Source organism: Ptychodera flava, unplaced genomic scaffold (assembly GCF_041260155.1).
Source record: "Ptychodera flava strain L36383 unplaced genomic scaffold, AS_Pfla_20210202 Scaffold_98__1_contigs__length_335564_pilon, whole genome shotgun sequence".
In the NCBI taxonomy this organism is placed as follows: domain Eukaryota; kingdom Metazoa; phylum Hemichordata; class Enteropneusta; family Ptychoderidae; genus Ptychodera; species Ptychodera flava.
The window spans coordinates 236569-308657 of NW_027248420.1; the positions used below are offsets into that span (position 1 = coordinate 236569).

At 37.9% G+C, this 72089-nt stretch overlaps 3 protein-coding genes and 1 long non-coding RNA gene across 4 annotated transcripts in view; 3 read left to right on the top strand and 1 right to left on the bottom strand.

Moving 5' to 3' along the window:
* LOC139129186 (uncharacterized) overlaps positions 1-2402 on the top strand; it is an 18756-nt gene extending 16354 nt beyond the window's left edge. The window contains exon 3 of the mRNA XM_070694826.1: positions 2277-2402. Coding sequence (XP_070550927.1) covers positions 2277-2339 — 63 coding nt within the window. The 3' untranslated portion in view covers positions 2340-2402. The remainder of the gene's footprint in view (positions 1-2276) is intronic.
* A 22730-nt stretch (positions 2403-25132) lies between these two features.
* LOC139129189 (uncharacterized) lies at positions 25133-32496 on the bottom strand. Its single transcript, XR_011551542.1, has 8 exons — positions 32156-32496; positions 31421-31510; positions 29634-29799; positions 29118-29282; positions 28115-28169; positions 27635-27724; positions 27146-27234; positions 25133-25411 (listed from the first exon to the last, which is right to left on the bottom strand). It is a non-coding gene; the product is annotated as an uncharacterized lncRNA (long non-coding RNA).
* Positions 29664-30845, top strand: LOC139129188 (uncharacterized). Its single transcript, XM_070694827.1, has 2 exons — positions 29664-29868; positions 30618-30845. The coding sequence occupies exons 1-2, from the start codon at positions 29664-29666 to the stop codon at positions 30782-30784; spliced, it is 372 nt and encodes a 123-aa protein (XP_070550928.1). The 3' UTR covers positions 30785-30845.
* A 21779-nt stretch (positions 32497-54275) lies between the features above and the next one.
* On the top strand, positions 54276-54755 carry LOC139129193 (uncharacterized). Its single transcript, XM_070694830.1, has one exon. The coding sequence runs from the start codon at positions 54276-54278 to the stop codon at positions 54753-54755; it is 480 nt and encodes a 159-aa protein (XP_070550931.1).
* The last annotated feature ends 17334 nt before the right edge of the window (positions 54756-72089 follow it).

Sequence of the window (72089 nt, forward strand, 5' to 3'; positions counted from 1 at the left end):
GCGTGAAAACCCAATAATTCAGATAAATTCACATTAATGAGTTGCCTGTATTATAGTATAATACACGTGAATTCACATGAATCCACATGAATACAGGCTTGCTGAATACAAAAAATGGATTCTTGACTGTATTCATCTGTATATGCACTCTTCAGCTAAAATACAGGCAATAATCCATGTTAATACAGTAAGTATTATTGGGTTTTCATGCAGTGAGGGTTGCACATCAGTCCTGCTTGTTTTGAAAGTTTTTCACCATGATGGAAGCTAGCTGTGCAGTACTGGATATCAAGATCATCACGACTCAAGAGAGATGATGACATTGATGAACCCGTGCTGAAGCCTGCTGGATTTGACACATATGTGGCCATGTTGAAACAAGTCGAGACATTACAGTGTGAAGCGAAAGAACTCCAAGAAGAAGCTAAGACCTTGGCTGATAGTGTTGAAAAGGCTCTCCTTGCTGATGATGACTGTGACGATGATGATGATGATGATGACGACAACAGTGAAGATGATGGCAGACCGCCACTAATGACCTTGGGCAAAGTTAAAAAAGCCCAGGAGAAAGTGCAGGAACTCAGTGAAGAAGCTGACAGGAAGGTTAGTATTTATGAATAGAAGACCATACTACATTAACAAAATAAAAATACATGATTTTGTGATAATTTTGAAATCTTGTGAGACACAATTAATTTCAGTGGCAGTGAGTTGCTAGCCAAGTCAAACTTTTTATCAAACTGGAATAGTTGCCATGTTAAATAAACATGTAATGTTTGTTTAGCATGGTGTTAAATTTCCTGTATCATGTGAGAACATCCACAGATAACCTGTCTAGCAACCTGAGATCTCAGAGGGTCTCCTTCATCTTTGAAAATGGCATATTGATACCAGAAGCAAAATCATTTTTGTGATGATAAGCAAAGACATTGTAAATCTCAAGTGCACAGTCATGTCTATGCTGCATTTTCAGAATTTGGCTTGTGCACATTTGAAGTGCAGTCAATACTTTCCAGACAACATAGTGTTTATCTTTGTTTTCTTAGATATCTGAAGCTACAGACGTAAAAGCGAAACTGCCAAAACATTGTGGTTTTGTAGTCTGCGGTATTGACCAAGCTCTGCAGTCATTTGGTGTTGGACGTCATTCTTACCACGGGCAGGCATTCATCGGCAATCATGTGAACAAGTGCTGTGAAGTATGTGTTTTAAAACTGTAAACTGTTTTGTTGCTAAAGTCATTAAAAGGTTCAGTATTCTGCTTGTCATGATTTTCAAGCTTTCAGTGTCAGATTTATTGTGTGTTATATATATACTACAGAAAATGTATTTCGTCTACATAATTTTGACCTACTTTCAGTGAAACAACTCTGTTTGCTTCTTTGAAAGAAAGTTATCATATCCTTTTCTTAGCTCATATTTGGTTTTATATATAAATACAAAAAAGAGCTTATATGATGACTCTGAGTGGCGTCGATGTCTGTATATATGTGGGTATGTGCAGATGTATGTCAGTCACACACAAAGGCTCCCATACTGCCAAGCTACCATCTCAGTATTTGGTGTACAGGTAGATGTAGGGGTTGAGATACGTGAATTTGTTCAAATGAATGTATCAGTGTCAAAAATGTGCAAATGAGGTAAGAAAAAGGGAATTTCTGCATTTGTGCAGGAGTGACAGGCAAACTCCACTTATCTTGAGTCATTTCCTGTTATTTTTTATGAACTGTTACATATTAACAGAACTGCCCAAACCATAGACAGTAGCGGGGAGGAAGACCTTCAGTAGAGGGGAGTTGTTTATGAACTGTTACATATTAACAGAACTGCCCAAACCATAGACAGTAGAGGGGAGGAAGACCGTCAGTAGAGGGGAGTTGTTTATGAACTGTTAGTTAACAGAACTCTCCAAACCATAGACAGTAGAGGGGAGGAAGACCGTCAGTAGAGGGGAGGAAGAGCGTCTATGGTCAAACTAAGAGGGCTAGCTGCCTTTCAGCTATGCGTTTTGCTAAAGTTGACCTCCAGTACCTAAAATTTCAGACCTTAATTACTTTTGTCATTCTTGTTTTTCTGGTTTAAATATTTCTTGTTGTTTTTCTGGTTGTACTGTGCAGAAATCATTGTCATAACATCAACGTAGAATTTTCCTGCGCTGAACAGATAGAAACAACATTTATTGTTGATCTTTGTTAACCCACATGGGTATGTACCAATTCTGATCAAAATGAGCGACACCGTATAATGCGGTATTTTTTTATTTTTTTGTGTTTCAGGAAGAAAACATTCAAACGTTATGCAAGAGCGTCATCAGGACCACAGCAAGAATATGCCCATAGCTGAATGAACAGGCTGCACACATTTGTGGTCTGTATAAGCCAATATTTTCAAAATTTGCAGCCTGCCATAATCTGTAGAGTACAAGCAAAAGAATGTCAGATGAATATATCAGCATTCTCAGTTCAAACACATCTGCTTGTCATGATTTTCAAGCTTTCAGTGTCAGATTTATTGTGTGTTATATATATACTACAGAAAATGTATTTCCTGAACAGATAGAAACAACATTTATTGTTGATCTTTGTTAACCCACATGGGTATGTACCAATTCTGATCAAAATTGAGCGACACCGTATAATTGCGGTATTTTTTTATTTTTTTGTGTTTCAGGAAGAAAACATTCAAACGTTATGCAAGAGCGTCATCAGGACCACAGCAAGAATATGCCCATAGCTGAAGAACAGGCTGCACACATTTGTGGTCTGTATAAGCCAATATTTTCAAAATTTGCAGCCTGCCATAATCTGTAGAGTACAAGCAAAAGAATGTCAGATGAATATATCAGCATTCTCAGTTCAAACACATCTGCTTGTCATGATTTTCAAGCTTTCAGTGTCAGATTTATTGTGTGTTATATATATACTACAGAAAATGTATTTCCTGAACAGATAGAAACAACATTTATTGTTGATCTTTGTTAACCCACATGGGTATGTACCAATTCTGATCAAAATTGAGCGACACCGTATAATTGCGGTATTTTTTTATTTTTTTGTGTTTCAGGAAGAAAACATTCAAACGTTATGCAAGAGCGTCATCAGGACCACAGCAAGAATATGCCCATAGCTGAATGAACAGGCTGCACACATTTGTGGTCTGTATAAGCCAATATTTTCAAAATTTGCAGCCTGCCATAATCTGTAGAGTACAAGCAAAAGAATGTCAGATGAATATATCAGCATTCTCAGTTCAAACACATCACATTTAATGGCATATTACAGAGAACACTTTCCTAATGAAAGTGTACCCCCCAAATGCATATGTTAGAAGATCATGTCATCCCTCAGATTGAAAACACAGGGTTTGGCTTTGGTTTCCTCACAGAACGGTGTAGAGAGTATCCATCATGAGATTAGGAATGGAATGGACCGGTAGGGAGCATCATGTGATGACCAATCCCAGTCATGTGAAAGTGCCAAAAACACAAAGGGGTTCATACAGAACCAAATAAGCAATGTGAGATAATGATGGCCACGGTGATAAAAGTAAAGATAAATCATGATAAAATAAACATGTAAAGAACAAATTAATTAAGTAAATAACAAACCAATATGTAAATAAAAACATTGAAATCTGGTTCTTTCTATGAATCATATTTTTACTAAATTGATGCTTGTATTTTTAGTCCCCACAGATACCGTCCGGGGGGACTTGTAGGTTTGGTCATGTCCGTGCTTGTGTCAGTGTGTGCGTTTGTCCGTCCATGCATCCGTCCGTTCACGCAGATATCTCAGAGATACATGGAGCGATTTCATTCAAACTTGGTACAAGGATTATTTGATATGTCATACATATGCACGTCGATTTGTTTTGTGATATGATCCAATATGGCCGCCGTGCGGCCATTTTATTACAATTTTTAGTCCCCACGGACACCGTCCGGGGGACTTATAGGTTTGGTCATGTCCGTGCGTGTGTCAGTGCGTGCTTGCGTCTGTCCGTGCGTCCATCCGTTCACGCAGATATCTCAGAGATGCCTGGAGCGATATCATTCAAACTTGATTCAAGGATTACTTCATATGTCATACAGATGCACGTCAATTTGTTTTGTAATACGATCCAATATGGCTGCCAGGCGGCCATTTTAATACAATTTTTTCTGTACAGAGTCATAACTAAGTCATGTTTCAACCGATTTTATTCAAAGTTGGTACAAGAACATTGACCAATGTCATAGATATGCACTTCAATTGTTTTGCAATAGAGTCCTATATGGCTGCCAGGCGGCCATTTTATTACGATTTTTTCATGTACAGAGCCATAACTCAGGCATATCTCAACCGATTTGATTCAAACTTGGTACAAGGACATTGGCCTATGTCATAAATATGCACGTCCATTTGTTTTGTGATACAATCCAATATGGCTGCCAGGCGGCCATTTTATTACGATTTTTTCATGTACAGAGCCATTACTCAGGCATCTTTCAACCGATTTTATTCAAAGTTGGTGCAAGGACATTGACCAATGTCATAGCTATGCACATCAATTTGTTTATGATACAATCCAATATGGCCGCCATGCGGCCATTTTGTTATGATTTTTTCATGTACAGAGCCATGACTCTGGCATATCTCAACGGATTTCATTCAAAGTTGGTACAAGGACATTGACCTATGTCATACACATGCACATTGATTTGTTTTGTGATACGATCCAATATGGCTGCCGTGTGCCCATTTTGTTACGTTTTTTTCATGTCCGGAACCATAACTCAGACATGTATCAAGCGAATTTATTCAAAGTTGGTACAAGGAGATTTACCAATGTCATACATATGCACGGTAATTTGTTTTGTGATACAATCCAATATGGCCGCCGTGTGGCCATTTTATTACGAGTTTTTCATGTCCTGAACCATAACTCAGACATGTATCAAGCGAATTTATTCAAAAGTATTTTTATCACAGACCTAATGAAGAGGACTCTATCCTCTCTGAGGACCTGTGATCAAAGTACCCATTAACAAGTGGGGACTGTGTCATCAACGATGACTTGTTTCACATATGTATTGAGCCATAACTCCGAAATGTTTCAACCGATTTTATTTAAAGTTGGTACAAGGACATTGACCTTCATCATCGATATGCACATCAATTTGTTTCACAACATTATCCAATATGGCTGCCATGCAGCAATCTTATTACAATTTTGTCATGTACGGAGCCATAACTCAGGCATATCTCAACCGATTTTATTCGAAGTCGGCACAAAGACATTGACCTATGTCATACATATGCACATCGATTTGTTGAACGGCATGTAGCAGTATCATGTCAATTACCTAAGTTTCATAATTAGACTGATATGTCGAGAAATACTGCATCAGATTTCTTGAAACTTGGTACAGATGTTAAGCTTACAGTGCTTTAACAATGAAAAGGCATTTATCAGTGTCATTTTAATTAATTTGTAATTGCTTATTTAATGAACTTTCCTAATTAGAGTTATATATCCACAAATACTGCGTCAAATTTGATGAAACTCGGTACAGATGTTGATCTCATAGTTTGTAAATACTGCATCAAACTTTTGAAATATGGTACCGGTGATAATCTATTAGTGTCAGGATAGTATGCAAAAATGTTCGGCAACATCCTGTTGATTCATTACTAATTGACTCATTTAATGACCTTTTGTAATTAGGATGGCAGCCTACATTGGTTTTATGTTTTCACCACCGTGGAACTAATTCTTGGCCATTTAGCGCTATATGTATCACAGTATTTTTATCATAGACCTAATTAATGAAGAGGACTCTATCCTCTCTGAGGACTTGTAATTAAAATACCAATGAACAAGTGGGGACTGTGTCATCAACGACTTGTTCAATTTAAAATTGATGCTTGAAAAGTCATCTTTATGGTGCGTCCAGTATATGTAATGATGAATTAAATGTAAACTTACCATTTTAGGACGTTTTCACATGTTCAAATGAAACTTCCTTAAGTTTTATCTTACATGAAATATCATTGGAAAAGTTAAATTTTTAGCATGAAAATAAGAATGAAATTCTTCTAAATGCTTTCATTATGATATATACTAACAAGTACAGATGTAAATAACATTGTTTTGCTTATCTATTTACAGAATACAACGACCCTGGAAGTTGCAAGGTGTCCATTTGATTTCAAGTATTTCTCATTTTTTAATTTTGTTTGTATTTTTCAGATTGTATTTGAAATAAAGGTATTTGATCATTTCAATTTGTATTTTTTCAGTTTCTGTGTACCTTTCCTTTTCGTTTCCTATATTTTTTGTTTGCTCTTTATTTGTCCCTTTTTTAAAATGCAACTTTGTGGGATAAGTTACTTTTGATATTCAGAGAGTTTGTAAAAGATGTTTGTCCGAAACTTTGTTACTGGTACATGTAATTTATTTGAGTCTTGTCACTTCAAGAAATAAAAAAAAATGTTTTATTCGATATGCACGTGCCTGTTTTGATCATTTATGTTATGGTTTGAAGTAATTTTTAATACCATTACAGTTAATTTGCCATTGTGCTGTTAAAACAATCATCGTACAATACAAATAAGGCAATAATACATTGATATCGGCCTATATGATGAAAAAGGTGCCTCTCTAATTTTTGCCGTTTGTGGCACTGTTCTGTGGCTTCCGATTGAATGTGTATCCATAAAGTTCGCACACAAGTTAAAAGTCTGGGCCTCCTAGGTATCGCTTTAAACTGCTTAGTGTCACTTTTCCGACAAGCATTTAATTACTCCTTGGCCTAATGGTATCCCTCTCTCCGTACAGTATTATGTATAATTCTGCGCTGCACGTACAACAATTAGAAGAAGTCACCCCTTTTGACAAAATTAAAATAAACACACACCTCTTTTTCAGAATTTCCAGAGCTTCAATGAACTAGTGTTATAACATTTCTAGATAATACTTATAGCCCCTAAACTTGTAATAATAATAATAATTAATAATTAATAAAGTATTATATAGAAATAATAACACGAATAATAATAGGTTCAATTTCCGTGAAAATTTCACCATAAGGGTATTTTGGGTCGAAAAGACCAAATATGATATCGATTTCACTGCCCCATGTTTCCATGGTAACCATTTTAGGTGTTGAAAATTTCAGTTTTTCTAATATCCCTTGAAAAGTTACTTTGATTGATATGAAAATTATCTAGTGGGGAAGTTCGGGTCAGAGAACACAAATGTCAGACTTATTTTAATGTTTCGAGTTGCCATGGTAACTATTTCGGGATTGAAAATGTTACTTTTCCCTAATTCCTATTAAAGAAATATTAATTGATGTAAAAATTGATAATAAGGGGTTTTCTGGTTAGCACACAAAAAATCACACTTATTTTAATGTGAGATGTTTCCATGGCAACCATTCAGGAGTAACAACATTTTTTTCAGAAGTCCTACAGCTTCAATGAATTGTTTTTTAGATGTCTATATAATACGTATAGCCCCAAAACTAGTAATAATAATAATAATAATAATAATAATAATAATAATAATAATAATAATAATAATTTATTTCTGATATTTTTTTTGAAAAAAGATACAATAATTTGGTACTCATTGAAGCATTACAATGAGAAAAGGACTGACAAATAGTTGCCCTAGGCACTAATCGAGTTCAGCCCTAAACTCAAGAAAGATTGATGTACAGTTTTTAAAAATGGCGACTGTTCCGATATACCACAGTTACAGATATTACAGAAAGTTAATGTATTAGGCTGGTAATTTTTAGCGTGTGCCAGTCACCGAGTCTGCACCATACATGTCCTTTAACTTTATCAGGTGATGGAAAGTTTTCCCATCACCAAGCACAACAAGGTACTTTATTCTCAAGCCAACTCGGAATGCAGCATACATCTTGTTTATAATGTCATGGACCGTTTCAACGTTGTCAGCATGTTCACTTATATGCCAAAATAAATGATATTGAACATACACTTTCATAAACTGTTATCAGCTGTTGCTAACTTTGATTTAAAATCCCCAAATACTGTTTCAATACCAGCTCTGTGCATTGCTTTTTTCTGTAAAGCAAATATGTGTGCTTAAGAATACATGTTTGACCAAGCAATTACTTCGTCTTCTTTAATATCAAAATCTGACAGTGACATTGATGACTGTTGTTGGTGTTGTCTCAGTAGAGGTGGTTTAAATACTATACCATCATAAACATAATCATTTGATTTATTCTCTGTGAATGTGCGGGCCTTTCTTGCAGGTTCACTCAAACCTGTACCAGTCCTTTTTGAGATAGGTTCATCAACTATACTTTCAGTATTATTTCCACAAGGAAATTGCCAAATATTTCATTCATGTCAGAGTCTACCATATTTTGTGAACAAAGGAATTGTTTAATTCCTGCCATCGTTCAAACGAGTTATCTGCATTTCACTCAGAAGCCTATCTTTACTTTTAATAAACTGTCTCTTCAGAAGCAAATCATAATGGCCTGGTTGACTTGGCCTGTCTGTTGTATACAAAAGACAGACAGGCTCAGTCTTGGAAAACACATCACCAAAAGATTCTCCTCTCACAAATGTATTGTTATGCTTTGTATATATATATATATATATATATATATATATATATATATATATATATATATATATATATATATATATATATATATATATATATATATATATATATATATATATATATATATATATTTATATATATATATATATATATATATATATATATATATATATATATATATATATATATATATAATAGACGTTTTGCAACGTACACTACAGATAATATTCTCGCATACCAGCATATTCATCTGCTTTTTTCATACATTGGGCTCTGTGCAAAATGTCCATATACCTAGTGCCATCTAATAGGACATCAAGTTGCGCATCATCAAGTTTTTCAAAGTATATATGATTGGCACGCATTATGTCTACTGTATCGACCCTTAACTTGCCTGCCAGTATTTTTTCTCGGTCTGCTAAAACTGGGTTAGAAGGGAGTCCATTAGGTAGACGCTCGCAATTACGCAATTCAAAATCATTTCTCACAGAGATGCTCCTGAAAAAGCACCTTCCATTAGCATCTATGTTGATAAGCTTAAAATCTTAGACAGTTGCATGTTTGTCATGACTACCAAACACATATCATCAGCACTGTTGAGTATTGACTTTGGTTTTGGTCGGACCATTTGATAGGAGGTACCGTGGAAACCTCTGTCCTTTGGATCAGCTCTAACATCTGCATATTTAGCCGATTTATCAATATTATCAATGGATGTTATACAAAGATTTATCAATATTATCAATGAATGTTATACAGAATGCATTATTTGCAATATTTTCCTTTGTTAAATCAGCTGATGTTCTTCCATTGATAACTCCCAACATGTATCTATGTAATGTATCACAAGAACAAATAGCACCAAATCGATTTAGAATTTTCACTAGAGTAGATGACCTACCATAACCTTCAGCAATGTCAGCCAGGTAGGTATGCAATGGGTAAGTACAATGGTCAGAACAAGTGAACAATAGCATGCACACACAATCGTGCACTTCTCTTCATATTGTGTCTGTTATAAAATTCATAGTAGTGTCTAAGCCATTCAAAGTTGGAGCTTTTTAATTTACTACGTTCACTGTTGTCTAAAGTTAAATACACAACAGTGTTCATCACCACATAATATTCGCACGAGAGTGGAAAAAACACTATATGTAATCAGTTGACGCCCGCGATCATGCTGCCTTCTCCCACCATTTAGCAGTGGAAAATCCGCTCACGAGTTGAAAAGTAAACAAAATCGAACTGGCCGTAATGTCACTATGAAAGCTTGGAAGTAAATGAAAACTCACAGAAGGGAGGGTTGATACCTATATTTTAATTGGAGTTTGATATTTTTGGGACGGGTAAAATCAATGTGTAACAGTCCGCGCAAAAATAATGGAGAGGATGTCAACGCTGTGTTTTTTTTCAAAGTCGTGAAAAATTTCGCGATTTCAAAGAAACTACACCACAGAAGTTGCCAAAAAATCATTCAGTAACAATCCAATACACCTACCTTCACATGAATCCACAGGTTTGCCTTAAAATAGTCGAAATCACTCGAAAACAGCTCTGTAATTTTGTGTGAAAAAACGGCCCCGTTCGACAGCCGTCAGCGGGACCCACTGGAACTGACACTGGGTTGAATTATTTCCCCTCATTAACATATTATAATGAGCATCGTGCGATCATACTGGGTCACAGTGTCTGGTCACAGTTTGAGGTTTGCATGAGCTGACAATGTAACTTAACAAGGGTACCACTGTTCGTGTGTATAGCAAATGTCAAAACTCGAGGTGCATAAGGGCCTTGTCAGAATTAACAGGGTGTAAGGCCGGTGCGATTGGGGAGGGTCACTATTTTTCATGCAGCGGTTTGGGGAGGGCCGCTTTATTTTGCGCATGAGTCAGGGGGAGGGTCACTAATTTTTTGTGCAAGGAAGACACGGGAATTTTTTCATAATTTCAAATGTTATAGAGAAATCCTGAAAAGAGACACGCAAAATATAGGGCACTCATGTATTGATAGCACTTGTCCTACAAAATGCATTACTCACAACTATAAGACATACACATGTACCAGTAAGACATGTTTATAAATACTCTTAAACAAAAAAAAACCACAATCATAAAATAACATGCAAACAATGTAGTTTTTGTTAAACTGCAACATAAGTATAATATATTTATAATAAATACTAGTATGCTGCTACTGCTACTACTGTGAGAGCAATTATAAAGGGGGAAAAACTCCACACATCAACTGTTCTAAATGTTGTGTTATTTTCTGTGTTTTGTCCTGTTGTGCATCTTTTGTGTTCTCTTTAGCCTTAGAGAGACATAGCCAGGTCGCTGTCTTCAACAGCGAAGACCCTCCGTCACACTGTGTTTCAAGATACATAATGATCTCATCATCAGTCACCTAAATGCGATAATTGACATAAGTACATTAGAATTGGGTAGCTATGAGTGCATATATGTGCAAGAAATTTGATTTTTGAATTTCCGCGCAGAAAATGTTCATTTACTATGCATGGTAGTCCATGGGGAAATGCTTATTTAATATAAAACCTGCTATACGTGGGCATTATAGACGTGGGATGATAGACATAATTGTTCTTTATTAGAATAGGGTAGCTATGAGTGCATAATATGTTGTTGAAGGAAGTTATTCGAAATGGTGTCCAGTTTTATGCTGTGTGCCTCAGGGGTCCATAATTGGCTCCCTATTATTTTTCTTGTACATTAACGATTTGTCACAATGTGCTCAGTCTTCGAATGTAATTTTATATGCTGATGATTTAAGGCTCTATAAAACAATCAAGTCAATTTCCGACTGTGCACTGTTGCAGGATGATTTTGACAGGGTTAATTGTTGGTGCTCAACATGGAAGCTGAAACTAAATGTTGAGAAATGTTGTTGCATTACATTTTCGAATAAAACTAAGAATTTTTCTTTTAATTATTCTATTGATGCATTACCGATTGCACGATTTACATCTGTAAAGGACTTGGGCGTTATCCTTAGTAGCTCCATTGACTTCTCTGAGCATATGAATAATGCAGTTAAGAAAACAATGCGTAACCTTGGCTTTTTAAAGCGTTATTGTAAAGATTTCAGTGATGTTCAATCTTTAAAGACTCTGTATATCGCCCTGGTACACAACTGCCTCGAATACTGTTCTGTTATCTGGAATCCGTGACAGCAGAATCCTTATGATAAGGTTAAAGGTGTTCAAAAGAAATTTATTAAGTACTTGTGTTTTGAACTGAATATACGTTGCTGTTCATCAGGATACACAGAATTATGCAAATTTTAAAATTTCCCTCCTCAATACAATCGTAGGAAGGTTTCTGATCTTAGCTTCCTGTACAAATGTGTTCATTCTGTGGTAAGTTGTTCTCATTTAACTCAAATCCCACTGAACGTTCAACGTAGTCTACGGGTAAACCTACCATTTCGGGTACCCTTTTCCAGAATCAATGTTCGTAAACACTCCTTTTTGCCACGTGTTTTAAGCACTTATAACGATATTGCAAAATTGCGCTCGAGTATTGACATTTTTAACAGATTTAGTCTTTTGAAAACAAGTGTGAGGAATTATTTTTATTCATGATTTGTATGTTCTTTGTTATTATCCTTTGTGTTAAATTTGTGTCTGTCTGTATTTTATGTATTTTTATGTTTTGCGGATCCTGTAATTGGAATTTACTCCTGTTGGTTATCCGAATAAATAAATAAAATAAATAAATAAATAAATAAAAATAAAATAAATAGCTATGTGCAAGAAATTTGATTTCGGAATTTCCACACCGAAAATGTTCATTCACAATGCATGGTAGTCTATGGGAAAACTATGATTAATTCTTCTTTAATGTAAAACTTGCTATACTTGGGCATATATAGACATGGGATAATTAACACAATTGGACCTGATTAGAATAGGGTGGTTCCAAGTGCTTATATGTACAAGAAACTTGATTTGGAATTTCACTGAAAGTGTTCATTAACTAAATATGGGTGTCTATGGGAAAACTGTGAATATTTTTTCCCGTGTAAAACTTTCTATACTTGGGCATATATGGGCATGGAATAATTAACACAATTGTACTGAATTAGAATAGGGTGGTTCCAAGTGCATATATGTACATGAAATTTGATTTGGAATTTCATCAAAAAAATGTTCATTCACTAAACATGGGTGTCTATGGGAAAACTATGAATATTTGTTTTCCCATGTAAAACTTTCTATACTCGGGCATACATGGGCATGGGATAATTAACACAATTGTACTTTATTAGAATTGGTATTCCATGGGAAAACTATACGGGAGCGTATTCGTGCCCTATTTGTAAGGAAAAAAAGTTAAACAATCTCGTAATTACGATTTTTTGATTCTTGTAATAACGAGTTTTTGATTCTCGTTAATACGAATTTTAAAATCTAGTAATTACGAGTTTTTGATTCTCGTAATTACGAATTTTTGATTCTCGTAATTACGAGTTTTTGATTCTCGTAATTACAAGATTCCAATTCTTGCGATTATTAGTTTCTGACTCTCTTAATTATGAGCCTTGATTCTTCTACATATTATAAGACTTTAACTATAATGACTCGTAGTCTTTCTATGGTGTTTCCGCTCGTTAGTGTGAATCTATAAATTGCTTACATATTGCTATTGATCATAATTCAACGTATACAACGGTTAACGCGAATCTTGACTTGATCAGGTGTAGTGAGCAAGTATAGTACACTCGTTAATGAATAAATGAATGAATAAACTCTGGGGATGTTACATGGCTTACAATTGTAGATTCAGTAACTTATCCATCAGATCAAAATCCACGCCAAGCACATGCCAAGCATCATGGCCTATAGATTTTGTCTGTCCGGATATGCAATACATTCAGTTAAATATGCATAAGTATGCTATTATGCCAATACTTCACTCCTATGAACACCTATATTTGGGTCTTCTTCGACAAGCTGAAAAGCTTCGCTCTCAGGAGGTAACACCGATACTACATGTGCCTGCCAAATTGATGTTAACTTTTTACATTTAGCACAGACCGTGTTTTTTTCATGTTGTGTCTGCACTAGAAATCATGATGAGAAACCAACATCTTCTGACATATTTGAACTATCCTCCTGTATGATTTCTATGTGTCTGTCCGACACCCCCTTCATATATGAAAAGCATATATCGAAAACAGCAGAAGGCCTCAACAAGGAAGTTGGAAAGATTTCAAAGCTTCATTGCTCGCATAAATAATCAAAGTATGTACATAGACAGATAAAGAGAAGTATGTGTATGATCAGTGTCCTTGCATCGTTTCCTCTCAATATAAAATAACGAAAAATGTGTATTATCTATTTGATGACCTAATTGAAATTTATGTAAAATCCCTCTCAAACACATAAATGACAAATAAAATGGGAAATAAAAGCATGATCATTATGCTCACATGCTGGCCTTTTTGATAATTACACAGTTTTAAAATTTTAGGAATATCCGATTAGCCTACTCGACAAAAAACTTTTGATCACAAATATTCAACCATAACGGCAATTACAGATTTTACATTTTCATGAAAGGATAATTATAAAATATGTTTCAATATTCATATATATGAGTTTCCGATTCTCATGATTAAAAGTATTAAATTCTCGTAATTACGAGGTTTTGATTCTCTTAATTACGAGTTTTTAATTCTCATAATTACGAGTTTTTAATTCTCGTAATTACGAGTTTTTAAATCTCGTAATTACGAGATTTCAAATCTCGTATTACGACATTTCAAATCTCGTAATTACGAGATTTCCAATTTATATCAACTCAAGCGTTCGTATCCGCAGCCATTGTTCATCTCATTCAACCTATGAACACTCGAGCGAAAACCAGCCCTGCCATGCATGCAGAGACATGCGGATCAAAGGTCAACCCCGCCACCGCATAGCTACGCACGCTACCCGCCAACAAATAGCAGCGTTTCGACAGCTAGTGTTTGAAGATTAAAAACCTCAATTCCAAAATGTTATGGCTTTATTTTGAGAGATATTTGTGAAGCTTCACAACTCCCCCGACTAAACTGGTACTGTAGTGACTGTGGGAGTATGTGTTCATACTTATATTTCCATGGTGGCCCATGATTTCGCAATGTATCACTTTGTAGTTCGACCGTGATTGAAGTCACTTCAAAATATTCCATTACGTACCTTATCCGTTCATTTAACCCAGTAAACCAACTGCTGTGGTCACGGACATTATTTACAATATTAGATTCTATTGAAAAAAAATTGGGTTTTGTGGATATGTTGTCATTTCATGATTTCGCGATTTCGCAAAGTATCTATTTCGTTGTTCATCATAAGCCCCCATAGCCCTGATATTGCCAAATAATAAGCAATCACAGCACCGCGCACGCAGTAGGCCGAATGCATTTGGTTCAAGTCATTTGACTAAACATGAATTTACCGTCGTTTTCAAGATTTTATGATTTTGACTGGGGATTTAAAATCCTATCAACTCAAGATAAAACGGGGTAATATCATAACATCGAGGTGCAAGCGTCAGTGCCCAGAGTCTGTTCTTGGAATGTCTACCTTGCTTACAGAATTACTGTTTGGTGTTTTGCACAGCATCTCAAAATTAGTCACAAAATGTGTAACAAAAAATTGACGAGGCTTTGCAAGGCTTATCAAAATTATTCATTTTTGTTGTCTTTTGTAAAATGTAAGTAAATTGTAAGTGTATGCTTTCGTCTTATCCGTCATCCCCTGTAGACACTCACAAAACTACAATAACACGTGGTCGCAGCTCCATGCTCTTAATCAGAACTCATGAAGGTGGTTGCAAAAGAGAAATATCTCTCAGTTATCAATTAATCACAGACACTGAAGCAACACCGTTATATTGTGGAATAAATAAAAGCACAGGAAGTCAAAAATTACACAAATATTGGCGGCCTAACACTTTTAAAAATGCAAGCATGCAAAAGGCATATCAGGACGGCATTTCCACACAACAGTACTGATATGTAGTTTCCATGCCTTTCTTTATGCAGTATTTTATAGCATAAAGAAAACCCTGCAAAACTGTTGTATTGAAATGACTTCCTGGTATGACTTTTGCATGATTGCATTTATGAAAGTAATTTTTATGCCGCCAATATTTGTATAATTTTTCCTTCCTATACTCCTTGAATGTGTTGTTATGTAAAAAACAGTGATTAAAGTACAACATATGTAGCTTTTCCCAGATTTTACTATCTTGTAAACTCATTGCTGTCATGAAATGTTGATGTTTTAAAATGTTCTTATACTATTTTATCATTTCCAGATTGATAGCAGTGTAATCCAGTATATGTCAGATGACCAGTTGGCAAAGAATATTGAGACATATGGTGACATAGTTTCAACATTATAAAAGGACACTTCTGGATCAAAGCGAAAACATACCCTACTCAGTAAACTTTGGAAGAAATTAAAATTGAGATCTACAAATATGTCAGCCGATACTGTTAAATCATCAGGTGATAGTGATGTTGAATACACATCCAGTCCGTCAGAGTTCAGCTGATAAACTAATAGGGGACAAGAATGCAAAAAAAAGAAACAAGAATGATTGAAATTGGATGGATTGTGAAAGACACCACACGCAGTGTACAAGTTCGCACAAAGCAAGGTGGCGGCACAAGAAGAGTCAGCCTAAACTAGAGAGCAAAGAAGTGATAAATACTTGAAATAGGACAGAGCTTGTTTTCCCCCATGGTCAATCTAGAAAAGGCTCTCTCACCAGTTTTGACTTTGACGTGTGGGATTTCACTGAAAATGTTCATGATGACAAGATAACTATAGGTGAGATGTATGATGAGACCAAGCTACCCATGCTACGTTTCTACATTCGATACTACTCGTAAAAGAAGCAAAACATCAGTTACTGAGAGTGACATTACAGAGCTAGGTCAAGACAAATCTGCAGGTGTGTCTTCCTGAAAGCTAACACCTGTTGAGCAAGCTACATGTGAAAACATGGTTGATGATGGTAATACCAATGGTGACAGGCTTCACCAAGAATCAACACAGAGGCCTGATGGTAATGTGACACAGTCAGTTGTTGGTGACCTGCCCGGTAGTGAGGCTGCTTCTATCAACCCAGAAATCAATGACAGTTTTGTGTTTCAGGATCATGAAATACCAATTTCTGAAGATACTGAAGAAGTAGAAGTAAACAATTCATATCATATTGAGAATGATGAAAGAGATGAAAGTGACACACAAAGACTTGACTTTGATGCAATGCTAGCTATGCAGTCTATGATAGGCGATAGTGACAGTGATATTCTGTTTAATGCAATAACTCACAATATAGAACTGAATGACTCCATTCCATTGGCTGAACCTACATCTACAGTCATGGCAAGGAAAATACGAGTACATCGTGGAAATAGACTGAAGGAACGTAACTGATTGATGCTTTGGAACTTCAAAATCAATCCTTGAAACCAGGTATTGATATCATCACAATTGAAATGGTGCTGCCAAATTGGCCAACTGAAGCAGGGGAAGACAATGGTGCAGTCACAAGAGATTGCCTGCTAGAATTTTGGAGCACATTCTATGAAGAATGCACAGTTGGTGCTACATATAAAGTGCCCTTCCTGAGTATGACTATGGAAACGATCAGTGGGTAGCTGTTGGAAGATCATGGAATTTGGATGGAAACAAGAGAAGTACTTTCCTGTATACCTGGCACTGCCTTTTATGGAATACTGCTTGTATCGGGACATTAAAAGTGACTTAACTAAGGTGTATACTTCATACTTACCTGAATCAGAGACAGAGATTGTTAATCAAGCCTTAAATAATTTGATTCTGTTGATGAAGATGAGCTACTAGATATCCTAGATATTCATTAATGCAAAACCAAGCCAACAAGTAAAAACATATGATCTATCATATCTGAGATCGCTCACAAAGAAATTATCCAGGAGGCTATGTTTGTAATTGATTGTTGGTAGCAAGTATTTACTCTTTGAAATTAACACATGAGGAGTTTTTGAAATCTACAACAACCTCAAACCCACGGCTAGAAAAGTATTAAAAATATTAAAATATCCTGACAACCTGTCACCGGCAGAAAATTAAATTATGAATCATCTAAACAGATTCATACGGGGACTTGATAAAAATACTCTTGGGAAATTTCTGAGATTCTGTACTGGTGCAAATTTAATGGTTAAGTAGGAGATACGGGTATAGTTTGTTGATTTGGCAGGTTTGGCACGGCGACCAGTCGCTCACACCTGTGGATGTGTGCTAGAGCTGCCGAGATCATATGAGAACTTCCCACAATTCCGTTCTGAATTCAAATCCGTCATAGATGCAGGTATTTGGGTAATGGATATTGTGTAAATGTTCTTGATGCACAGAAAGTTTTTTTATTGAGACTTAGAGTGAATACAGATATTTATATGTGATTGTTGTTTGTTGCTAGTATTATTATCTCATAACCAAATGTTTAAATTATCTTATGCAAAACAGGTCATCATTTTTTGCTTGAATGCCCTAGTATCAAATATTTTACATGTTTGAAATAAAATCCAAATGTAAGACAAGGATAAGATGGCAAGCAGTCCATCTTTTGGTGTAAAGTAAAGCCTGTCACAATGATACAGCAGCTAGAACTGTGTTTACCATGTGTTCATACTTTTACATACCGCTGTACCCAGATCAAAATAAAAAATATACTTGCATTTAAGGAGCAGCTGATCAAATATGTAAATCAGACATTTGGGAAATATCGGAATGAAATTATAGGCATTGCAGGATCAGATTTTGTAACTTTACTATTCTTGAGTTGAATTGCTTTGCAAGGATGATTTGCCCCTTTGTTCAACAATGTTATGTGTGTATGTATGTATGTATGTATGTATGTATGTATGTATGTATGTATGTATGTATGTATGTATGTATGTATGTATGTATGTATGTATGTATGTATGTATGTATGTATGTATGTATGTATGTATGTATGTATGTATGTATGTATGTATGTATGTATGTATGTATGTATGTATGCATGCATGCATGCATGCATGCATGCATGCATGCATGCATGCATGCATGTATGTATGTATGTATGTATGTATGTATGTATGTATGTATGTATGTATGTATGTATGTATGTATGTATGTATGTATGTATGTATGTATGTATGTATGTATGTATGTATGTATGCATCCATGCATGTGTGTATGTATGTATGTATGTAAATTTGTGTGTATATATTTGTGTGTATGTATACACATACACTTATGCAAATATATATATGTATGTACGCTTGTGTGGGGGTGGTGTGTGTGTATGTGTGTGTGTGTGTATGTCTGTGTGTGTGTGTAGGTGTGTGTGTGTGTGTGTGTGTGTGTGTGTGTGTGTGTGTGTGTGTGTGTGTTGTGTGTGTGTGTGTGTGTGTGTGTGTGTGTTTGTGCATACATACATGTTTTAGACACTGGTGAAAGCAATACTTTGGGTTCTTGTATTTTTCTTCCGTATGTCTACACTGAATATGCATGCATAAATAACCTATTGATAACATGGAATACTGCACACTTCAATAAAAGAGTTTTACCATCAGAAAACAAATGGCCACATAGTAAGACTCCCTAAAGATGCATGAGTTAGTCAGCTCTTTGTTTCTATTAATGTCTGCATTTCCGTAGTGTAGGTGATTTAAACATCCATCAATTTGGAAAATTGATATTGTCATTTCCAAAGTGTTATCTCAGTTAAGCACTTTTAAATTTAAAGTATATTGTATCATTATCTTGTTACGTGCAGAGAAAACACACAAAAGGGTGAACTCAGCAGTTAACATTTAAACAAAATTTATTACGAAAATAAAACTAGTTGCTAAGTCTGGGATAGAGTACAAGCTTTAAAAGTGCACAGACTACTTATCTCAGCTGGGATGGCAAAGCTCCAGTCTCAGAGTTGTAACAGTCAGTTGGATGAATGAACAGTCCTTTGGCTTGCAGGCTTGAAGCTGCACAAAGTCCACAGTATAAATCCAGCGTTGGCAGTGAAGGTCTTGAAAAGTCTTGAGGATGACTACTGCTGGAGTTCAGTAACACACAAGAGACACGATACCAAAAGTGTGACTGGAAGCTGTGCACGTCCCTTATAATATACACATGCTCACATAAGGGCATATAAGAACAATCTAGAACTTTTATTGACACTCAAATTACTGTTCTAAAATTATCTCTCTTACACAACTACTTAAATTTTCAGAACATTCCAAACATGACTAATTGGATTCAAGGTTGTGGGGTCATTAAGGGCAGTGATCTTGAGAATGTTCTAGACTAATTGAACTCAAGTCATGATGAGTGTGGGGGAAATGACCTACATAACACACCCCCTCTTCAAAAAAAAAATTTTTCAAAGAAAAATCTTTCTTTTACAAATGTAATCTTAAAAGTGTGAACGACAATAAACTCTAAATACGAGAGAGACAGTCTGCAATTTAATTGTCTCTGCCTTTGATATGTCTAATGTCAAGATTAAACTCCTGTTACATTAAACTCCATCTTGGCAATCTCTGATTTTTACCTTTAAATTTCTTCAGAAAAACAAGAGGGTTGTGATCAATATAAACCACTATACGCTGATTTGAAGAAGAAACATAAACTTCAAAATGCTGTAAAGCTAATATCAAAGATAAACACTCTTTTTCAATTGTAGAGTAGTTTCTCTGGGATTTGTTAAATTTGCATGAAAAGTAGCAAACAGGATGATCTGTCCCATGACTATCCTCTTGCAATTTGTATTGGAAAACTTGAAATGGCACTGAATTTGGCATAAAGTATGCATGGCAAAATCCGGTTATTTCTATTGAGTTCGATAAAGTCATTGTTTGGCAAATACTTGGTTTCCTGCTGGAGATATTCCGCTTTTGCAGGATTCAGTCCGTCTGGATGTTGTTCCACTGGATTACTGTTGCAGACATCTTCGTTGTGATAGTTGATGTTTGTCCTCGTTGGGATATCTTGAAACAGGTGTTTATATTCGTGGAGCAGTTCTTTCACTTGTTGTTGTTGTTCTGGCTGGAGGTGTGCCAACTTCGTAGACTCCAGCTTCTCCAGGATTTCTGAGTTCTGAAGCTTGACCGAGCCCAGCTTTGAGTTTAGAGTATTTTCACTCAAGTCAGTTTCAGTATCACTATCTTCATAATGGCCAGAACTGACTGCACTGACAGGCTGAATTATAGTAGGATTATCCCTATCCAAATATGGCTTAAGCATATTTATGTGACATAGCTGTTTTGTTTTCGCCTGTCAGGTGTTATTATGATGTAATTTAAATCACTCAATTTCTTATCAATGAGGTATGGCCCAAAGTAACGAGCATGGAGTTGTTTGCTAGGAACCGGAATTAGAACAAGAACTTTTTGACCTGGTTCAAACTTCCATTTTGAGGTGCTTTTATCATATTTGATTTTCATTGACTGCTGAGATGACTCAATGTTTTCTCTAGCTAATTCACATGCTTTAGAGAGTTTCGTACGAAAATCTGACACATATTGCAAAATATTCAGACACATTATTGTCTGATAGGAATTTCTCTTTAACGAGCTTAAGTGGGCCACGGACTGTATGTCCAAATACAAGCTCAAATGGGCTAAAACAAAAGACTCTTGAATGACTCTCTAACAGCAAAGAGCAAAAAATGAATTCCTTCATCCCACTGATTCTCTTTGTCATAACAGTAGGTCCTAATCATGTTTTTCAAAGTTTGATGAAATCGCTCAAGACCACCCTGACTTTCTGGATGATAGGCGGATGACCTATACTGTTTAATGCCTAGCTGATCCATTACTTGTTGAAAAATGCCAGACATAAAGTTGGAGACTTGATCGGACTGGACACATTTGGGGAGGCCAAATAAAGGCCAAATAAAATAAGTCTATTAGTATCCTACTAAATGTTTCTTGAAATGCAGGAATTGGCTGTAAAGGGGCTTTTGGAATGGTCTGGTTTGGCTTTCCTACCATTTGACATGTGTGACAAGTTTTACAGAAATGTGTTACATCCTGCCTAAGATTAGGCCAATAAAAGTGACTGAGAATTTTATGATAAGTTTTCCTTGAACCTAAATGACCAGCCCAGTGTGTTTCATGGGCCAGACGCAATATTTCAGCATGGTAGGGCTTTGGAACCACAATTTGATGTTTATAGCCCAATCGTCATCAACCAAAACATCTGGAGGTCTCCATTACGCATGAGAATACCAGATTTTGTATGATAGGAAACAGAGCTATCTGAAGTTTTACCTTCATCATCTACCCTGTCAAACAAAGACAAAATATCTGGGTCTTTGTGTTGTTCTGCAATGAGATTTGATCTAGAAAAATGTCTGACTTTTGTCATCAGAAATTTTACTGGAAGTTTCAAATCCACGAGGGATAACACAATGATCCGTGTCAAACACCTGAATGAGAAAGGTGTCATTTAAGTCAACATCTGTGACATTATTTTTGAGAGTATTTTGATTCTCAGAAGTTTTCTTTGACATGGCTCGAGTAATAGCACATGAAGGAAAAAGCCGGGAATTTCCTCTTCTATTGGCTCTGGATTTGCTCCACTAAACTACGATTATCAGTCACAAGTGGATTAGTAATGACCTTGTCCCCGGCAAGGTCGTTTCCAAGAAGAAGGTGAATCCCTTCAAAAGGCAAAAAAGGCCTAATACCTAAAGTCACAGGTCAAGACAAATAGACATAATGGAGAGGAACAGGAATGTAGTCATTACAATCTACCCCCTTAATAAGAACTTTAGAACCTGAAAATGACTTTTCAGAAAACGGCAGGGTATCTGCCAACAAAAGAGACTGGGACGCCCCAGTAACTCTTAAAATTGTGACAGGGGTAGCGGAAGAGAAATCACTAGAAAGTGATATAAAACCATCATGAATAAATGGTTCGAAAGTACCCATAATGCTATCTTGAGAATAATTGACCTTGACCTCATTAATTGTGGATAAGAGGTGTTTAACCTCAGAAAATGTGTTCCACACATTATTAGACTTTAATTGAGTTGATGAAGAAATAAAGCCGATGGGCTTAGATCGACTTTGACCACTTTGACCTTCACGTTTTCTTTCAATTTGAAACAATCTGACATTAAATGGCCGTCTTTCTTACAATAATTACAAGAAAGTGTACCAAACTGTTTGTCAGAAGGAGATTGAGACTTGGGATCTGATGATGTGGGAGTGTTACTCGAACTCTGTGAACTGTTGTCATTTGATTTCCTACTGTCCTTTGGAAAATTCTTGGATGAAAAGGAGGAGTTAAATTTACCTGCATTGTTTCTGTATGAAAAGGACTGGGATGGTTTGCTGAGAAATGAAGATTTGTGGGTCAATGAATAGTCATCGGCCAAGCGTGCAGCAACCTCCAATGTATCTGGCTTTTGTTCATTGATAAACGTCTTGATGTCACTCTGGATGCACCTTTTAAATTCCTCAATCAAAACAAGCTGTCATAATTTGTCATAATTCTGACTGACCTTTTCAGAAGAGCACCAACGATCAAACAGTTGTTCTTTTGTTCGAGCAAATTCAACATAAGTTTGATCCTTCACCTTCTCGCAATCCCTAAATTTCTGACGGTAAGCTTCAGGCACAAAATCATAGCCCTTGAGAATCAATTCCTTCACAGAATCATAATTTGAAGCCTGCTCTACTGACAACTGAATGTAAATTTATCTGGCTTTACCCACCAAAGCACTCTGCAAAAGCATACTCGAGTATGTTAAGGCACGGCTCCCTAAAGGGCGCCCTCTATCGACGAGTGCGTTTCGGTTTTACTGGCTAAATCGGCGCAACCTTCTGTACTAGTCAAACTTTGTATACGTATTTATAAAAAGCGACTCCGCAAAATAGTATTATGTTGAAGAAATCCCTGAAATAATTGTTAATTTGACTAAATAACGGTATTTTTGGTTCGAAAATGGTATTGTCAGTTCGAGAACAGAATCCAGCCGGTAGACTTCCCCAGATCCTGTAAATTACCACATTGTCCGCTTTGGCCCCACTTATCATCACTAGTGTCACCTATACTGTAAGAAATTTCGCCCACGTATTAATGACTCGCCACAAAATATCAGCTGACCCTTGACGGACGACCTCCGATACGAGCGTAATCGGGGGCAAACTGTGCCAGCGCTTGCTTTCCGGGTGAAAAGAATTGTCAGCATGATATTGACAAACATTTCAATATTATATTCAAATCAGCGATTTTAGAAATATAAAATGTTTAGCGGCTGGATTTTTGCATTTTTCTCTTCGTAATTTGAGACTCCAGCCGCCCCGGGGAGACCCTGGGGAAGCCCATCCAGGGACCAGAATGAGCCTTTGTGTAGCCAACATGCACTGCTTTCTGGGTAGAGACAGCTGACTGTATCCTAGCAACGAGACGGTCGCGTCCATTTCAGCACGCTCACTGTCCCCATTTCAGCTGTCGCATTCAGCGATAGCGTCGGTGTGAGAGCAGTTCTGGAGATCGAGAAATACTCAACCTTGCTTTTTGTCTCCGACAGTTTTTTGTACATGTCGTATGACAACAAGGTGTTGCAAAAACAGAAAAAAGATCAAACTTTTCTTGTAAATAAAGCTTTATTTTGACTGTCAACGGTCAACGTGTCTGAGTACTACATTTACATTCGAGAAAGTGCTGATGCCGCAATATACATGATATGCGTTTCACCCACTTTCGCTCTGAAAACGTACACCTTGAAAGGTCAAAGTTCAACTTCGCTCATATGATTTGACAAAAATATTGGCGCCATATTCAATTTTGCAGCAGACAAAGAAAGCTGGCTTCTTTCACCAAAGTTTTCACTGAATCATTTAGAGTGTGATATGGCGTTTTGTGGTTATTTTATGACAATTGCAGCAAGAGCAACAAAAGAGCTACCTAAACCTGGAAATTCTACACAGGATAAAGGCGAAAATGTCAACAAAACAAGATTTATGCCAGTGTACAACACATCCATACGACACAGGTATGCTACCTATCAGGCTATTATGGCAACTAGCAGTAAAATGCAAGTTGACAGTGATCTGTTTAAACTCAAACTCTCAAAATTTGAGAAGACACTCAGTACTAAAGCTCAGTGGTTGCATCTGAACAGGGAACATGAAAAGACAACATTTCTACAACATTTTTCTCTAGCCAGTTGGCAAAAACTGCCTTCATCAATCCAAACTCTGCTCATAGCATTAGATTGTAATGAGTGTCAAAAAAGCAATGCTGACATTCTGCTGTTGAACAAATACTATCAGAATCGTGTTAAGAGTCTACCTTTCTCTACAATCAATGTCATAATAGATACAATGAGACAGATGGGAAATTGCAAAATTCTAAGGGCATAAGGCTCAATGTGCCTGTTCAATGTGCTGTCAGAGCAGCTGGACAGTTATGCCATCGATTGGAAGAGTCATATATAATAATGTTTATTCAACACCATTTGATGAAGCCCTTTTAAAAGTTCAGGATATCGGTTTGCAGAAAAAAATAAACAAACAAGAAAAAAGAAAAAAAGACGAGTGATATACACCAGTATGAAAAAAGCATTGAAAAATCACACACTGAAAATGACAGAGATTTGAAGACTGTACTCGGTTCTGGTCAGTCATTTTCAAGCTATGAAACATGTCGTTGATCTGTTGAGTTCGAGTCTGTTGATTCAGCCAAGAAGAGTAAATCGTCGTTTTCAGTTAGAGTCCACGAACAAGTTGATTCCAAAAGACCACATCGGAAAACCATCATCTGTGGATTGGAACAAGAGTAGTTTCATAAGTGAAATATCAAATTATGAGGAAGGTAAGGAAGTAACTGGAGTAGCCTAGCAAGTAAGTATGGGTTGCAGCTGCAAATGGAGGTCAAATCCCGAAAGAATATGCAAAATCAGCTGGCATCAATATTGACAAGTTCAATATTCACAAGCAAGTTCAAGGTCGTGACTTTGATAGACGAGTTCGTCGGAAAACACTGAAAGGTCTTGGAGGGGAGGTGTCACTACCCCAGGGCAGGCCAGCAAGGACCCTGCAGGAAATACTGAAAACAAAAATTTGAAATGGAGAAATTGATATTGGTGAACTAATAGCACCTAAAGAGTTTAAAAAGCAGATAATTGGAAAAGATGGCAATTAAAAGAAGAAAGCTACACAATCTATGCTCGGAAAATAAATTTAGAAACTATCAGAAACAAGAACTTGACAGACAAGTTAAACTGGGCGTTCTAAGAAGTCAGGTGTATGGATGTGATGACGCCTACTATCAGAACCTAGAAGAAAAAGAAATGAAGGATGAGTTAAGAAGAATTCACGAGAACGAACAAGGAGAAACATTGGATAAAATGCGAAAAAAAATGATTCAGAAGAAACTACACCATACACGTCACTTCAAAGTATGGCATGACCATAGCACAGTAGCTAACCACTCCCATATTGTGTTTATGGTAAGCTAGGTGTATGACAGCGCTAATTATCTCACTAATGAAGAGTCTCTGAACAAATATTGGAAACAAGTAAATGTTTATAGTCTTGTTGAGCAGCCTCACTTATATATAATGGGCAGATCGAACTCTAACGATTCTGATCAGCTGTCCTACATTGAAACAAGAGTTGAAGATCTAAAAAGTGCGATCAAACCAATAAAATCCAACGATGGAAGACAGCAGTATGAAGATGTACATAGATTCTTCCATGGTGACGGACCAGCACAGGAATTTGAAGATGGACACCACCAAAAGGGTGGTCACTACCAGTGTATCTGTGGAGCGGAATCAAAAAAGCATGACAATCTCTCTTCATGTTACAGGTTGAAGTTTCTATCCATGGAAAAGAAGCGTGACTTGCTGATCCAGGGAAGTCCCATATGGAGACAGCTAGAGGTCAGGGCAAACAATTCATCCGTTTGCAAACCTAACAGTGGCTGACTTAGGAAGAGAGCTGGATGCTAGAGGTGAAGAAACATGTAACAGAAGGTTTAAAGAAGCCTGAATTGCAAGTTAAACTCTCTGAAATCTTACACGGTATTCAGAGAGTACCATCATTGCTTCATCTATCTCCAAAAGCAAACCTTGCTGACATCAACTGCTCCAGATATGAAATTTTACCATCAGAGCCTCTTCAAGATATAAAAGGTCACATACACAATGTACTAGAAGAGCTGCCATCACACATTGAAGACAAGGATGAAGCGGTCAGTGTACAAACCTTTATTCAGGCAACATATGGTGACAAAGACGAAATTCGGGGATGTGATCGATGCACGCAAGGCAATCCTTTTGGTGTCACAGTACCTACATGAAAAGGTCAGTGGTCAAAGTAGTGTAAGTAGTCAACACAGTCAGCTTATAGACACACTTGCTGAAATAAGTGAAATAGCCTATAAACATGATCACGAAAGATGCACTCGCTTGATTCTTCGACTGTATAATGTTGCCTTTCTACATGGAATCATGTGTAAAGCGATCTTCAGTAATCCTAAGAAACTTACCAAACGAAAGATGTTCGGGAGGTACTTCCACAATCTAACTGTTCATCAGCCGGATCAACTTCGAGTGGTTTCTCTTCGATCAACCAATGCTGAAAACCAGGAGAAAGTGTTCAACAGAATTCTAAGAGTTACCAAAGCAACATCATCGAAGCGGCCTGGAGGCATCATAGGAAACGCCATGGTACGCCTGGATGCTGAAGAGGAAATTACAAGGGAGTCTCGAGATCAATCACAAATTACTGAATCAGACATCAGAAAAATTGCAAAACAACTTCCCAAAAGACCAAACACCATTATCCCAGCTGAAACAATAAGTCGAAGACCAACACTGGTGCAAAGCCACTATGAAAGAATAGCAGATTTCTTGATGCAAGGTGAAGGTGTCTGGTGGCAGAGGAATGACATTGGTGTTGAATTTTTTGATACTCAGGATGATTTCAAGGTACGTAAAGTTTTTCTTTTATTTTTCACAAAAATTACAAGGTTTACCTGTATAATCATTGTCCATGATTATGAACAATGTTGACAACAAACAAACAGGCTGTGTTGATAAGATGGATACCAGGCTTTGCAGTGTTCCTTGTGAAGTTGGAGAAAACACTGCTTAATAAAGAGAACATGTTGAAATTATATCTCCAAAAGTTATGGCTTCATATATACTGTCATGCAGTCTTCCTGATAAATTTGCGATGATTGTCATCACACACATAGCTGCTGGATCACTCTCATTGCTGCATTTATTTCACTGCTCGATTGGGTATTGGAACTTGTGTTTATAATTATGGCTTTTCAGAATTATCACTTACTTTAGGAACATTACAATCACGAATAAATTTCTAACGTACACGATTATCCCAGAGCACAGTAATCACATATATACAGTATCAGGAACTGCCTTTTACACTGGCCTTACACTGAAAATGTTACAGCTGTTTTAAAGCTAAACATGCTTGAATAATCTATACTTACCTTTATACTTCCATAGGATTCAGGACCACCTCTGCATCATTTCCGTTCATCTTGCCTGCAAATGGAACAACAGTATATCAACAGATATGTTGGTTGGATTGTGTGAATGGAGTAAGAAATCGTGCAATTACCATTCCACTCTACCAAATAAAGCTCTATGATAGCAATGGTGAAAAAAGTGCAGCATTACCACAAACTTTGAAGATGATGACATAAGAGGTAAGAGTATATATGTGAATGAATCAGTGGTTTATATCACACTTTAACCTAAATTAGCTTTCGGCTATTTTGAGGGATTTTGTCGTGTGTATCAACTGCAATGTATTTCTTGAATCCATGAAGTAGAATTTCAGAAACACACAAAAACAGTGTAAAATAGCTTATTAAGATACATGTAATGATTTTCTGACTGTTAGTACCAATTGCTCATTATGCATAATAACATATATTGAAGAAATATGTTCTACACATTAATATGGGTATTTTTTACATATACCTTGCAGATTTAGAGGAAACTCCAGAGCACATGCCCTCTTCAAAAGCAAATACTGACGATGATTGATGGTATCCATGAACATGTCGTATCAGTTGAGGAGGATGTACTTGCTCCTGGAATAACAATGACCTTTGATGAACTGAACCTACTGGTATACCTGAGGAGAAGAAAATTGAAGTTGAAGACATGGAAACAGATGATATGGACAATGGCTACACTCAACAGGGTAATCATTTTTCAGTAGAAACATCAAGAAAGTAATCAGTTTCACCTGAAAGCAAATACATTACTTGACATGTTAAGCAGTACATGTTCCTAACACTTGGCTGTGTCACCAGATAGCAATGCAAATAATTCTCAGTCAGTTACATAGCTAAGGAAATGCAGCTATCTGTGACAGGAAAGGCTGTGTCTATGGGAGTAATCAAATGAATGCTCATTATTGCATAATAACATATATTGAAGCAATATGTTCAACACATTAATATGGGTATTTTTTACATATACCTTGCAGATTCAGAGGAAACTCCAGAGCACATGCCCTCTTCAAAAGCAATGATGACGATGATTCCGTGTTTGATGGTATCCATGAACATGTCGTATCAGTTGAGGATGATGTACTTGCTCCTGGAATAACAATGACCTTTGATGATCCTGAACCTACTGGTGTACCTGAGAAGAGGAAAATTGAAGTTGAAGACATGGAAACAGATGATATGGACAATGGCTACACTCAACAGGGTAATCATTTTTCAGTAGAAACATCAAGAAAGTAATCAGTTTCACCTGAAAGGCAAATACATTACTTGACATGTTAAGCAGTACATGTTCCTAACACTTGGCTGTGTCACCAGATAGCAATGCAAATAATTCTCAGTCAGTTACATAGCTAAGGAAATGCAGCTATCTGTGACAGGAAAGGCTGTGTCTATGGGAGTAATCAAATGAATGCTCATTATTGCATAATAACATATATTGAAGCAATATGTTCAACACATTAATATGGGTATTTTTTACATATACCTTGCAGATTTAGAGGAAACTCCAGAGCACATGCCCTCTTCAAAAGCAGATGATGACGATGATTCCATGTTTGATGGTATCCATGAACATGTCGTATCAGTTGAGGATGATGTACTTGCTCCTGGAATAACAATGACCTTTGATGATCCTGAACCTACTGGTGTACCTGAGAAGAAGAAAATTGAAGTTGAAGACATGGAAACAGATGATATGGACAATGGCTACACTCAACAGGGTAATCATTTTAGTAGAAACATCAAGAAAGTAATCAGTTTCACCTGAAAGGCAAATACATTACTTGACATGATAAGCAGTAGATGTTCCTAACACTTGGCTGTGTCACCAGATAGCAATGCAAATAATTCTCAGTCAGTTACATAGCTAAGGAAATGCAGCTATCTGTGACAGGAAAGGCTGTGTCTATGAGGGTAATCAAAAGGTCAATGTGAATGTTGGAGTTGACTTCATATAGCCTAGCCTTCCCCACCACAGGTACATGTAGCTCTGTTTCCACAGCTTTCATATACACAACAGAAACTGATCCATATGCTACCTTTCATGTGAAATATGTATGCAGTTTGACATTATTTCATAGATTAATTGCACAGACATGGTTTACGACAGGATCACCAGTGACTTACCTGTTTGTGACTATTAAAGTTAAATGCTACTCAACTGGTGTGGACCTGAATCATGTTGAAAAAATGATCTTGCAAATGCTAAGCAAGTGTGCTATGATATCTCTGAGCTTATTTACAATCCACACTGAGAGCATTTGCTTGTCAAAAAATCAAATAGCATCTGAAATTATGGAAGCAGCATCAGAGCTGTCAAAGTATGACACTGAATTTCTTGTCATGAATTTATATCTATTATATGATTTTCCAATATCAAATGAACTGCTTAATGATTTATTTAATTTTGGTATACACTTATAATTTGTACTTTTCTAATACTGAACATAAAAATGTTATTTGCATGCAGATCAGTCAAGCATACCTCATGTCGAAGAAACCACAAATTCAAGCATGGCCATGCAAGAAGAACCATCAAAGAAGGTTAACAACAACTCCGCCACGATTGACAGTCTAATATTTGTGCTAGGACAGACAAAAGAAGTAGACAAATTTGACAAACACGTAATCGTTTGAGGGCCTATCCCAACAATCAGAAAATAAATGACGAATACATAGAAGCTAAAGTACAAGTAGGAACGAAGCTGTAAAATCATACAGAATAGCCAAAAGTCAATCAAAGAGTGGAACAAGAATGGGGGCAGTGCACCGAACTTGGAAGATTATAAGAAGAATAAACATATACTGAAATTGTACAAACAAACAAAATTAGCTGCCCAATTCCTAAAACGCTGGAATATTGATTATTGCTAAAATATGTATTTTAACGAAGGCAAATACTGTGTTTACAATTGTACATATTATTGCATTTTAAAGCTTACTACATTGTAAGAGGGACAGCAAAGAGCTTTGTGCATTTTTTTTTTGCATGGGCAATTGGCGAAATGGTTTTATCAATTTTCATCCGAAATATATATTTGCATTTCCATGCAGCAATATTAGAGCTGCTATTTTGTTAAATTGCACAATACCTAATCTTGGCAATATAATGTTTAATTAATGCATACTTTAAAGTAGCACTGTTCTTATATTCTTGGAATATTGAATTTTGTTGGGAAAAAACAACCAACTCCTGTAGTGCTGTATACAGTCTTTGAGAATACTGACTAATAAATATGTATTGAACTTGTTCATGGGGTATCATGATCTTACCTGAATACTGCTCTTCAATTCATTGGTTTCCGCAATAGCAAATATGAAGCAGAATGTTTTAAACTGCCACTGCAATGCACTGGTTGTTTCCTGTATTCCATAAGGAGAAAGCCATTTAATATCTATACACAACTGGCATGAGTAATATTCTTCCCCTTCCTGTTTCCTTGCCATATAAAATACCCCTCTTCACATGGAATGAACTACCCCCCTTCCTTACCACTACAACCAATCACTGTCAGTAAATATTGTCTAACCCAACATTTAAAACCGAGATAGAAATGGAAAAAAGATGCACTTCATAAGATACGACAAGACTACAAAATATTAGACAGTGGGAACGTAAACTACATAATTGATTTCTAGACGACATTGGAATTTGAAGGTCATTACATTATGCAAACATAAAAACGTCAGTGAGACAACTTGGAACAAGTAAATGTTAAACGACGTCCTCTACATCTAACGAAAGCTGTATGCTTCGTCAGCTTGTATTAGTTTAATGCTTACATGGTAATAGAAGCCCTACGAGTACATTCGTTTCAAAATATCGATAACCTGGCAGCCTTTAGCCGAAGGAATTTAGTAAAAACTGATCACATGTTTCTAAAATTTCTTGCATGATCTGCAGTTCGCGGTCCCCCCCCCCCGTCAAAAGACACACGGCAAAACATGATGTTATCGTATGCGTGTGACCCCTGGAATTCGTTTTGAAAATATTTGATATATACTAGCCTTCATTGTGTAGTTTCAAAAACGGCACCTGAGTCTGTCCCCGGCCTGGCTTGATGAATGGAATCAACATCATGAAACATGTGCTGATGGCCGCGGCCGCGATCGACCATGATGGCGTAGCCACGATATCCTTCGTCTGAGTCCATTTCGCGATTTCGATATGTATAAGTCATAACTTAGTGGGCTCTGAATATGCTAAAGACCGAAACGGTGAGGTGGGTTGGCATAAATGCCGTTCCAAACCTCCCGTTTCGGTCTTTTGCCCACGTGAGCCGAAGCGTACACTCGCACACCCACCACACATACACAGACACGTCTGCGATCCAGTGGAACCTGGCCACGCTGGCTGAGCGCGCTCGTGGAGTTATGAATATTTATTAGTACAAATTTGCATATTCATGAGAAATTTCTAGAGCCTCGCCTTAACATACTCGAGTAGACCAGGACTCCTTAGGCCAATTCAGACTCTGAGCAATTTTCTCAAAATGAAGGAAATATTTATCAACATCCTTTTCTTGGAAAGGGGGAACTAACCTGAAATGCTTAGTTATGTCAAATTGTCTAAAGGGAAGAATTTTCCTGACTGTCCAAGCTCTAAACGTTTCTTTTTTTATCTTTCCTGCCTATCTTTCTCTCTCTGTCTTTCTTCCATTTCTAACTGCATTTGTATTTTTTCTTTTTCTAATGCCTGTCTCTCTTTTTCCATTTGTAATTCTAGTTTCTTGATATCCAAATTTGTCTGCATTTCTAATTCTAATTTCTGAGTTCAGAGGTAGACTCGGGCTAATAATCTTTCAGGGTGGATTCCTCAAATAGGCCTAAATCAACTAGATGTTTGGCAATACGGTACTGTATTTCCCTCTTGCGCATAGATCTTTTGACTTCTACTTTAAGGAAATTGGCCAGTGTTATAAGGTCGTCTTTTCTGAGGTAATCAAATGTGTCCTGATCAAGGTCATCAATTTCCTCTGGTTTAAATTCCGCCATGATTAAATTTCGCTGAGTTCACAGTATATAGTATTTTTTTGAAAAGACTGGCAAAATGTTATCAAATGGCTCAAAATGCTTGTATCCCGGACAAGCCCCCAATTTTGTTACGTGCAGAGAAAACGAACAAAAGGGTGACTCAGCAGTTAACGTTTAAACAAAATTTATTACGAAAATAAAACTAATTGCTAAGTCAGGGATAGAGTACAAGCTTTAAAAGTGTACAGACTACTTATCTCAGCTAGGACGGCAAAGCTCCAGTCTCAGAGTTGTAACAGTCAGTTGGATGAATGAACAGTCCTTTGGCTTGCAGGCTTGAAGCTGCACAAAGTCCACAGTATAAATCCAGCGTTGGCAGTGAAGGTCTTGAAAAGTCTTGAGAATGACTACTGCTGGAGTTTAGTAACACACAAGAGACACGATCCTAAAAGTCTGACTGGAAGCTGTGCACGTCCCTTTTATACACATGTGCTTACATAAGGGCATATAAGAACAATCTAGAACTTTTATTGACATGCTAATTACTGTTCTAAAATTATCTCTCTTACACAACTAATTAAATTTCCAGAACATTCCAAACATTACTAATTGGATTCAAGGTTGTGAGGTCATTAAGGGCAATGACCTTGAGAATGTTCTAGAATAATTGAACTCAGGTCATGATGAGTGTGGGGGAAATGAATTACATAACAATCTCTTTTAACTTATTTGGATTTTATATTTTACTCTTATTGCATTTACAGCTTTTCTGAACTGCTGTTCAATTAAATGTTACAAAATTACGTTAAGGTTCTTAATAAATGCATTTTTCTGATTTCTAAAACTTCCAATTGTATTTGTTACAGACACATTCCTTGTGTAACAACTTAGGCCGGCTATTGAACCACTCTTTTTTGGGAGTGGAGATTTAGCCGAATGGTTCTGTCTGTGGCCTCTCATCTAGGCGACTGATGCCGTATGTTGTGGGTTCCAATCCGATTGAAAACTATCCGAATTGTATATTCAACCTTCTTCATTTTCAGACAAAGGGAAAGTTGAAGCTTCAAAAGTTGGTTACGTACTCTCTGCTCGCAGTATGTGTATTAATTATCACATGTATTATTCAGGGCAGATGGGGATTATGATTTTTATGGTAAACATGTGGTAAGCAAACTTTAATTATGGTCAGCATCACAAGCTTTTGTTATGAACCTCCTGTAAAATGCAGTAAAAAATCATCAAAATACATCGGTACAAAGGAGTTCCATAATGGTTTTTAGAAAAAATTTCATATCTGTGATGAAAATTTCAAAGACAAATCCGGACAGCCAGTTCACAGATAGGCTATGATAAGGCTTGCTCAGAAGTTAGATATATACATATATATGAATAAGTCTTTCATTCATAATATTCCTCTTCAATTTGATGAATATTTTCAACAAAAAATCATACATCATAGCACTTTGTCAAGAATGTTAAAGATGAGAGTCTAGGGCTTAGTACAATCTACAGGAAATCTAGTGCTCTGAAAAGACTATGTGATATGTGACATACTCTGCAGTATATGTTTTTGGCTTTTTAATATTTTGATCATAAATCAACATGAAATTCAGTATACTGCCATGCAAATGATTTGTGGCCCTGAAAGCTGTTTAAGGCCATCGTCTGGCTAATGTCGGTCAAAATGCTCAAAAAATCAAATTTTATTTTTTTCCTTCATTGTCACCCTCGACATGTATACTTTCAAATAAGCTATATCATTCTTCAAAAAATATAACTAAAATCGAGAAAAATCGCGGTTTTTTTTTCCCATTGACCCCTGGTCAAATTTTATTTAGTCAAATTATATATTCAAAACAGGTAAATCGCTATTTTTGGTTGCCTAAAACTTTGTTGAGTTATGGCATCATGTATGAAGTAGTGACCATTTGCTTGCTTATTGAAGCAGCTTTTTCAGAGGTAAAATATGGCGTTGTGGAAATTGTGAGTTTGAGACTAATTGCAGTCTAAAAAAGCCAGATCAATGAGTAATCGGGAAGAAATTTGCAACAAATGATTCTGTTTTATATTTTGTGTGGATATTACTGTAAGGCATATGAAGATTTTCATTCAGGTATAGCAATTAAACCAGAAAACAAACCATATTAGACGTTATGGTGTCCATATACATAACAAGTAAAGAATCTCACATGAATTTCATTATCATGCTGATTATAAAATCAATGTTTTTTTGATAATTAATAGTTCATTTTTCACTTAGAAAGCAATTACAACCAGGCTTTTGTAAATAGAATTCTAACTGACAATTTAACTTGTCCAATACCCTATTTTGAGGTCGTAAACTTTGCATGAAGTATGAGTATCACCTTTATGTTGTAAACATTTCAATCCAATACTCCTAACAATTGTGTTTTGTACTGCATTCGTTTCTTGTGGCAGTAATAACTCTTGAAAGAATGGTTGGTGATATGTGATATGTGAAATTAAATACTTTACAAAATAAAACTCAAAAAACAAGGTCATCCAATCATGTCATAGTAGCAACTTGACGGAAAGTTGTGAAATTTATTAATTTTTAAATCTTACCGAGATGACTATGATTTAATTTATATTGACATCTTATACAGTCATAGATTTAGGTTCATATTGTCATACATATACATCTGAATGCTACAGAAAAAAATCGGTTGTTGTATAACTTTCGTTCAATAGATATCTTTGCCACAAATTTCCTCATATTTTTAACCCTGAAATTGTAGCCATGGCAACCGAATATCCGGTTTTTCCCCCTGCACTGCATCTTACCATCTACTGCAACAAAAAGATGACAAACTCTGAAAACAAGGTACTACACGGTTTGTGTTTTAAAATAGCCCTACAATAGCCTTAATGAAATGCAATTTTTACTGTACATGCAAACAGAGAATAATTACTGTGTGTGGTAAGCTCATAACCATTATTGACATTAACAATAGCACTAATGACAGTGAAGCAAAAATAGTAAACATCTGTTCACAGATATGGTCACAAATAACATCTTTCCTTATTTACTAGATAGAAACATATTCAATGATTAAAAACCACAATTGGCATGGCTCGTGGGTCCAAGTGATTTCCACATGTCTGCTCTGATAGAACTCCTCAATAGTGCATAGAGTGTAGCTGCCTCATAAGTATCTGATGGTTTGTCCCTGTCAGATTCTTCCATAATTGTATAGCACAGATCAAATATGGTCACATCACATGGATATTCTCCTTTGGGGACACATTCCTCCTCACAGCACTGGATTGCTTGCATATCCCCCTACGTAACTGATTGTCGGCACCATACAGCTCTGGGAGGGAATACAGTAGAATTGGTCGACCGCTGGGTGCATTTTGGTTGTGAGAGGAACGGATACGATGTGTGTTCCATAAAGTGGAACCTCATCCAAATCAGCCTTTAGATGTAAAATGACAACTCATAAATAACAGACAAAGGACATTCTATGCATATGAATTTGCTAAAAAAAATTCATGTCTCTATATTCCGGTTAAAGGGAACAAAGTTTAATGTATAATTAATTTATTTGGGGTGTTTAGCCTATATATGGGTGTAGTCACACAAGGGGTGTCTCCTATTGAATGTTTGTATGTCCGTGTGTATATGAGAACTTGTGTCTCTGAATGTTGAATAAATTTGGTTCCACTTATAGAGCAAATTTTTTCCCAACCAATACAATTGACTATTTATGTCAGGTGTTTTCATGCACACATCTAGGATTTAATCACTTTTAGCTCCGCTGTCCGCGACCGTTGTCGTCTGTCGTCCATCAACAATTGCCTTCTCCTCTGAAACCGCAAGTCCTATTGCTTTGAAATTTATATGCAGTTTACTCGGGTGACCGCACTTACGTTTGTTCAAATCTTGGTGAAATTTGAATATTTCTATTTTGGGCATTTTTCGCTGTTTTTGGTAAAAAATCCTTACTCTGAAACCGCTTGTCAGATTGCAGTGTAATAAAGGGAAAGTGGCTTCACACATCACTCATCTCGTCTTGTATGTGCTTTGGTGTGTTTAGTGTCTGAAATGTTTTGGCTGTTAGTGTGAAAATTAACAAACGAATCGTTAATTTTAAAATAAGCCATGGCAAGACGTGGGCGTAGTCAGATGTGTCCTTGACAACGTGACTCTTTTTTTATCCCCACATTTCGAAACCAGAGCGGTCTCTTCCTCAGTCGCCTAAGATATGTGTATATCTTTTTTGTTTTATGTCATGTCGATATTGTTGATCTCCTGTGCTTCTAGCAATGAAGCCAGAATATTTATGTTTGGATCGTCATGTGTTCGTTCGTTCGTTCATTGACTTGTTCCTAATACAAAAATGCCGTGGACTTTGGCCTGTATCAGTATATCGCTAATGTTTGGATTTCTTTTGTATGCGATGATCGGTTGTTGTGGAAATATTTCATTCAGGCTTAGTGTTTCGTCCTTGTCTATGTGTTCCCAGTTTTCGCACATTGCTGCTTTTTATAGCTTGTGTTCTTATATATATTGTTGCTATAATTTTCGTTGTGAAGACTAGTGTTTTCTTTGTTTCTTCGTTTGTTCGCTTGTGTTCTAGTTGCGTAACTCGTGCGGCGAACTGTGCTTGCGATGTGACTGGAGATTTCCTGTTGTTTTAGCCATGTTCGATTAATCTTGCATCAAGTGTATTGACCTTTGAAACAAAGTCATTTTTGTGTTGCAAGTTCTGATGTATCTTAGTGTTTCGCCTTTGATCAGGCTTTTAAAGCGTAGATTTCAGGTGGCCTGATGTTTTATGTAAGAATTTAAATCTGTCGATTTGTGTTCTTAGTTGTATGTGGAGTCCATCGAGACTTGTGTTTGAATTTGTCTTTTTTTGGTCAATTTGTGTCGCATAATGTATTGGATTTTCCTTCTCCTAATGTTTGCGTCTTGTATGAGATGAACTCTGTGAGGACGATTTGGTGTTGGGATGAATTTCAACCCTTACCCAGTGCATTGATTTTTGCTGTTGTTAACTTGTGTAATGATAGATTTTGATGAATCTAAGATTCGTGTTGTTATTTATGTTTATGCTATGTTCGGCATTTGTACGGAGTTTCATTGTGTTTGAGATAATATGTTGTTTCCTCTTGTACCGTCTTTTTCTGGCAATTTTGTTGTTTTTCCTGTTTCTGTGTTTGGTGACACAGTATTGTGTAAACTTGTATTTTGCATTTGTGTTACGGTAGTTCTTGTTTGGAGAATTTGCTGGCCTTGAAAAGGCCGTCTGCTATGGGTTTCAAAGACAGACCCGATTCTGTTCGTCCCTCTGGACGTTTGTGTTTTGGGTTGTGTATAGCCTTTCGTTTGGCCAATAAATTATATCGGCTCTGGAGCATTTGGTTGTCTTTCGTATTGTGGGATCTTGACAACTGTCAATCTCTGTTTATTGTTTGAGGATGAATGTCTTTCTTGTTTGGCTGTGCTGTGCTTGATGCAGTGGAATGTAGTCAAAGCACAAGTTGACAAATAATTTGTCACCGTCGTGGTGCTCCGATGTTGTCACTTTTTGATGATAACAGCACTAGGTAGTGGCCTGGTAAGTATGCTTTAAGGCGTACTTGTAGGCTCCTTGGTGTAATTTATGTGTCGCAGAAGCATTTTAATGCTCCGCTTTGTTTAGTTGTCGCCTCCTGTAACGAGTAGAGTGAAGCGAGCCGTATTGCAAGACTTCCTGATCTTACCTACTGTGACGGGTTGCGCTATGCTGGTGTCAGACTGACAGCAAATGACTGGAGCGTCAGATCGATGTCGGTCTCGTCTGGTTTGGCCCATTGAATGCCAATGTCGATCAAGGAGGCCTAGGACATAGCTTTCGTGCCGCTCGTAGTGAGATATTGAAATCGCTTGTGTTTGAAGACTATTTATCTTGTGTTAAGTCGATTGTGTTTGACTTCTCGTCATTTTCATTGGTCGACTTCTCTGTTTTACTTGCCTTCTGATTGGTTGATATTGAGCGTTTGTGATTGGTTATTTTGTTGTTGACTTTAGCTCGTTTGTTCTGTCGTACGATCCTCGTGTCGCATATAAAGCTCGAATTTGATATGCAGTTTACTTAGGGTGACTTCAGTCAGATTTGTTCAAATCGTGGTGAAATTTTCATATTTGTATTTTTAAGGCAATTTTTGTTGCTTTTGGTAAAAAATCTTCAAAATCTTCTTCTTCAAAACTACCAGTCAGATAGCTCTGATATTTGGCACATATGTCCTCTTGGGATGATCTTTTTCAGATTTGTTCAAATTGGTGCAGAAATATGCAAATTTGCATTTTTCTGTGTGAAAACAGAGTTATTCTCTACATAAACAGAGCTGACCTATATCGGCCGTTAGGTCGCTTGTCTAAGGTTGTACTTTGCATTGTTTAGAAAAAATAATGACTAATTGATGATCTGGACTCAATAATTTTTAAAGAACGAAAAGAAAAAGTTTGATGTGATTTTTTAAATCATGGTAATGACTTCATAATGAAATTGTAGGTAATATTTGGTAGGTGTGACTGATGGACTGATTGTTCGCTCATTTGCATAATTTGATGAGTTTCTTTGACAGGAGATGTAAAGACATAAAGAAATAATAACATCCTGGAAAACATATCATTCTTAATTTCCAAATTGTATAACTCTGTACAAAATTAAGAAAACAGAACTGGATAAGACTTTTATCGAGGAAACTTCCATCAAACAGTCTATCATCTCTGATATTTTCAACCAGATCTATACAGAACTGCGCATTCTGCTTTCTCAGTATACTCCACCAGTGTTCTATGCTTTTGTTTCCAGTGCTACATCAATAGATGAAACTCTTGTGACCTGCCAGAGCGTCTGTATGGTATCCTCTCATAAAAATTGCATTTTTTCAATGTATCGATATTCTGTACTCATATCTGCTCTTATTCTGCGGGGACACCCTTTCCTTATTTTCTGGGCTTCAACAAAGTAGCTCGATACTCTTGTTGGGTGTTTAACAGTTGTGTATGCTTCTAGCCATACAAGTAAGCGAGAAAGCCCATCAATACACCCATTAATGCATATGCCGTATGGCGTGAGTTTATCATAACCATCAATATGCCACATGAAGTTTGGTCCTTTACTGTAGTAATGCCTTCGCCTCAACTTGTGACGTCTTCTAAGATCAACTCCAACAGGGTCAAGAAGCCCAAGCAAATGTCTCACGGTTTCCTGTGTGACAACAAATCCACTTTGTATGCATTTTAAATGTATCGATCTGTAAACCGGGCAACTGATTTGATCCTTGGATCTGGAGCTGGATGAACTCAGAAACTTCAGAACCAGAAGTGCGCATGCGCCAGGTAGTGGCATGTACCTTGTGCAACGCAAGCGCAAGTTTCTTCTTTTTTACCGTCTTTTTGCTTGATTTTTCGAGTAGGCTCGGTTGCAGTGTCTTACTTTTGCAACAAGGAAGCACTATTCGAATTTTTGGTATTTTCATGCCATTCTGAAGAGAGATTTTGAGTGTTCTGTCTGTCGACATGGTGAGAAGTAGACGGCAGCCAGCACCCAAGTTCAAGGGGACACAGACTCAGAAGTTATCAAGTAAACAAACTTCAGCAGCGCTCCAAGAAGTAACAACCGACAAGGATCTACCGAAAACTTCTGAGACTAGTTTAAAAAACAAAGAGTTGAAGGTATATTTCAAAATTTTCAATGAAAACTGCAGGGTTTGAAAGAAATGGACATCATTCACGCCAGTAAGCAGGTGGTTGGTAAAAGCGGCATTATCGGCGTGCAATACATTCCAAGAACAAAACATTGGCTAATTTATGCGAATGACGAAAAGTGCAGAGACAAGCTTTTATTATGCGGCATTGACATTGGAGGAATTCACGTTGTGTTGAACCTGTACAGTCCCCCACAAGGTGATAAAACTAGAATTTCAATACAGAACGTGCCATTTCACGTGACGAATGCAACAGTTGCTACATTTCTCAGTCAGTATTGTGAGCAGAATGAAGCTGTTGTCCAATGCACAGTTACTGATCCGCTTGACGGAACAAAATACTACAACGGCAATCGATTCTGCTACGTGACGTCGGTCAAGAAACCAATCCCAAACTTCGTACAGATGGAGAAGGAGACTCTTGACGGTATGACAATTTCTTATCCGATTACAATTTTCTATACCGGTCAACCAACTGAATGTCGTCACTGTAAGGGTGAAGACCATCGAACACGGCACTGCCCGAATCGTCCACCTATGAAATGCTACAATTGCCAACAAAGTGGTCATAGCGGGCGTCTCTGTCCAAAAGGCAAGCGATGTTATAATTGCAAAGACTTTGGACACATTGCTGTGAAGTGCCCAAAAGTAGTTGAAAACGAAAACCGGGTTGACGAGTTTGTGGAAAGTTATTCTAAGCGTGTCAGAGAAGCAGAAAGAGTTATCGACATGGCTATTGAAGACATTACAAAGTCAACAATGAATCTTGTGACGACAACAGCCGTGGTTCATTTCAAGAAAGAGACGACGGAGAAAAGCAAGGACGACGTGCGGGAAAAGAAACCGGTGAAGTCACCAGCTTCGGAAGACGTCTTTCTGTCGCCGGACAACTACAGAGAGAAAAAGCGTGGTATTGTGCGTTTCTTCACAAGACTTAGTTCTAAAAAGGCCAGCCGTTCTCCGCCAACACCGATTGAAACCTCCAGAAGAAAAGAAGAAAATTATCCACAAGCTCACTTTCGACAATCAGCAACGCTTCGGGTAAATCGGACTTGCGCGAGAATCCACAAATTAGTGATGCCGTTGCGATGGGAAGGCCAAGATCGGTTTAAATGAAGAAACTGTAAATTGTTTTTGTGTGGGTGTGTGTCTTCTTTCTTTGTTTTCCGTTTTTCATGTATGGCTTGTAAATAGTCACGCTGAACATAAAAGGTTTATGGGATAAACCAAAGCGCAATCTTATTTTCAATTGGTGCCGTAAAAAAGTTTCCATATTATTTGCTCGCAAGAAACCTTAGTAAGAGATGTGATGAGAAATGTGGAATAGAGAATGGGGAGGTAACATTTTATATAATCACGGCACAGTACATAGCTGTGGGGTTGCAATACTTTTTCAAACAGCATTCCGGTTGCCATTAGTGAAGTTCATAAAGACAACATCGGGAGATTTATCAGTGTAAAATTAGATTTAGAGGGATCTTCCTCCGTCTTTTCAATATTTATGCACTGAACAGTACTTCTGCAAAACGTCATTTTTTACTAGTCTTTGTAATTTTGTAAATCAAGTGATGTTTGATGGAAACAACATTGTAATTTGTGGCGATTTCAATACAACAATGGATCCAAATCTAGAAAATTTTTCACGTTGCGACAGAGACAATGACTTGGTTGATGCTAAGGCAAGGCTCTCTTTAAAAAATATTTTACACGCGTATGACTTATGTGATATTTGGCGTAAGCATCATCCTTTTGTTAAGCAATATACTTGGAGACTAAGAAAGCCTCTTACACAAAGCCGTTTAGATTTTATCTTGTGTCAAATGAATTAACAAAAATACTACTTTGTGTGAAATAATTCCTGCAAGTTATAGTGATCACATGGCTGTAGTGCTTTCTTTTGTGTATAGTAAGCATGAAAAGGACCAGTTACTGGAATTAACAACTGCCTGTTAGAAGACAAGGTTTATTTGAATAAGCTTGTTATTTGTATTGAGAATTGTGCGAAAAAATATAACCATGTAACTTGTAAACGAACGAAATGGGATTTATACAAGAAAGAGTTCAAGCAGTTTACGATAAAGTATAGTATTCAAAAAACCGACAGCAACGGAGTAGGAAACAAGACCTTGAGGAATTATTAAAGCAGAGTGAAAAATCGTTGTGTGATTTTCCATCAGAAGAAAATTATGATGTGTTTCAGAAAATTTCTTCTGACCTCAGTAGTATCTTACATAAGAGGCGGAAGGTTGTCAAATTAGAGCAAGAGCTCGATGGGTGGAAAAAGGTGAAAAAAGCACAAAGTATTTCCTTGGTCTAGAAAAAAGAAACATCACAAAGAAAAATATTGTAAAACTCAGGACAAAAGAGGGGAATGTGGTCATCTGACCTCGATGATATTTTGAAGGAAGAAATCAATTTTATAGGGATTTGTACAGTGAAAAACAACAGTCTCTCAGCTTGGATGATTCATCAGTAATGTTGATTTACTTATATTGAGCCAGACAGACAAAAATAGTTGTGAAGAGTTGATTTCTGACGAAGAATGTTGCCAAGTGTTACGTAAAATGAAAAAGAACAAATCTCCCGGTTATGATGGTTTTACCATAGAATTTTATTTTGCTTGTTGGCCATTACTGGGGAATTTTATTATTGATTCGTTTAACAGTGCTTTTCAGAATGGCAGTTTGTCAATTTCACAGCAGAGAGGTGTTATTACGTTGTTACATAAGAAAAACGAGCCCGAGTTACTGAAAACTGGAGACTGGTGTCATTATTATGCACTGATTACAAATATTTGACCCAGGTTTTTAGCTAACAGAGTTTCAAAAGTTACATCAAGTATTGTTAATACTAATCAAGTGGGAGATATCAAAGGTAGATTTGTTTGTGAAGTTGTACGTTTAATTGAAGATATGTATCACTATACTGCTGTGCACAATATTCCTGGTGCAATTTTGTATGTTGATTTTGAAAAAGCGTTTGATTGTATTAATTTGGAGTTCATGCATCAGGCTTTAGAAAGATTTGGTTTTGGACCAGAGTTGAGAAGATGGGTGAAAGTGATTTATTCTGACGTACAAAGCTGTTTAATTAATAATGGTTGGATGTCGAAGTTTTTTCATTGACTAGAGGTTTACGACAAAGATGCCCTCTAAGTGTTGCTTTTTTTATTTGCGTAGAAGTATTGGCATTTAAAATTCGTCAATGTACTGACATAGAAGGTATACAATTGCCATATAAGAATTTAAGTAGAAATGTTGTTAAAATTGCACAGTTGGCCGACGACACCACTCTGTTTCTCAATGATGAAAAGCTATAAGAAAGGTTCTTGATGTGTTAGAAGATTTCGAAAAGATGACTGGTTTGAAAATGAACAAAGAGAAAACAGAAGGTGTCTGGCTTGGCAAAAAATAGGTCATGTAAGAAACAAATTATGGGTTTGAAATGGACTGATCAACCAGTTGAGCTCTCGGGGTTTGGTTTGGGTATGATCATTCAAAATGCCAGCAGTTAAATTGGGAATCAAAAGTGACTAAATTGGAGAATACCTTGATTTCATGGGTTAAGAGAGATTTAACGTTTTATGGCAAAGTTTTGATAGTGAATGCGCTTGCATTATCCCAATTATTATACCTAGCCTCTATGATAGTTGTACCAGAGCACGTTGTAAAACAAATTGACAGGTTAATTTACAATTTTATTACAAAGGGTCTTGGAAAAATTGCCAGAAATGTGTTAGCAGGACCATTACACGAAAGAGGCTGTAATATGCCAATTTTTAAATGGAAGGTGATTGCACTCAAGTTCATATGGATTGTACGTTTGACTGACGGTAATAATGCATGTTGGAAGAACTATCCACTTTTTTATTTGATCCATTTTCAGATTCTTCAATTCTTAGAGATGTATTTTCAAATACTAGAATATCAACAGAGCCCTTTGTTTCAAGATTGCCATCTTTTATCAACGGGTTTTGAATGCATGGAACTTGATTCCACCCCTAATGACGTAAAAAAGACAGTCAATACCATCTTGTGCAATTGTAAACTGTTATGTAGGTGATTTACCTCACACTCATCACGACCTGATTCAATTAGTCTAGAACATTCTCAAGGTCACTGCCCTTAATGACCTCACAACCTTGAATTCAATTAGTCATGTTTGGAATGTTCTAGAAATGTTGCAGAGCGCTTTGGTGGGTATAAAGCCAGATAAATTTACATTCAGTTGTCAGTAGAGCAGGCTTCAAATTATGATTCTGTGAAGGAATTAATTCTCAAGGGCTATGAGTTGGTGCCTGAAGCTTACAGTCAGAAATTTAGGGATTGCGAGAAGACGAAGGATCAAACTTATGTTGAATTTGCTCGAAAAAAAGAACAACTGTTTTATCGTTGGTGTTCTTCTGAAAAGGTCAGTCAGAATTATGATAAATTACGACAGCTTGTTTTGATTGAGGAATTTAAAAGGTACATATCAGGAGTGACATCAAGACATTTATCAATGAACAAAAGGCAGATACATTGGAGGTTGCTGCACGTTTGGCCGATGATTATTCATTGACCCACAAATCTTCCTTTCTCAGCAAACTATCCCAGTCCTTTTCATACAGAAACAATGCAGGTAATTTAACACTGCGGCGACTGCTTCCTTTCTACTAAGGTTTGCACGACCTCGCTCAGCCGTCGGATCGCACGAACATTTGGCTTTTATCAATAACCAGACGATCTGTTCTCTCGAGAACGATGAAATATTGGGCAAAGTGAGAAAATACCTCAATGTGTAGCAACCTGGGGTGTTCGTTATTTACATATCAAAGAAAAAATGCATTTCATGAATTTATTATCTGAATAGAATCATGAAATACATATGAAAAATGAAGTGCGAGTGAATGTTATTTGTCATCGGCGGTGTTTACTGTTTCTCTGCCTGGGAAACATGCGTCCGTTCGTGTGACCTCAAAGTGTTTATACTGTACGCAAACATTAGAAATTTTAGACGGCACATCTGTTGCCGCTGACGTCAAACATTGGTTCGTAAAGCTCATCTCTTTCTCTCGCTTGTATATTACAGGCAGTGAGAAACCACGATGCAACAAGAAATAGAGCGTAGACAGGAATACTACGAAACGAGTATTGCCGGTGGTACCGTGAACAGACCATACACAGACCTACGAACTGGTAATTTCGATCTTTTACTGGAGTTCATTGGTCCAGAGCCGGGGCTTATCAACCCGCTGCCAGACGATGCTTCAGAAGTCGAATGGTTTTTGCAAATATTCGACGAGGATCTGATAAGATTCATTACCCGATGCACTAATCGTTACGCTAGACAGAGGAGAAGGGCAAATGCCAGGGAACGGCAAAGATCAGCCTGGACACCGACGACAGTTGTCGAAATGAGAGCATTCATTGGAGTGATGGTGCTGTTCGGAATTTGCTGGCAGCCTGAAATCCAGCTGTATTGGTCGGACCATGTTTGCTTCGGTCATAATTTCGTCAAGAGAAATTTTTCCCAGATCGCTTCAAGCTACTGATGCGATATTTATACTACAGCACACAGCCCTACTGTGCTCGTAACACAGCCATGTATACAGCCCAAAAAATAAGTGAGAAATGGGATAGGATGTTGAAAGTACGAAATGTCATTGATCGAGTGAATGCAAACAGCCGAATGCACCGGAGCCCGATGTGCGAACTGGCAATCGACGAAGGAGTCATCCCCTACCGGGGCCGCACAAAGAATGTTCTCTACAATCCAGCAAAACCGCACAAATATGGAATGAGAGTTTACACTCTCAGTGAGTCCGCCACGGTTACGTTTTCAATGAAGAAGTCCATCAACCTGTCGCTGATAACAGTCATCACCAGCTTGATCCCGATGCTGCAGACGACCCCGAGTTTTCAGGGGAAATAGACCTGGGAAAGTTGTTTCCCCGTTGATTCGACCATACTATAAGTTAGGACATCATGTCATTATGGACTCATATTACACTTCTGCCCCGATGTTTGACCATCTCTACGTGCATAATATTGCTGCCACGGGAACCTGCAGAATGTACACCTTAGGCTTACCTGATGAAGTAAAGAATGCTGAAAACTATGATCCACAAGTCGTACCACCTGATGCTGACGACGAAGAGCGATAGCCACGTGGTAGTTTCTCGGTATTTCAAGACGGCGCAATGACAGTATGTGCCTGGAAAGACACAAAAATGGTGAAATTTATGAGCACAGCAGTCTCTGCACGAAGACCGAATCGAGCGCTAGTGAGGCGTCGATGTAAAGATAAAAGAACCAGTGCTTTTGAACGAATTGAAGTACTATGCCCGAACGTTGCTGTAATGTACGATCAGTACTTTAGAGGTGTTGACTTGACCGATCAACAGCTGGCTTACTACACGCCAGGTCGATCATCGCCACGGTGGCACAGAGCTGTATTTTACCACGAGCTGAACAAGGCACTCATGAACGCTTTCCACAACATGGCATCAGTTCATGGATACGGTCAAAGTGGATCGAGATACAGACGTCAGCTCATGTTTCGCGCCCAAGTAGCAAAACAGCTTATCGGTAATTTCTCATCTCGGCAACGTCCCCCAAGAGGAACTAGTCTGACGGCACCACGTCTCATTCCTACTAATGTGGAAAGAGTTGGTCATCGAATGGGTCGCAATCCGGACGGAAGACGTAGTTGCATGATGTGTCGACGTGCAGGACGGATAGTAGCCATGGAACTCGTCCCAATCGTGTTCATGAGACAATCAACTGTGCCTCACGTGCCAGTTACCACTGTGTCACCCACGGTACAGACAAGCGTGCTGGCGAGAGCACAATGTGTATATGCCTTTTGCAGAGGACCGCAGAATTTGACTATGCATGGACTGAACATTTGTCGGTATTACAACCCTTTATTACACAGTTGACATGGAAATAAAAAAACATTCACTCGCAAACTATCGGTGAGTACGATGTACTTTTGTGTGTGGTTGTGTGAAGTGAATGATTGAGTCTAACACGTTTGCGTTTGGGGTAAAGATCGAGTTACAACGATGATTGCATCGGACGATCGCAAGACAAGGTCTCGGCCAGATGAAAAATGTATCTGAGTAGCTAACAGTCGATATCCCTGGTCTGTAATCTCTCAAATGCGTAATAAAATATTTTTTATTATGCAATAGTATTCGACATTTACATACGGCTCCCTAGGCTGTACGAACCTCGAATACATCAACACAGTAAAGATCACATGCCAGCTCAGGGTAGTTCAGACCATAACTGCTCAACTGACAGCTGCCAACCGACAAACATGGAAACATGAGATCGGCCCTTGTGGGAACCCGTCGCCTTGGTGTTAACTCCTCCTTTTCATCCAAGAATTTATCAAAGGAGAGTAGAAAATCAAATGACAACAGTTCACAAAATCGAAGTAACACTCCCAAATCATCAGATCCAAAGTCTCAATCTCCTTCTGACAAACAGTTCGGTACACTTTCTTGTAATTATTGTAAGAAAAACGGCCATTTAATGTCAGATTGTTTCAAATTGAAAAGAAAACGTGAAGGTCAAAGTGGTCAAAGTGGATCTAAGCCCACTGGCTTTATTTCTTTATCAACTCAATTAGAGTCTAATAATATGTGCAACACATTTTCTGAGGTTGAACCCATCTTATCCCCAATTAATGAGGTCAAGGTCAAATCTTCTCAAGATAGCATTATGGGTATTTTTGAACCATTTATTCATGTTGGTTTTATATCACTTTCTAGTGATTTCTCTTCCGCTACCCCTGTCAAAATTTTAAGAGATATCGGGGTGTCTCAGTCTCTTTTGTGGGTAGATACCCTGCCGTTTTCTGAAAAGTCATTTATAGGTTCTAAAGTTCTTATTAAGGGGGTAGATTGTAATGACTACATTCCTGTTCCTCTCCATAATGTCTATTTGTCTTCGGACTTTGTTTCTGGACCTGTGACTTTAGGTATTAGGCCTTTTTTGCCTTTTGAAGGGATTCACCTTCTTCTTGGAAACGACCTTGCCGGGGGAAACGACCTTGCCGGGGACAAGGTCATTACTAATCCACTTGTGACTGATAATCCTAGTTTAGATCAGAATCCAGAGCCAATAGAAGAGGAAATTCCCGGCTTTTTCCTTCATGTGCTATTACTCGAGCCATGTCAAAGAAAACTTCTGAGAATCAAAATACTCTCAAAAATAATGTCACAGATGTTGACTTAAATGACACCTTTCTCAGTCAGGTGTTTGACACGGATCATTCCGTTATCCCTCGTGGATTTGAAACTTCCAGTAAAACTTCTGCTGACCAAAGTCAGACATTTTCTAGATCAAATCTCATTGCAGAACAGCACAAAGACCCGAATATGTTGTCTTTGTTTGACAGGGTAGATGATGAAGGTAAAACTTCAGATAGCTCTGTTTCCTATTATACAAAATCTGGTATTCTCATGCGTAAATGGATACCTCTAGACATTTTGTTGATGACGATTGGGCTATAAAACATCAAATTGTGGTTCCAAAGCCCTACCGTGCTGAAATATTGTGTCCTGGCCCATGAAACGCCCTGGGCTGGTCATTTAGAAGTAGGAAAACTTATCATAAAATTCTCAGTCACTTTTATTGGCCTAATCTCAGGCAGGATGTAGCACATTTCTGTAAAACTTGTCACACATGTCAAATGGTAGGAAAGCCAAATCAGACCATTCCAAAGGCCCCTTTTACAGCAAATTCCTGCATTTCAAGAACCATTTAGTAGGATTCTAATAGACTGTGTTGGGCCCCTACCAAAAACAAGATCAGGAAATGAGTACATGTTGACAATAATGTGTACATCAACTCGGTTCCCAGAAGCCATACCACTGAGAAACATAAAGACAAAGACTATAGTGAGAGCTTTAGTCAAATTTTTCACTTTATCGCCCTCCCTAAATGTGTCCAGTCCGATCAAGGCTCCAACTTTATGTCTGGAATTTTTCAACAAGTAATGGATCAGCTAGGCATTAAACAGTATAGGTCATCCGCCTATCATCCAGAAAGTCAGGGTGCTCTTGAGCGATTTCATCAAACTTTGAAAAACATGATTAGGACCTACTGTTTTGACACAGAGAAGCAGTGGGATAAAGGAATTCATTTTTGCTCTTTGCTGTTAGAGAGTCAATTCAGGAGTCTCTTGTTTTAGCCCGTTTGAGCTTGTATTTGGACATACAGTCTGTGGCCCACTTAAGCTCGTTAAAGAGAAATTCCTATCAGACGATGATGATTGTCTGAATATTTGCAATATGTGTCAGATTTTCGTACAAAACTCTCTAAAGCATGTGAATTAGCCAGAGAAAATCTTGAGTCATCTCAGCAGTCAATGAAAACCAAATATGATAAAAGCACCTCAAAACGGAAGTTTGAACCAGGTCAAAAAGTTCTTGTTCTACTTCCAATTCCTGGCAAACCACTCCATGCTCGTTACTTTGGGCCATACCTGATTGATAAAAAATTGAGCGATTTAAATTACATCATAATAACACCTGACAGGCGAAAACAAAAACAACTATGTCACATAAATATGCTTAAGCCATATTTGGATAGGGATAATCCTACTATAACTCAGCCTGTCAGTGCAGTCAGTTCAAACCATTATGAATATAGTGATACTGAAACTGACTTGAGTCCACAAAGGAAAGTAGGTCTCATAAAAGCGCATAAATTATTGTAATTAGCAATACACAACGAAGTGGCTGAGTTGGTGCTCACCACCGCGCACTGCTGCCCCACGCTCACAGTCGAAGAAGAGCGCGCAATGTGTAAATGTGTAATGTTTTTGGACTCAACCGTTGTATTCACACCAAACAGACGTGACTGACAGTAACCGCTCTATTCACACCAAACAGACGTGATTGACAGTTATTTTACAGGGGAAAAGACAGGTTTCTCTGCACGAGGACCAGCGGTGGCAAGTCTGTATGCTACCAGGCAGACCGTCCCAATTGTGTTTCACGAGCGTTATATCGAAGGGTATCGCATAACTTGAGCAGCCGGCACAGGCGGCCCCTCGCCTCACTCTGCACAGTTACCGATCCAGCATAGAACAACACCACTGTGAAAAACCTGTTTGACAAAACTATTGATCATAAATTTCCTTTACTACAAGTTATGTATAAACGTTTATGTATTGATCACTTCATTTACGTTCACACTGAAAGCTTTCTTATCGTACTTTAGGTATACATGAAGCTAGAAACGTATGGACGATATAAATATGGGGCCCTTTCATTCGTGCAAGTGCATCTACTCCGCTAAACAAATGCGCGCTAGGCTACCGATCGTTTCTACAGCAGAAATCACAGTCCTCAGCAAATTGCACAGTTGTTCAAGTCCGATTATGTTTCATTATACGGCAATGGAATCAAACAAACAGGTTTAGTTTGTTCCCTGGTTTGCAGTTCAGCCGGGTGCAACACGTATACGTGTAGGGGAACACCGTTGAAGTGAGACCGGGCCGGGTTCGCTGCAGGCCGACTCTCTTGTGTTCATACCGAAGACATAGTATTCACACGGTGTTGCCGCTGCTGTCGATGATGACAAAAAAAAAACTGTCAAAATTTTGAAAGCTGTCGGATTTAATGCAAAATATATCGGAGGAGATTCAACGGAACCAGAGGATCTCAGAGCCTGAAATTTTGATAGTGTACACACAGACAATGAGCACCTTGTCTGTGGTTTTCGACCCGACATGACTTTGTAAAACATACATACATACATACATACATACATACATACATACATACATACATACATACATACATACATACATACATACATACATACTTACATACATACATACATACATACATACATACATACATACATACATACATGCATGCATGCATGCATGCTGCATGCATGCATGCATGCATGCATGCATGCATGCATGCATGCATGCATGCATGCATGCATGCATACATGCATACATACATACATACATACATACATACATACATACATACATACATACATACATACATACATACATACATACATACATACATACATACATACATACATACATACATACATACATACATACATAAATACATGCATGCATGCATGCATGCATGCATGCATGCATACATACATACATACATACATACATACATACATACATACATACATACATACATACATACATACATACATACATACATACATACATACATACATACATACATACATACATACATACATACATACATACATACATATTTATGAGGTCGATTTTGGGCATTCACTTCAATGATAACTAATTGATACCTAATTGATACGTGGAAACTGCGAAATTATACACGCAAAAGTGGGCCTACAATTAGGCCTTTCCGGTGTTTCACACGATTCCTTCAAAGTCACTTGTTAATCAATGACTGTCTACTTCGCAAGCATAATTTATATTTGTTTTGGATTTGTTAATGGACTAGGTGATTTGGGTATCAATTAGGCCGTTGTGTGGCTTTTTTCAGTAAGCTTAAAGTGTATATCTCACATATTTTTGTTTGTATGATCTTAATTGAATCGAGTAAAACGATATCCGTTATTTCGAAAAATCCATTACGTTCTCGCAGTAACTTTGTCTAAAATAGCGTACTTCACTGTCAAAGTGATGGAAACTCCACCCTGTCTGGAAACGTTCGAGGTCATTTTCGTGACGTATTGGTCACATCTCATGACGTCAGAAAATCCCCTGAGAGCTATAGTCACCACATTGAGTACCAACTTCGAGAAGATCTCAGGTAGTTCGCTATGATGAATAGATGCGCTGTTTGGACTGTTAAAAACACAAACCTGGATGGTTTTATGGAAATATATTGTTCATGGTTCCAAGAATCAAAGGTGAAATATAGTCACTTTGGAACGTTCTTTTTGAAACAGTTGCGACGTTTCGATCCGACTACAACGGAGCTTGATCACGCAATGATGTTAATTATTCAGCGTTAATATGTCTCTGTAGCTGGCAGAATAATATGTCCGTAAATTGTTCTTCGACAACATGGACGAGATGTCCTCAAAACTCTACGAAAGGCGGAAAACATTGTGAGAAAGATCGCACGATGGGAAAACCATAAGAAGTTCAACGTCCGTTGTGTTCGGCAAAACATCACGCCAAACAGCATCAAACTAAACCCAACGTCACTGGAAAACAAGCCGATAAGATTGTGGCCAAAGCTGAGAAACAACTCCTTAGTGTACGTATTCGCCAGTGTACATATACCATCAGAAAGCTGGGTGACCATTTGGATGAACACCAAAAACAACTTGACGCCATCCTGAATCCAACGAACAAGTTGAGGTGAGGCGACTTTTAGATTCGGTGCATTGTAACACCTATGAAAACACCAAAGCTAGGCAAACGGCCAAGTTCGAAAAGCTGAAGAAAAAGAAACAGGAAAAGTGCAGAGTGAGTAACACCAGCGTGAACACAGATAGATGGGTTGTCAATCTAAGCAACAGACAGCTAAATGCTAATGAAATTTCTATTTAAAAAAAAGGACTGAACTTTGCGATAACACCAACCAAGGTGCCAGTTGCTGAGATCATCGCTGGTACAGAGTCAGTATGTAGTAAACTCTCAGAAACCAAAGCGGCTGAGTTAAGAAGTGAAGTGGTACGAGTTGTAAAGCGGGCTAAAATACCCAAATCTAACATCACGAAAGAAGAGCGTCAAGCCTTGCAAACTTTACGTAAAGACGAGTCCATCATTGTACTACCAGCTGACAAAGGCAGGGCAACAGTGTTAATGAACATAGCTGACTATAAAAGAAAAATCAATACCCTATTGTCTGATAATAACACCTATAAGACACTGAAGAAAGACCCCACTTCCAAATACAAGACCGGATTAGTAAACATCTTGAGAGACATAAGGAAAGAAGGAAACATTAGCGACAAACTTTACTGGCAATTGTATCCCGGTTCTGAAGAAGCACCAAACTATACGGAACACCAAAAATACACAAACAAAATGCACCACTCAGACCCATTGTGTCTACCTGTGGCAGCATAACCTACAACGTTGCCCGCCACCTAGCCAAAATCCTTACACCACTTGTCGGCAACACAGTACACAGTGTTAAAAATAGTAAAGAACTGGTGGACAAACTGAAAGATCTACGAATTTCACCCGGTCAAAAACTGGTTTCTTATGATGTCACAGCCTTGTTCACTAGTGTCCCAGTCGAACAAGCACTAGAAGTTACTAAAAACAAGCTGGAGGCAGACAACGCCCTCGCCGACAGATCAGAACTCACCGTAGAACAAATAATCAAGCTCTTGGAGTTCTGTCTGAAAACCACGTATTTTGTGTACGATGGGACATTCTACCAACAAACCATGGAGCCGCCACGGGGTCACCTGTGTCGCCTATTGTAGCGAATTTATACATGGAGTATTTCGAAGACCGTGCTATCTCTACAGCTCCCTACCCTCCATCATTGTGGCTGCGATACGTGGACGACACATTTGTGAACACAGAAGAAACAGCTGTAGACTCACTGACACAACATATAAACAGCATAGATCCACATATTCAATTCACCATAGAGCCGGAATCAGACCACAAACTTCCTTTCCTCGACCTCTGTATTAATGTAAATGATGACACTTCCACCAAAATTACGATATACAGAAAACCAACCCACACCGACCAATATTTGAACTTTCAGTCCCATCATCCCCTGATCCACAAGAGATCTGTGGTCCGCACGCTGACCAACCGTGCACTCCAGTACGTCACTACATCTGACGATAAAAGAGCTGAACTGCAACATATCCATGACGCTCTGAGAGCCAATGGTTACGAGGAGTGGGCACTTGACATACCTACTAATAAGACAGAACTCCAGCTAAGAATTCAAATATAAACCGTGATGGCAATCCAGCTACCCGCATCTCAGTTGGCCTACCATACCTAAGTGGTTATCGGAACATCTGTTCAGGGTATTCCAGTCATATGGCGTTAACTTGTACCACCAACCTAGCAATACCATATGCAGTATCCTGGTGCATCCCAAAGACAAAACACCGAAGGAAAAACTATGTGGTACAATATACCACATCACCTGTGACCAGGACAGTAGTCACACATACATTGGAGAGTCAAAACGTCCATTGTGTGTCCGTTTTAAAGAACACACCAACAGGGAAAAGACTACTGGAATTGGGGAGCACTGCAACGCCACTGGTCATAGCGTTTCCTGGCATAATACCAAGGTCCTAGCCAGGGAACAGGACTGGTTGAAACGTAAAGTAAAAGAAGCCATCTACATAAAACAACGGAGGCCAATCATGAATAGAGACCAAGGATACCAATTACCATCAATTTACGGACATATTATTCCGCCAGCTACAGAGACATATTAACGCTGAATAATTAACATCATTGCGTGATCAAGCTCCGTTGTAGTCGGATCGAAACGTCGCAACTGTTTCAAAAAGACCGTTCCAAAGTGACTATATTTCACTATCTCCTTGGATGGTTTTAGTCTATATATGTGCCGAAGATTCGGTGGGGACCTAAAATATTTCCATGAGAGTATGGCAGAGTTGTGTTTGGCAGCAGCCGACCCCACACTGGGTCAACCGCTGTGTACTCTACAGGAATAGCATGCCTGGATATGGAGCTGACCCACCTAGGATATTCTATGAATGAGACTCACCTTCAACTGCCTTTCATAATTAGTAGCTCTGTTAACTGTGTTACTTGATAAACTGCACTATGTTATATCGCCTAAAATACTACAGCTGTGAATCTGTTCATCCACCAGACTGACGCGGGAGGTATGAGTCTATAGGGACTGTGCCAGAATATTAGGAGTGATATGTATTGAAAGGGGTCGAATATCAGACTCGACGCGTCAGTTAAGGGACTGGACGTAAATTAGCAGGGGGAGGGCCGGGGGATTTCGTAAGAGAGTGGCCAACAAATAATGACCCTCCCAAATAACTTAGTACAAAAATTTATGACCCTCCCCCAAAGCAAGGCTGAAAAATTTGTGACCCTCCCCGGTTTTAAAAAAAATAGAATATTACAAATTGATCGAATCTTCAACGTTCAAAAATTGAGGTGGGGATTTACAACACAGGGCAATATACATGGATACAAGAAAGGGATGTCTGCAAATTTTTTATTTGCTTCTGCTTGTGACAAGAACAAGTCTAGATATGGATGTCAGCCATAACTAAGAATACTTTCAATCACATTTGACCAGCATGGAAAAAAACTAATCTTGTAGAAAAAATCTCGATAATTCTATGCTACAGACTTTTCAGTACTTTTAACAAAGGGGAAACCCCTGATTTCTCTGCCTACACAATATGCATTTTGATTGTTATGATAATGGTTTGATATACTGTTTAACTCTTACCGTACACTGTTTAACCCTTTCACCACCATGGTTTGGCCCAATTCCATTGTTATCAATGGTGAGTGTGGACCTGTTTACAGGGAATTGGGGTGAACAGGTTAAACTTAGTAAACCAATCACCAGATAAAGGAGTACTGGTATTTTGTTTCCAGTGTGGAGGATGCAGTGTGGTATGGGTGGATTGTTCTGGGGAACACCATAGGATAAACTCAATGATAAAATTAATTCATTGTTTGATTTTCTGCACAAGTTTGATGAAATGCTCTATTTTCCACTTTGTCAGCACACTTATAAATGTGGAACAAACCACAAAAACAGTTTAAGACTTCACTGGACACAAAAAATGACACAATTGCTCAAGCTAGGCTGACACACTGAATCAATACTGAGCATACATGCTAAAATACGGCAGCTATTACTGAAAAATTCTGAAATCTTATGAATTTATGTAACTCTGACCTGCAAAGTAAACAACAAAACCAACATCTTGTCCATACACCATTGTTTCAAATTACAGTGACTGACAGGCAAAATAACAAACAGCAAACATTGAATTTAGTTCTTTTCATTGGCCATTAAAGGGACAAAGTCACTCATTTTGACAAAAGTTTGGTCATTTTGATTTCCGTTGAATATATGCTTTTCTGCTGCTCACTGAAATGGGCTAAATTGCAATCTCTGATTGTCAAGGCTCAACTCATATGAATGCATGGATATAACATGTGATCATTTAATAATTTAATTTAAGGTATGTACCAAAAAATCTCACAGTAAATATCACATGTTAATGTGCCTTATAAAAAGTGAAATTGAATTACAATAACCAGAGAGTGAGCATATTTCAGTGAGAATAATCTATCAAAAGAAATTTAAACGACAAAATAATGTCAAAAATGCAACTTTGTCCCTTTAACTTGGTACATATCTAGTACAGATTCTTATAATTCAAGTGTCAAGCAGCATGACCATTGCAATGTTGAAGTATTAAAATTGTGGTAATTAATATTTTTATAATTGGTGCATTGACAAGATAGTACTGTAAAATGTTGACAAAATAGCTTTGTCCAAAGTATCATAATATTAGCCTTTTCTGAACAGGGATGTAACATTACACCACCATGTGAACTCACAAATATTTCCAATATGAAAGTGCAGTCCTCTGTTGAGTACCGAATCATGTACCGTTGAATTGTACAACATGGGGGTAGACACCAAGCATATCATTATGTGAAAAAAGTTAAAGTCTTGGTACTAGATGAACACTAAAGAAGATTTGCAGTCCGCTTGTTTCAAAGCTATTTAAAAACTTTCTTCTTGCCCTATTTCACATCATACTTGACCCTCTGCACTTGACCTGCAAGCCTGGTACGTACATTGTAGTCTGAAAAAAAAGACAGTAACTTTAACGTCAGTTTAAGTAAGAGATTCGTCATGTAGGTCATTAATTTCACTCAATTACTTTTGTCCGTTCTTCCTTTCTGTCAAAATTAATTGAGGTCTAAGAATGGAAAGTACTTAATTTAATGATGATTTAATTATGTTTCGCTTACAACTGGACTAAATTGTCACTACTTCCAAGTGTTACTGTGAACATCATTCTAAAAATATTCAAATACCTTCAGCGCATACAAGTGTGTTTACAAGTTTTGCGCTGTACCAAGAAGTTTTCTGGAGGTACACCGTACATTTTAGCCTATCATTTTCAGGAAATAAAGGTCTGTATGTTTACATGATTGACCTATTGGCTTACTAAAAATATATGAAGAATCTGAAGGATGTTGATATTGCAATTCACAAGTCTCGGTGTTGTTTTCCCAAGCATAGCGTATCAGTATCACCATGGAGCTACCAAGCTCTGCATGGCAGGGCTGTGTGTGTTACCAGCACTTATACGGCCTCCTACCACAGGCCGTATAACGCTGGTAACACACAGCCCTGCCATGCAAAGCTAGGACCTACCACACTCTTTCGGTAGTACCGTGGTATCATATATTGCTTTATGTAGATGCAGTTCCGAAGCTGAAGGGTTTGCCTTTTTTCAATTTTAATCTTCAGATTATAAGGTTTGATCAAGGTGACGTCGTACCTAAACACCAGTCCAAATATTGAGGTACAACGGCAATATTGCCCTATGCAAGGAGGATATGTGTACCACCGTCGCTACACAAAGACTACTTACCCAAAAGAGCTCTCTCTCTCTCTCTCTCTCTCCTCTCTCTCTCTCTCTCTCTCTCTCTCATGCGGTGAACACGGCTTTGAGAGAGCTCCGATTTTGGATTTGTTTTACCTGGCACTGTGAGTACTTTCTCGTTCAATCTTGATTCATCGAGACTGTTTTGTGCCTTTTTCTTGGTGTGTGTAACGGTTTTGATCGTGTATTGACTTGATTTGCGGCGATTCTTTAGATTCTGTCTTGCAGTAGGTCTAGTTGGTTAGCCATATCAATATGGCTGCTGCAACGCCAACTCATTTTTCGGAAAGCGATATTGATTGGAAACTTTCTAAGCTTTCCATGAAGAACAGCCTTAAGTTTGATAACTTGGACGGAGTTACCTTGGATGATTTTGTAGAAAGTGTAGCGAAAATTGTGAATCCTGAGGATATTTTGTTGCTGCCTCACGAATGAATAAAGCTGTTGTGGCTTTCTTGAAAACGGTTTCGCAGGTCACACAGGTATGCACTTCAGGTGTACATGTCAATGATGTGTTTGTACAACCCACACCGATGATCCAACTAGCTACTAGAGTTATTATTTCAACGTACCACCGTACATTCCAAACGCCTTTCTTTGCGAGCAACTGCGTAGATATGGCAAAGTTCTCGACAACACTTTTCGTCATATCTACTTAGGCTGTTGGAACCCCGATCTCAAACATGTGAAATCTTTTAGGAGACAAGTCTTTATACTTCTAAGACCAACGTTCAAAGACTGCAATGGGTATTGCGCCTTCTTCATGAAGGGAAATTTTATCCCGTTTACATATCAACAGAACCACTCAAATGTTTCAATGTGGAAGTCCTGGGCATATACGAAAAAACTGTCCTGGCAAAAATGATATATCGAACAGTAATTATTTGAGTAATTCTAAACAGAACTCTACCGAATCCGATAAAGAACGTATTATTGTTGATCGTAACGATACTAATTCGCCAAATTTGCCGACGGAATCGGGAGCTCAGGATCCATCTTCTCAAAGAAGAGACGAAATAATCGATAAAGCAACAACAGAGGAAATTTGAATCGTCAGCACTTCACAGCTGAACAGGAAAACACCACAACACCTGTTCTTACAAGTAATATTTACAACACAGCTAATAATGAAACCATTGTTAATGAACAGCCGAGGAAACAATTGATGCAATTGCAACTCTCGACACAGACGTCCCTTTGACGTCACAAAACAACATCAACCAGAACAACCAGTAGAGCCAATAAAAAAAACGATCGATAGTGTTGATGAAGACAGTGACGAAGACGAAAAGTCACATAGGCAGAGCAAGTTTCAGGCGATTTCTGATACCGAAGATGAACTTTTAGACTCGCCAATCAAGAACAGACAAATTGCTACGAAATTCTCAGACACAACTAACATTGCTTGTAATGAAGCAGCCAGTATAAATGAAACAGCTTCCACTGGCGAAGAAATTAATGACAGTATGCAACGCTAACATCATTCCGAACTCTGGCCGCTTTTCAATATTAACTACAACTGACTCAGATATCGACTCAGATGAAAGCAGTCGTAATCTTACTCTTGAATCCGAAATACAAACAGACGAACTTTCACAATACAACACCCTGCCATCAAAAAAGAAACTTGCTATTTTTTTAGATAACATAAAACAAAGAAAAATCACGTTCAGAGATGCCGCGAATTTTGTCCCGATTTCAATAAGTTACCCAATGCTCTGTCAATTCCTTTAAAAGCACCAACTACTGATACACCTCTGAAGCAAAGAATATGTAAATTAATGAAGAAATTAAAGAGTGACTTGAAAAAGAGAGGAAAGGAGTCACTACTGTAATTAAGCGTTCATCTTTTTTCTTTCATACACCCAACATGATGCACACAATTCTCCCCCTACTTATCGTGACTTGTCTCTCGATTCTTTCTAGCAACACCCGTGGGTGCAAAGATGCACTGAAGCGGTATACTGTACATGAAACGCTTAAAACGCAGCTTAAATGAGATTGCTTCTTTCTTCAAGAAACGCATACCACCATACGTGATGAACCTCTTTGGAAAATTGTATGGCGGGGTCAGATTGAATTCTCGCATCTTGATACTCATTCAAGCGGTGTTGCAATTCTTTTTCACCCGAACTCACGGACTGATATCCTTCAGAAGGAAGATATCATTCCAGGATGTCTGCTCCACGTTCACGCTAAACTAAATAACACCAACTATCATTTTATTAATGTCAAGTGACGGTCAAGCACGTATTGATACATTTCAAACATTACAACACCTTAATGCTCGCTTAGACTCCTCACGCGATCCAATAATTCTAGGTGACGACTTTAACTGTACTTTAGACACAAATACTGACAGACGCAGTCATATCGAACCACACGCACTTTCTTCTAGCGTACTCGGTGAAACTGTAAAAAAGTTCAAACTGCTCGACGCTTGGCGTCTACTTCATCCCACTGATTTGAAGTATACATGGCATGGCAATAATAACGCACATGCACGACTTGATAGATTCTACATTAGTAAACACATCACAAACAGACTTCAATCAGCAATGATTGTGCCTGTTTCGTATTCTGACCATAATATTATTCAAATAAGTTTTAGCCAAAAAGAAATAAAACATAAAAGTGCTCACTGGGCACTAAACACTCACTGCTCGATGTTTAAAATTACAGAAAGATTATTATTGATTATTGGTATGAGTGGACCACTAAAAAGAACGATTTTCCTTCCATTCAAGAGTGGTGGGATGCAGGTAAACTATAGATAACAATTACTCTCCCAACAGTACAATATAGGGCGTCGACGAGCTCAAGCAAGAGCTAAGAAAAAATGATGACAAATCTTTCGAATCTAGAAAACCAGGTATCGGCAGATCATATCAGTCATGCAGAATACGAAAAAAAACTCAGCTAAATGAGCTTATCAAAACTGAATCAAGAGAAGCCAGGGTCCGTTCGAGGTTTCAATATATTAACGAAAGCGTTACTTTTTGACCTTGAGCGTCGCAAGAGTGCGCGAAAAATGATAACACATCTCAAATTGAATAATATAGATGAAGAAATCATTGAAGATCCAGCTGCAATGCGCAAGATAGCTAGAGACTTCTACAAAAAACTTTACACTCCAGAACAAATCAGCAAGGTCAGACGGATAAACTATTAAGTGACTTGCCACAACATAAAAATGACACTAAAGAAGCTCTCGAAACATCGATCACATTTGATGAACTTTACAGAGCTGTTAGAAAACTTTGAAATAACAAAGCCTTAGGTATAGACGGCATCCCTGCCGAATTTTATAAATGCATCTGGAGTGTTACCACGAAGTCGTTCTCCATTCAGTACAAACCGGTCAACTCCCTCTTTCTTGTCGTACAGCAACAATCACTTTGATACCGAAAAATGGCGATAATGGTCCACTAAAAAACTGGAGGTCAGTATCAATCTTGTGTGCAGATTATAAAATCCGGAAAAAAGCACTCTCTTTGAGATTGAAGTATGCCCTAAATGAAATTATCCACTTCGATCAAACCTAGTCCATTCCAGGAAGAACCATTTTTGATAATATACACCTCATCCGTGACACTCCGTAGTATGCAAATGAGAAACAGTTACCCCTCGCTGTGCTTTCAATTGACCAAGAAAAGGCATTTGATCGTATTCATCACGACTATCTGTTCAGTACTCTGACAGCCTTTGGATTTGGTAATAACTTTCTTAACTACATCAAACTTATCTATAATAACGCCGAAAGCATTTTAAAAGTCAATCATGATCTGACCACACCTTTTGTCTTTGGCCGTGGCATCCGTCAAGGATGCGCTTTGTCCGGGGAATTGTTCACAATATGCATTGGAACTTTCTACAAACATTACGATCTGGCGATGTTTTGAATGGTTTTCCACTGCCTTTCTCGGATTCTTAATATTAATCAGGGAGCATCCAATGCAAAGATTAATTTTCTGAAGTCAAAAGGCCTGTGGGTAGGCAAATGGCATAATAAGACTCTCCTCTGGGACTTGATTACAACAACAAATGTTTGACAATTCTTGGAGTTCACCTTGGCAATGGCGTTACCTTTAAATGTAAAAAAAACTGGGAAGGTTTGTTAGATTCAGTTGCGAGTACTCTAAACAAATGGAAACCATATGCTACTGTTATTTCATATCGTAGTCGAACCCACATTACCAGCCAGTTAGCTATTTCCAAACTCAGGCACAAGTTACAGTGTCTATAACCACCACGTACACTTATTCAAAGTATTCAAGTGCTTCTTGTAAATTTCTTCTGGCACGCGAAACACTGGCTCCCTTATGATATTCTGTATTTACCAGTGAACGAGGGCGGTCAAGCTCTTGTGCACATTCAGAGTAAGATTGACAACTTTAGAATGATGCATATACGTAAAATACTTTATGAAAATTCTGATCACCCTAATCATAACTACGCAAATTTATAATAAATATGAAGTCCACGTTCTAGCTCTAAAAGTCCCACTCCTTCCACTCATTGATAATAACAGAACTCAGCCATTTTATGAAGATTTGATACACACTTGGAAGTCACTTGATGTTAAACGTGCATTACCCAAACCTTCTGTGTCTGATATAATGTGTAAACCTATTTTCTATAACCCCTTAATACTTCACCCAGTTCAACAGTCTCCGCTGTATCTAAAACACTTTATCGAAGGCGGAGTTATAAAGATAGAAGATCTTATTAACCGCACTGAAAAGCGTAAAAAGAGTACACTTGAAATTCAGACAAATGTTTCAGTTTACTCCACAAGAATTCTTGACCGTGCGATTCAACTAGTATGGGATGCAATACCTAACAATTGGCAATCACGTCTTGATCAATTCTTTCAGGGTAACTGTACAGGCAGTGACCCACCCAATTCACTTCAATTTATTATTATATTACCTCACAGTGATATTCAGAATATTGAACCGATTTATTCAGTAAACTGTGTAAAACAGAGCTTTACTATTTGCTTATTAAAAAGATTCATATCAATCATGATCCAGCAAGATTACCCACTCCGTGGCACGACTTGTTTTTGGTTCCCGATGATGTTAAACCAAACTTTCCGACTATTTATTGGGAACCTGTCAGTAGACGAGACAGTGACCTTCAATGGAGAGCAATCCATGTCTGCTTAGCAACCGGACGCTTCCTATTTCTAAGCAATAAAAGGGATGACGACAAATGTCTACACTGCGATGAAATTGAAACACTCTTTCACATGATTATTGAATGCAGAGAACTAGAGGAGCTACATCGTTTTATTCGCACAGTTGATACAACAACTCATCGAGAAAGACTCTGTTCCACTCCTTTGGTATATCTTCGGTATACCAAAAGGACCAAGATATTGCGACACGCTAACCAACTATGCAACTATCCCATGATTACTGCTAAGGATGCAACGGTCAATTGCCGGTTAAACGAGAATCCAGACCCACTGAAAATGTTCAAACAAAGTGTAAGATGCAATATAACTGTGGACTATAACAACTACAAAATGAATGGAAACTTACAAAATTTTAAAGATATTTGGGCAATCAATGATATCATATGTGAGATTGATAACAACAATGAATCGATCTTTAATATGTTAGATGTTAAGTCAGCGAAGACGAGTTGTTGTATGATTACATTTCTACTTTATGACTCTGACGACTACTGAGTTTCTTTACTTTTCACTTCATTTGACTTCATTTTATTATTCCGTGTATATAGTGCTTGTGCAATGTAATATTATAGTGATATTTTAATAAGCAATGTTAAATATTAAAGACATTGTGAAAAACTCAAAAACTGTCTCTCTCTATCTCTTTCTCTCTCTCCTCTCTCTGTCTCTTTCTCTCTCTCGTCTCTCTCTGTCTCTGTCTCTTCTCTGTCTCTCTCTCTGTCTCTGTCTCTCTCTGTCTCTGTCTCTGTCTGTCTGTCTGTGTCTGTCTGTCTGTCTGTCTGTCTGTCTGTCTGTCTGTCTGTCTGTCTGTCTCTCTCTCTCTCTCTCTCTCTCTCTCTCTCTCTCCCTCTCTCTCTCTCTCTCTCTCTCTTCTCTCTCTCTCTCCTCTCTCTCTCTCTCTCCTCTCTCTCTCTCTCTCTCCTCTCTCTCTCTCTCTCTCTCTCTCTCTCTCTCTCTCTCTCTCTCTCTCTCGGGTGCATAGGCCTTCGCGTTGCGACTGTGGTTGCACCTATGTGATGAGAATGCGGTTGTTGGAAGCAATTAAAGCAGCCAATAGCTGATACTCTTACCATTCTCGTGGGCCTTAAACTGCTACACCAAGTCACTGGAATATATAATGTCAAGTAGGCAGTAAATATGTACCCTTTCCCTTTGGCTTTGAACTGCAGAGGTTGAATGTCATGATTCGACAGGCTGTCCAATAACTCCAATAATGAATGCCAAAATTGGCTCATAATGGAACAGACCACAGTTATATTCCATTAAGAGTGATTGTGATAAATAATGCTCTTCAAATGTTTTCTTTTATAATATTATATAGGCTTAGCCCTTGGTGTCGCGCCAGGGGTTAAGATTGGCAATGTTATTTGTATTGATTCATGATAAACTGTAATTGTTACTTCATAAACGTTTATATGACAACTATGCCCAGTTTTCCCTCTGATGAAAGCAGTTCACGTACTTACACGACGTCAAACCCCTGCAGCAGGGCAGGTATAGATTTTCTGTAGCGTGTAAAAATTTTGGACAAAATTGGCAATTTTTACAATGATAACAGCCTATGGCGTTAAACAAGGGACGTATTATGCAATACTTATCATTGCAATGGTAACTGCACTGCCCACCTTCCACTTGCAAGCTAAAAACTATAGCGTTCCGTCTAAAACTTGCAATTTTTGAATCTAATTATTGACACAGGGGGCGCTCTTCTATAATTCAATCCCAGCATTCTTTGCGTATGCCCCCGTTCATATGCACGACAGTTTTCTCCGTTTATCTATATCAACGATACTTTGTATCAGCGACAAGGTGTATAATAATATTTACTGGCTAATAAAAGAGGTATATTTTATAAAAGGCATGTTATATCATAGTAATTTGTTTCGTATTTGTTTATTTACGAGTACTCAAAAAAAAAAAACATGGCGGCGCCCAACATGAGAAAGAAGGGTACACTTCCGGTTACTCGCATAGTATATTATGAATAAGCGCATGCGTAGTCAGTAAGCCGCTGGCGCGACTATTAATGCACAAGCATGTGCCTGCCTTTTTCTTAGGAATTATAATTCAACATTTGTTTCAACATGTGTTTTGGTACAGATATAGAATTACATGTGTGCATGACCCCATTATTCACTGAGTTTTATAATATTCCTGATAGACCTGTGTAGTCAGAGAACTGAAAATACCTGTACAAGTGCTCATTCCACTCATATCAAATCCAGTTTTACAAAATGTACTATGTGTTCCAGTAGACAATGAGAAGTTTTAGTCATGTTGCCCTGTTTGTTGGGAAAGGTCAACAGAAAGGCTATGCCTATTCAAGCAATAATTTAAGCAAACAAATAAAAGTATAGTAATAGATTGAATGCTATAGTGTGAAATTATGGTGTTTTAACGTTGACAATACTTTGTCATTTTTTTGTACCTCATTTCTTTGCATTTTAAACATATCGCAGAAAGCAGCCTAGATATAGAGGATAGACTGATCCTGATTTGACAAAGAAGTGGCAAACACTATTTCATGACCAATCAAGTCTTCATATTGTGAAATGACATCGGGATATCGCCATATTTAATCAAGTTTAATCTGAATACGTGATCAACATGGCTGATTCACTGTATAAATTACCCACATTAAATTTCAAAAAATATATCCTGCCATCACAACACAAATGAACATTATCCATTCCAAAGATAGTACCCACGTGTTAACGCCATTATAAACTTGAAAAGGCCACAAGTAGCCATACCAATCAGATGATTGTACCTAAATATTCAAGTATACTAAAATCACTTTTCTGGAAACAAAATTATTAGTTATCACAAAGCTTGCTCTTAAAGAAGCTCTCCCATTTAGTAACATTTTTTAAAACACATTTTTAATGCCAACGTTCTATATTTTGACGTGACGAATTGCGCGCGGATCGCGAGATATTGATTAAAACATGTCATTTTCCGAGCGTATTTGTCAAATCCCGACGTTTTACGATCGTTCTGATTTTGACCCGATATCCTCCGAGGGTTTGGTTGTTGACGATATTCTAGGGAGTCTATAATAAGTTCGGACGACGCAATTAATTACTTCCCACTGACTTTATATACAGCATTATGCCTTTACCAAAGGCCAGTTTTTGAAAACTTCTTCTTAGTTTTTGTCTTTTCATTATTGTAAATCAGCTGTATTATATTTTTAACCAATACCATATCATTTTTTACGTGTAAAATATTAGCCGCCTCCGATGACTATCTTTTGTCGTCTGCCACACAGTACGTATGGTTCGCCGCGCGCGTGGTATGCTCTATGCATACCACGCGGTGGCCGCTATGTATCAACCGCACGTAACTGGGCTAATCATCTATGCGAATTCCGATGGAATCAGCAAAAATTGTTTTTCGTTTTTCATCAAGTCAGTAAGACTCAGCTTCCTCCCACGGTGCAGACTGATCACCGACGCAAGTGGTACTGTGGCGTACAGCAGCGTCAGCGTAGACTCGTACTCCATAGCTTAGTTGACAATGACGCAAGCGCCGAACGTTTGATGTTCGGAAGCTGAATTTAGTTAGGCTACCGGAATTCAACTTTTACTTTTTTGAAGACATGGTTTTATCGATATCTCGCAATCCGCGTGCAGTCGCCACGTCAAATGTCGACTATTGGCACTAAAAATGTGTTTTAAAAATGTGACCAAATGGGAGCGCGACTTTAATTTCAAAAAATAGTATCTCTAAAAACTAAAATTCATGTAACTAAAAAGTGACTGATGCAGGGTTGAGTTTGGCCTTAAACTTAAAGGTTAGTGGCTTATGAAAGAGAGGGAACTTTTCTTGATCAACAAAAAGTGGAATGAGAAATAATATTGTCAAACAGTTATAGGTTCAAGATTGACTACATCAGTGGAACAATGTAAGATATTGTGGTAATATCAAGCAGTGTTCTGTTAAGGGTAGTACCTAGGTAAATGTTACTGGGGTTCCCTAGTCATTTAACCAGGTTATTCGTGGCATATCAGTGCAATTATACTAGCGGATTACAAAAAATTTACCAGCAGCCTGGGTTCCAACTGTACCCCAAACTTAGCAAAAACACTGTCCAATGTTTATTAACGAAACACACAACATGTAAACTGGGCAGCAAGTGTGCCACGGGTTACCTGAGGAACAACACCTTGGATGTGGTATAAACTGAATGGTGATAAGAATAGCAATAAGAGAGACAATCCTATTTAAGATAATGGTGGGGAAGAGATACACAGAGAGTTGGGAATGAGCACTTAATAGAAAGTAAGAGGTAGTGTGCAAGTGATCTCATGTGAGCATAATTGTCTATACAAACAATTTGCTTTCTACTTCTAGTGCACTGACAACAAGCCAAAAATTTGTGACCCCCCCTTAGAGGAGCTCATACAGAGGCTCAAAAATTTGTGACCCTCCCCCTAATCCCCCGGCCCTCACCCCTGCTTATTTACGCCCAGTCCCTAATTGCAACGTGTGAAGTTTGCATTTTTGACAGGCTCTATAAACAGTTGTCTGCTAGTTGCATCATTAATTAAAATAACTTTAGTAAGTTAAATATACAGGACCAAGTAAGGACGAGTTTCACATTTGACAAGGCCCAGAGTGCAGCAGCAGCAGGGTCCACGACTGGACAACCGGCAATTTTCAATCGTAGTACTGTATGACACTTTGACACAAGTCTCTTTATTCGACGGCTTCGTAAAGCTCGTAGTCTATTCATTTTCCATTAAGGTAGAACGCGCCTCGGGGACTATCAACACTTTACAATTCTTTCACGATCTTCCATTTGTTGGGATTCATATTACAGCCCTTGGTGTAAAAAAATACTTTTTCCCGTTTTTTTTTTTATTTTTTTAAATTCGAAAAATTTATTTTTCTCCATAGAATTAATACAGGGATGGCGGACATTTTGAATTGTAAATATCGGTACATCTTAGGTTATTGTATTCTCTAGTTACTGTACTAAAATTTGCAAGCGATCCCCGATTTGTTTTTCTTGATTTTGAATGAGAGTGGCTAAAAGATTCCACGAAAGATATCTTAAGGAGAATTTGATCCAAAGTTTAAGTCTTTTAATTGTGAGGTGCAAACAACCTTAATCATACAGAGATCCGCTAAAACAGGAAAAAGTCAAACTTTTACCGTTAGGTTAATAATATGCTTCGCTTTTGTAAATGAATATATATCAAAACAATCGTCTACCAGATTTTCTGAGAAAGGTAAGTTTTACGGTCTAGCTTACAGAATATTTGTCAAAAGAGAGCTTTTTTAATTAATGTGGCGAGCGTTGCACTCAGTCATCATTGTAATCTCTGGGTTACACCTATTTTGTGTGAAGGTGACCATACGAGGAGGATGCACTATCAAATATGATTGCCTAAATACATTGCCGGTTAGTGCTACATTCATAAGCTGCGAACGTCTGCTCAAAGAGAAGCCGTGGTCTGGTTTTTGAATTCCTCTGAGATCTGGTCAGTCGGTGAAAATTCCAAACCAAAGCATGGTGATTTGAACGTAATGTAGATAAAGTAACCCTGTGTGTTACCCGGCCAACGTTTCCGACCGGGTCCGAGAAGAGGTCGCGTATTCGCGCACAGTATCGGGGAATAAAAGTTCGTACGGGTTTCACCCGATCGACTGTCAAATTGTATGACGTCGTAACTATTTCCAAAATAAACGACACTAAAACCCTTGTTTAGTTACTGGGACGTAATCTTTATTCACTGCGATTACGTTCAGATGCACTGAGGACGGTGCATAATACCACTCGAACTATATCGAGTTTGACCGATTTGTAAAACAAAATCACTGCATCAGAGATAAAGATGTTAGGATTTTTTCGGCTCCTATATGTATAGAGCAAGAACAATTTTGGATGTCGGACTTTATCAGGTATGCAAAATATATTCAGAGATGGACATAATGTTTTTGTGTTCGGCATCTTAGGTTGGGATTCTGAGAACAGTTTTTGAATGTCAGACATTGTATTGAAGTGGGCCTTTCTGGTGTTTCACACGAGTCTCCATAATCATTTGTTAATCAATAAGTATCCGCTTCGCAAACATAAAATATATTTTTGGGGATTTGTTCATCCGCTGGGTGATGTGGAGTATCAATTAGGCCGTTATGTTGCTTTTTCAGTAAGCTTAAGGCACCGCTAGATTACATGCAAGCAACCGGCCGAAAGTTCGCAAATCGTAGGCATATGTTGCCCAACGTGGCAGGGGGTGTGAATTGAGCGTTATACAAGCTGGGCCTACACAGCGTTGCTAGGAATCAACTTGCTTCAGAGTCCATCATAATATTTTAATGGCTCCCTTATGATGGCATAATTATGGTGTCATGATTTAAAGGCGATAAATTTCAAACGAAGCTCCACTTAAATAATGAGTCATAGTACTGTCTGACACTGTGACACCAGTCTCTTCATTCGACGGCTTCATAAAGCTCGTATTCTTTTCATTTTTCATTAAGGTAGAACGCGCCTCGGGGACTATCAACACTTTAAAATTCTTTACGATCTACCACTTCTTAGGGTTCATTTTACAGTCCTTGGTGTATGAAAACGTTTCGCCTGTTTGTTTTTTTATTTTAAATTCGAAAATTGTATTTTTCTCTATAGAGTTAATACAGGGATGGCGGCCATTTTGAATTTTAAATATCGGTATATCTTGGGCTATTGTTTTCTCTAGTACCAAAGTTTGCAGGTGATCCCTGATTTTTATTTTTGATTTTGAAAGAGAATGGTTGAAAGATTCCATGAAAGATTCCTTAAAGAAAGCTTAATCAAAAGTTAAAGTCTTTCATATAATTGTCTACCGGATTTCTGAGAAAGGTCAAGTTTCACAGTCTAGTTAAAAAAAAAATTGTCCTCACGAAGCTTTTTAATTTATGTGGCGAGCACTGCACCCAGCCAACATTGTAATTTCTAGATAACACCTATGTTGTTTTTTTCTAAGCTTGACCGTACGAGGATTCACTATTGTATATGATTGCCTAAATGCATGGGTTTATATGCCCAAGAGGAGATGAAATTTAGCACGATGCCAGGAGTGCCAAGTGCCAGGAGTGCACATTGTCTCCTGCTGCGAGTGTACATCTACCCATGTATCCAGGTATTAATATTATCATATGCCTCTTCCCAGTTAATGCTATTTGACATTATGACAGAACCCTATGGCCTGTGAGTGCAAGAGCGCCGTACTAGCGGTATTTGCACGAGTGCTGCGGTGTATGCGGCGGCAGCTCGCGAGTGAAAGGACAGAGGAATACACCGCAGCACGAGTACAAATACTGCTTGTACGGCGCGCTTGCACGCACAGGTCATGGGATTGTGTTAGTAATTATAACACATGTTCTGTCTTATATTTGCATTATTCAGCGAGATAATCGACGATTAGTCGTGTGTACTACTTATCTGTAAAATCATAAACGCAACTTCATGAGCTTCTTCTCGACCCTGCGGAATTATATAATATTGACATCACTGTAATGAGGCATCGAATTAGCTTGCACTTTATATTTGTCAACACCGCCGCGCTCTCAATTTTGATAGGCTAAATCATTGTTTACTTTTTTATCAAGGATGACCTCAGAGGAACTTTGGTGAGGTCAAACTCTGCATGCATGTCATCATACATATGTTGAAACATGGATAGACAAACGAAGACAACTTAGACCAGATGTGAACTGAATGTGCTCACGTGGTTCACAACAGGCACATTACATAGTAGCAATGTCATTGGTAGAAAATGTAAATCATATGATTTGAGGATCATGTTGCAACTGGACAAGGCTTCTCTGAATGTTAATGAAAGTAGTGACTCCTGGCTGAAACGCACTCCTGGCACTTGGCACTCCTGGTTGTTGAAAATGCCACAAGTAGCCATACCAATCAGATGACTGTACCGTAATATTTAAGTATACTAAAATCACTTTTCTGGAATCAAAATTATTAATTATCACAAGCTTGCTCTTAATTTCAAACAATAGTATCTCTAAAAACTAAAATTCATATAACTAAAAAGTGACTGATGCAGGGTTGAGCCTGGCCTTAAACTTTAAAGGTTAGTGGCTTATGAAAGAGAGGGAACTTTTGTTGATCAACAAAAAGTGGAATGAGAAATAATATTGTCAAATAGTTATAGGTTCAAGATTGACTACATCAGTGGAACAATGTAAGATATTGTGGTAATATCCAGCAGTGTTTTGTTAAGGGCGGTACCTAGGTAAATGTTAGAGGGGTTCCCCAGTCATTTTACCAGGGTTATTCTTGGTATATCAGTGCAGTTATACTAGCGGACGACAAAAATTTACCAGGGTTCCCAATGTTCCCCAACCTTAGCAAAAACACTGTCCAAGTTTATAACCGAAACACACTAAATGTACACTGGGCAGCCAGAGTGCCACGGGTTAGCTG

What these genes read in the sequence shown, in the direction of transcription:
- LOC139129188 (XM_070694827.1), top strand. Translation starts at nt 29,664, where the DNA reads ATGCCCTCTTCAAAAGCAGATGATGACGATGATTCCATGTTTGATGGT. An exon ending in CAATGGCTACACTCAACAGG is followed by an intron (nt 29,869 to 30,617) that starts GTAATCATTTTA and finishes ATTTGCATGCAG; the next exon opens with ATCAGTCAAGCATACCTCAT.
- LOC139129193 (XM_070694830.1), top strand. Translation starts at nt 54,276, where the DNA reads ATGGAGTATTTCGAAGACCGTGCTATCTCTACAGCTCCCTACCCTCCA.